The sequence below is a fragment of the Nuphar pumila genome, chromosome 1 (assembly GCF_984573655.1).
Source record: "Nuphar pumila chromosome 1, dmNupPumi1.hap1.1, whole genome shotgun sequence".
Taxonomy (NCBI): domain Eukaryota; kingdom Viridiplantae; phylum Streptophyta; class Magnoliopsida; order Nymphaeales; family Nymphaeaceae; genus Nuphar; species Nuphar pumila.
Window position 1 is genome coordinate 18339948 of NC_143249.1, and position 72089 is coordinate 18412036.

The window sequence follows — 72089 nt, forward strand, 5'->3', positions numbered from 1 at the left end:
CACCATGAAGATGGTCTCACCGTCTTCTTATTCTTCCTTTTGATAAAATATGCACTTACTGTGCACAAGATATCTCTCTGTTTCTTCACTGTGCACACTTTTTTTTTTCTGTTGTAATATCTCTCTCACACGCATAGTCCTACAGTGCCCTCTCCTCTCTCTTCTCACTCACACATCACGTAAATGAGGAACCATAGGAGAAGATGGGGAGGTGGGCGGTTTCCAAACCGCCCCCTCATCAAAAGGTGGGCTGGGTCTGGATCTCGCCCATCATGGGCGGACCCGGTACCCAACCCAACAGTATGAAGCGAAAGCAATGTGAGAAGCAAAAAATAATTGATTTGAGGAACAAGGAGGAAGCGAACCTCCCACTAATGGAAATCAAGTTTTTTATATTTCAGAATCGGGTTTTCTAAAGCTTTTCCTCCTTTCAAAAAAGCAATGATTTTCCTGCTTTAGAAGCAAGCTTCTCAACATAGCAAGAAGCTTTCGGTACCTATATTCAACTATATCAAGTTTCAGACTTTTAGGGTATTTTTTTAGAGGAATTCAAACTAAAATGTTTTCAAGACCCACGAGAAAGGAGAGAGGATTAGGTCCAAGATTACTTGGACAATTTTCTGTCCACTTGGATGTGGTCCATCTTCAAGATGAACACCACCGAAAACCCATCGAGAAGACTGGTTTCTACCTAAGATGGGCACAATGAATCATAAATTTGAATCCCATAGGGTTGGGTTGGGGGGAATTAAGGGCCCACTCCTTTATTGAAAAATAGATTATCAATAGCTATACATCTTATAGCACTTTGGGAAACTATGGCACCAGTGAATTTGCTCCCCATCATTAGAAAACATGAGAAAGTAACATACACGTATACAAACAGGGATAATTGTTTAAAAGAGCCTACCTAACATTATATGCACATGAGGATACCATTCATTCAAAGAACGCCTTCCCTCACAAACAACTCTTAGCCTCCAAATCCAAGATCTCTTATTACCTGAAACTGATATCCCCAAGATAGCAAGATCATATAAACTCAGAACCATTTAAAGCATGGCAGTTTCTGGAAAAAATCTGTCAGATGCACACTGCTGAGCTCCCACAAAAAGAAAATGCCCAAGGCCATTACGCAAGGTGAAAGCCATGCGAACACTAGAGTTAAGATAGGAAGAACCAATCTGCAAATCCAGATCTCGATCGACTACTACAGGAGGCCAAAGTGAAGAGCCAATATTCTTTATTTTTAGGTTTTTTTCATCAATCTAATCTTATAGATTTGATCTACATAGTTAGTTTAGTGAGAATCAACTCTTAAAATAAGATATGCGTGTAGGTTTTTGGGAAGCTCTCTCTCTCTCTCTCTCTCTCTCTCTCTCTCTCTCTCTCTCTATATATATATATATATATATATAAACCTTTTTTTACGTATTTTTTATCATGCAAACCTTCTTCGTCATGTATTGTTGCTTTAATGAATTTTTGTTGTTTCACGTAGTGCTAACCATTTAATCTAATATAAAATGGTCCAACTAGCTTTAAATATAACATTTGCTTCTTAAAAAACTTTAGATGGAACATTTATTAAAAAAGACATTTATAAAAGTAGATACCAACAAAACGAAAAAGCACTTAAATATTGATGTGGCTCCTGCTTAAAGAACCTTTTTTTTTTTCGACATATCCTGCTAGAGAACCTCCATTTAATAGACTCAAATGTCAACCTAACATCTCTATTACTGTCCACTGTTGGCGAAAAATGTCAGTTGGATTGTAGTTGAATATTCGTACGTTGAAAAATTCTCTATATAGTAAAAATAAAATGAAAGTAAACTCTGACCACGTGTGTGACAATTTCGATTTTTAAACTTCATTGTCAGAGAGATTTTTGAAATTGTGGGTCCGTATTTTGGACGGGCCTGTTATGGGCCAACTGTCCCGTTGATGCACGGAGCTCGGTTAAACCCAGCCGATCAATAGAGCAGGTTGGCCAAGTCCCAAAATCCTGGCCCGAAAGGTCCGGAACATGGGCCAGACTGGTTTTCAAAGAAGAAAGGAACGTGACTCCCATGTCCATCCTCAACGTAGTCACAGATACCACCAATTTTTTGAAAATATTGTAATATTTTCAAAGGGTGATTTTATAACAAGAAACACGATATTTTCAAGATATCACCTACTATCGTGTTTTTAACTTGATATAATTGACAAGATAAAAACACTTTGCTTAGGTTTTTATATTATTTGTATTTGTATTTTTAATGATATTTATTGTGTATATAATTTATATATTTATATATACTTGGTTTATCCTTAGATTCCCCCCAAAAACCCGTTATTTTTCAAAATATCACGAGATTTTCTCTCCCCTACGTTTTCCATCAAACGAGATTTGTGACTATGATTGTCAACCGGGCCGGCCAGTTGCATTGCTGGGCTGCCCCGCCGAATGACTGCCCTTATGCATAATCAATCATGGGTCAGACTATAATTACAGATACAAGCAGAAGCTAAATATTTGATGGTTTTACCTATTATCACATTATTTTTCTATTCAGGAAGAAAAATGGACTCTTTCTCAATTAATTGGAAGTGGAACCAACTATGGATGATCTCACCTACCTCGGAAAATCACTTTAGTGCTCAACTCCTTTTGGGGAAAGAGACTTCTCTCATTTTCGTGCATATATAAGAAAGAAAGGTATCTGGGAAAAGCAAAACAAAAACTTTCAATCATCCCTATTTGATGCTAAATATGTCATATCAAAATAGATGGGGTACAATTGTTAATTTCACTTTATTTTTTTTTCCTTATAAGTCGGTTAGATTAGGGGTGGCAATTTCTGACACGACCCGCCAACCCGTTGGGCTTAAGCCAACCGGTTTAATAAACGGGTCGACCCGCGTAACCCATTTATTAAACAAGTCGGGTTCGGGTTGGGGGTATGCCAACCCGCCAACCCGGCTGACCCGTTCAATAAACATGTTAGGCGGGTGGGTCAACCCACCAACCCGTCTGCCCGACCCGTCAACCCCCCAACCTGACTCGTCAACCCGACCCGCCAACCTGCCTACCCGATCCGTCAACCCGCCAACCTGAAAACCCGTTTACCCGACCCAACCCATTTATTAAATGGGTTGGCGGGTCGTGTCGGGTTACCCGTTTATTAAACGGGTCGTGTCGGGTTACCCGTTTATTAAACGGGTCGGGTTCGTGTTTGCCACAGCCGACCCGTTTAATAAACGGGTCGGGTTTGGGTTGAGGTATGCTGACCCACCAACCCAACCCGCCAACCCGACCCGATTGCCACCCCTAGGTTAGATTGGTATTCCTTTGTATCAAAAGATCGTTCATTGTTCTGGCTCTAATACTATTAATGAGCATTGGTTAATAAAATTAGAAAATGACACCTTGAAAACCTATCAAGCAGATCTCAATTATTGTTGCCAAAGGATAAAATTTTACTTTATTGCAATTTTAATTAGTAACCAAGTCAAACGCGTCTACATGTTTTAATCAAAATAATGCTCCTGATAATGCATGCAATGATTTTAATATTTTTTTGTTATATTTTCAGTGGCATCCCATCTTAGCTTGTGTGGGATTCCTGATGTCGGGTGATAAGAAAAAACTCCCTAGCTCACTGAGTGCATTGGCAGGTTGATAAAGCCCTTGTTCGACGGCAAGTGATGATCCCTATAGATTTTGAATTCATGATGCGCCCCGTCAACTTGGTGATGTTCCAAGTCGCCCCTATCAGATGAGCTTAGTCCTTATTTTAAACTATCTAGAACCTGTGTAAGCCGAAGCTTGGCGACTCCCTGGGGTCGAGAGGTAAGCCCTCAAAGTTTTACACAGACATGAATAGAGACCGTAAGTATGTCAGGCTAGCTGAGCCAGCATGGCTAGGTCTCTGCGCCTGGGGTGGTTTCCATACTCGATCTCATAGATACATATAGAATTCTGTGGAAAGCCGTATTCGATGAAAGTCGTATGTACGGCTTGGAGGGAGATCTTTCATATCTTTCGAGATCCACCCTACAATATGGGGTCAAAAAGCCAAAATAAGTGATTCATTTTTAGCCCTTATAAAACCGGTTCTTGAACCTTTTTCACGCTCATGTCACGTCGAGGTACTGCAGAAGAAAAAACTGCAAAATCCGATCCAATTTATCGTAATCGATTAGTTAACATGTTGGTTAACCGTATTCTGAAACTCTTATGCAGGTGCTTTTCAAGGATATGAACAAGGTTTCAATTATTCAGAGACAATGCCACATCAATGATGTAGTTGGATGGCAATGGAGGTGTAAAAGATTATGGATTTTCAAAGTTCAAAATCCATAGCATTTTGGACCTTTGTTGTCATCAAAGGTGCAGCCCTACTCCCTACCAGAGTTCATAACTTAAATATTTTAAGCACTACTGAATTAGTAATTTTGGAAATCAGCAGGCACATCCAGAATTCGTTCTAATATTTTAGAATTTCCAAGATCTTCAGTGTCTTTAGCAGTCGGCAAAGGAGTCCTAGAAATCCCAGGTTTTGGTGTGGCATTCATATGCAGACACATTTCTTTAAACAATTGCAATAAAATATTGGTGGGAAGAAATTGACCATGACAGCCACATTTGTCAGTTTTGGTCACTCCATAGCCCATGATATAGCAATATGTTGCACAATTCCAAAAGAAAAAGAGAAAGTCCGAAAAACTCTGTCCAAAGCATGTCTGATATTGGATGGACCACCATGGTTGACAAGACATAAATCAATAGCACTTGATTCTACAATACACACACATATATATATATACACACACACACACACACATATATATATATATATATATATAGGCTACTAATAAAGTTAACTAATGAGCTAGAAATCATAGGTACAAGTTGTATCAACTCAATCTAACCACACAGATCAGCATATTTTGTTTGCTAAGGATGAAGCCTTGGATTGTATTTTTTTATGTAAAAATGTGACCTTTTGAGTTACAAAATTTTGACACATTGTTGGGTCATTGATTTTTGGATTCCTTTAAAAACCTAATTATTTGTGATAATGACATGACTCAAAACAAGTTTCTCACTAAACAAACAAAAAAATCAGACATTTTAAAAAAAAAAAATAATTTATACTCATTAGTTTAGTATCTTCGTTAGTAACCAATATTTACCTCTATATATATATATATATATATATATATATATATATATATATATATATATCCGAGTCCATTTATCTCCCAGACCTTTTTAAAAAAACATACCTATCATGGGTTTTTTGCTTAATTTATACCCACTTTATGCTTTGTTTAGTAGAAATATGTTTTAGTTTAAACATTTTTCATGTTTAGATGTGTTTTTAATTCACCATAAACATCAACGGTTTATATTACACCAAAAACTTGATTAACTAAAAATCAAGATTTTTTGTTAAATTCATTCAATCTAAAGCATGGTTTTTAGTGAAAAAAAGTGATAAACACATCCACAAGTTTGGATTAACTAAAAAATGCATGCAAGTAGGTTTTCTAAGGGCGTTTGGGATGATCTGGGAGATAAATTGTCTGGAAGCTGCACACGTGCATATATATATATATAAGAGAGAGAGAGAGAGAGGGCTCAAAGGAGCAGCTAACTGCCATGGCTACACTAGCCAATCAAATGACAGGATTGCATGAGGCCCACAGCTACAGAGTGCAGGCCCCACATGAAATGCTGTCATGTGATTGGCTGTGTTAAATAGTCATGACACTTAGCCGTTCTCTGAATCCCTGCTCGGATAAGCTGTATCCACCCAACCTCACAACTTGTGTATTCAATAAAGTCTGTTTCCTAGGTATTGCATGCGTTTCTTTAATGTAAAAAATGATGTTTTGAGTCATAAAATTTGGCATATTTGTAGGTCATTGATTACAGTTCCTGTAAAACCTGCTTGCACGTTATAATTGCTATTAATACCGGCGGTCCAAGGAAGGGCACTAATAAAAAAAGCAAAAAATATAACCAAACCTAAACAGATGTTTAATATTGAAATATAATAATAAGAGGCAATTAAAAAATAAAAATAAATAAACAAACAGTGCATTTCATTAAGTATTGGATTCAAATAATATTTATCTTGAAAAAAAGGTCTCATAAAATAATATCCATTTTGCAATTTCAATATCTCACCAAAAGAGGTCTAATACATCAGCATTTACAACACCGGGATTGCTCTAAAGTAATGAAAATTAAGCCAAAGCTCTCTTAGAACAAGCAAAACTAAATAGTTGGCCGAAACATCTGTAGCATCTGCATGTACCTTATTTGGGTCTCTCCCATGTCGTGGATCCCGCCAAACTTGTATCCAAAATTGGCATCATAAGATTGGTGCCTTTTACAATTTGAAACTGTATCTTTTAAAATCTAATAAAAGGCAAGTGCTGACTCATTCATGATCATTAACAACAAAAAAATCTCAGGAGGGGCAGACTTAACCACAGTTAGTCATGGATCATATGGTGCATGATTTTAGGATATATATATATATAAACTGCAGTTGCTTCGGTGCATTGCATATCTGGATGGCAGGCCCAATTTTAAAATATAGATCACCGTATTTTAATGGAAAGACAAAAAGTGGGATAGGTATTTTAGGTATACTTGCTTCATTCAAAAAGAAAAAAAAAAGACATTTTAGGTATACTTGCCATGAATCGTTTTTGGGATATTTTAACATAGAGAGAGAGAGAGGCGTTTCATCATTCTTTTCAATTTTTTTTATTTATGACAATTACGAAGAGAGGGAGAGGTGATTACACGTTTAACGTATATATATATATATATATATATATATATATATATATATATATATATATATATATATATATATAGAGAGAGAGAGAGAGAGAGAGAGAGAGAGAGAGAGAGAGAGAGAGAGAGAGAGAGAGAGAAAGAGAGAGAGAGAGACTATTTTTTTTAAAAATTTCTTATTTATGACCATTATTGAGAGAGAGAGAGAGGTGGTTACACGTTTTGTGGCTGTTGGTAAAAACTAAAAAGTACAGTATGAGTATTCCATGTTGGTGAAAATTACTAATTTACAACTTTTTTTTGAAAAATCAATGGAAAAGGATAAACAAATTTTTAATGACACTATTACAATGCATGATGAGATTGTCATTTTAAGAAAAGTAATAAAGCATGGAATTTTTGGCACCTAGTGGCCCTGCTTCTACTTTTATAAAAAAAACTGATTTTCTGCTAACTACATGGTGGACATCATATCTATAGAGTCTGATCTACCAAATAATCGAGAAAATAAAAAAATGGTGCTTTCTACTGTGTGTGTGAGTGAGGAAAACACGAGCTATTCTTAACGGAATCATACTGTATATCTAGCAAAGTGGTCATGACGCAACTGGCGTTTATTCATTTATAATTGAATAATCAAAACTTAGGATTTATTATGGGAAACTGGAATATGTTTACCAACCAAATATGTTTGCTGGTATGAATCTAGTTTTTTACAGTTTTTTTGCAAATCTAACTCTGCAGATGAATTAGGCGTGGTCCATTTTTTAGGAATTAACCGTTGGATCATCGTAATTGGATCAAGAAATGCGATTTTTTATGGATAAATATTTATGAAAATTCTAAGCTATTGATTTTCAACCCTTAAACGATCCTTATTATACATAGTAATAAGATGATTCAAGAGTCTGTTTTTATAAAACCAAGCGTCTAGGTCACATCCGTATGGTGAAATTTAAAAAAAAAAAAAAGTAAAAACAACCTAGGAAAATTTTTGGTTGGTAAACATATTTTAATTACCCATATATATATATATATATATATATATATATATATATATATATATATATATATATATATATATAATATATATAAGTAGGGTTGAATCACTAGAATATGAGAACTAATTGTGAACAGCTATTTTTATGGATTTTTTGTCCTTTTCTCTTAAATCTAACAGAACGGATGTGATCTATATGCTTGGATTTATAAGAACCCACTCTTGAATCATCGGATTTTGATGTATAAACATATTTTTTTAAGTTTTTAAAATCAATGGCTCATATTCTTCATAAATATTCAAGCATTCAAAAATCACATTTTTCATAGAAAATACATGATCCAATGGTTGAACCCTAGCAAATTCTCCATGCCAAGCACATCCACATGGTTGGATTTGCAAAAAAAGGTGTTGGAAATGCCCATATTTCAAGTTCTCATATTCTAGTTCTCATATTTTAATTACTCACTAGGGCTCGATTCATAAAACATTTAAAATATCAAATAATGAATACATGATTAAGCAGGCTTTTGCATTATCATAGATGGATATAAAAATGGCGTAAAAAAGAGTTACAAAGAAGTTGGCCAATAGGTGGATTTTATTATGTTTTGATTTTATAAAACTAGGTCAAAAGAACAGACACATGTATGAGAATGCTCCTTGAAAATCCAGTTAGGATATAAGAAATATGAGGTTAAAATTCGATTTAATGAAATCTGAACCCAAGATACAACAAAATTGGATCCATACATGAATTTCTTAAAATATACTTTTTGAGAATAATGGTCTTTTTCTGTTATAAAATATTTCTCTCAAAATTAAGACCAAATCTTTTTTTGGTTTTCGAAGCATTATTAAAAATCAAAGGTGCATTTCAAAGGTAGTTTCGTCATGTTTCTACTAGATGTATAGTATGTAACGAGTGTTATATACATATAAGCAACAACGCCAAGGGTGGATCCACGGGGGCGAGGAGGGGCTCGAGCCCCTCCTAAAGTTTTGAAATTTTTTATTATTTTATTATAAAAAATGATATTGGCCCCCTTTAAGCAAAATCTTGGATATATTTTAGTTTTATATTTTATTTTATTATAAAAATTTTTGCCCCCCTGAAAAGAAAGTTTTGAAAATTTTCATTATTTTATTATAAAAATTTATATGGTCCTCCTTTATATTTTATTTTATTATAAAAAATTTTTGCCCCCTTTAAGCAAAATCCTGGATCCGCCAACACAATACTATGGGTTTGTGAAGGGAATGCAAGAACACGAGAAGTTTTCTTGGGGATAAGGAACTAAATAAAGCTACAATGTACAATCAACAAAAGAATTCTAGTGATGCAAGCAATTGAATAATAGGAGAGCTTATTATATCAGTTAAGTCTCTTGACTTGATCTGGTTTCTGCCAAAAGAAGATCACTCAAACAGTAACCTTTTTAGAAAGTGACATGAAGATAAGATAAGTTTGACAATTATCAGATAAGAGGCAATCCAAACATGGAAAAATAAGGCCCTCCTTTTTGCAATTAGGGTTACCTTTTATTGCACAAGGTGAAAACTGAACACCATTAAAATTTTCAAAACATGGACTCTTTTATGATATTATGTTGCACTGGATGCATGGTTAGAAAAAATAAAGCTAAATATAGAAATCGAGTAATTTATAACAGCTGCCTAACTTTTCTACTATTAGCAGAAAGCCAATTGCATTTATCCACATAAAATGCTCTGATAATCTGATTGTTGACATGTTTAACAAAAGGCCACAAGAAAACAGAAGATGAGTTGTTCTATTCAAACAGGAAAAATTGACATGTTATATCGCAGGCAGGCATTTGAAATTTAATCAGATAAAGTAGGCAGTTGACTGTAATAACCCTCATGTTGGGAAGCTTTATTTTAATAGAATTCTCTGACGATATGAGTGGAAATTTTATGATAGCAGCTTCATTTTCTTATTATTTTGTGCATCAGTTTGCATACTTTCAAATTCCTAGATTTCTATTCCTTGAAGCATACAAACACTTCATTTGACATATGCGGCTCATGCTTTATCACTTTCTATGCAATTGGTCACGTAAGATTTGCATTGTTGAAGCTTTTTTTCTCTTCCAAGAAGACCCACCGATCGATAATTGCCTAAAGAAAAGTTCCTACTTCGAGAGTTGTTAGCTGCATGCAATCATAAGTGATTACATTTTTTATTTTTATAATGAGGAGAAACCGTCATTGTAATTCAGGTTTACAGTAGCCCTGTTTTAGTGTCCCCAAAGTAACTCTATCAAGTACTTCCTCACTGCCCATTAGAGATAGTTTCTGTTGGCTTCAACCATGCAGCAAGTGACACACACCTCGGTGTCGAACTTGTGACATCCTTCAACTTGAGCTCTTTAAGACAACCCACCTAGCCAAGTGTCTGGAGCCCTTGTGGTAATGTCTGCAGTTTGTACACAGAGAGAGAGAGGGAGAGAGAGGTATTAATTAGGAACCATTAATTCCAGATATTGGTTTGTAACAGGCTATGGAATTTGAATCCAAGCCCCAAAAATGAACTCATATTAGAGTGTTTTCTAAAAGTATTTTTTCCAATCATAAGTTTCTTGTTCTAAACTTTTCTGTCAATACAATTAAGTTTTTTTGCCATATTAAGAGAAAAGAAGTTCCACTTACTCTTTTAAGGTTTCAAGCTTTACTGAGAAAAACATAAACGCGAAATACGATGTGCAGGCAATATTATAGCCCCCAGTTGGCCCAATAACTAAATGTTTTGTTTTCAAAGATGTAAAATTTAATACTTCCATGTATGCCGTACAAAGAAACTATTATGGGATTATTAAGATAATTAAAGTAATAATATGATTCAAGTATACAATTCCCATATTAGAAACTTCAACATTCCTCACTTCTGAAAATGGCTTGACAAGAGTAAAGACTCGATGGGGACATGCTCAAAGTTGATCCATTGCCACCTTTGTACGGGTTTCTCCTTGCTGTAGAAACAAGGATGTATGGAGAAACTCATAGGCATTAAAACAGTTACATTGGGTATATTATATTTGTTAGTTTTGAAAGGTTTCATTCAAAATAATGGTTGCCTTGGGGGCGGAATCCCTCCCCAACTTGCAAGGAGAGAAGAAAAAAGAAAAGAAAGAGCACCAATAATTGGACTGACGTAGAAGCATAAACCATCTCAGGATTTCTCCTCCAATCAGTGCTATTTAGAAACAACCAGAGCAATTGAAACCAAAAATAAAAGTCAGTCATCATGTCTATGTAAAACGGTAGTATAACGACCCTTCAATTGATCATTTGTCACTTTAATAATAGACCGCACTTTTTAGACATCTCAAAAAGAGTTGGGGAACATTTTGAAAGGGACGGTAATGCTTGCTTACCTATGTCTAAAGGTGAAGTTCTTGACATTTACGTTTAGAACAAGGACTAGCCCAAAATTTTGTTCTTCTAACAATTGTGAGATAAGGACCTGCTGTGTCGGCCCGCAGCCTAGCCCGTGTTTGGCCCGCTACAAAACTGACCGGCCTGGGGACCGAAAAAAAACCCGGGGGCTTGAGCCCCACCCATGGCCCTTCCCTAGATACAGCTACAGGCTGAAGCATAGCGCTAGGCCTATGAATTTCATCTTTAACAGTATCAATATAAAGCATGGTGAAAAAGGAGCAAGAGTATTCGTGAAACACACTTTTCTAGGACCAAGTTTTCCTCCCTTCTTTTTGATAAATTGGAATTTTCTGATTACTATCATAAAACTCTATGGAAATATTGGCTATGTTCAATTTGCCGAGCTTATTTTACAAGTTGGAATGAGCTGAACCAACGGCCGGCTTGTTTCCCAGCCCTAGTCACGATGTATGCTTTTTAGAGAAATCCCATTTAAAGTGACAAGAATACGCATTTTTTATTTGAATGCTCTCAAAGATATTACCCCTTCCCACCCCCACCAAACCAAAAAGAGAAAAAAAGAAAGAAAAAGGTGAACAGAATTGCATAAAATGTTCACCGTTTCCTGAATCAATCCAGGGCACGTTTGCTAGAGTCTCATGCGATTAACCCAAATGTGAATAGGATTCTAAAAATTGTGAGTCTGATTCACATTTAATCATTCTCGCATTCTTTTGCAAGCGTCTGAAAATTTTGCAATGTGAAAATGAAATCCATTTCAAACTGGTTTGCATATATGCGTGAGAATGGTGTTTGTTTTTCAAGTGATCAATCTGGTGTAATTCCATTTCATGTGGGCAACCCTGTGAATTGAAATCACATTCTCATTTTCCGATGCATAAATGACTCCTTTGAAGAAGTGGTGGTCTTGCACTGAATTGGTGAAATGTCAGAGATCAGCGTCAAATACCTGCAAATGCCAGAGATCTGTCTCAAATACTTGCATGGTTCATAAGAAATCGAGAATAGGAGTTTTTGGATAAGCAGGGAATTTTAACAAATTAGTAGGTATTTGAGAGAAACAGTCCAAATTTCGAGGATTTTCAGGAGTAATAAACACACCATGCCACAGGAACTGTACAAAGAACAACTTTGGTAGCAGCCTCTATAAAAAAACTTCAGTTTACGTTTTTAATGTGTATGCATGGAGAGAGAGAGAGAGAGAGAGAGAGAGAGAGAGAGAGAGAGAGAGAGAGAGAGAGTTAACAGGGTTGTGATATCGTTTTCCAAAAATGTAATCAAATTAAAACAAAGTAGAGTAGGGCTTGGCCTAGCATAAAAGCAAGGTAGAAGGAGCACAAGAAAAATATCTAACAAGCGTTGTCAAGTACGAAGTAATGGGAAACAATACATGCGTGTCATGCTACAACAGAAGCAGAGAACTGAATATATGATTTCAATTCAACAATTTCCGTCTGCAAATTACAAGTATAGTTTGCGATATGAACAAACTCAAAAATAGGAGTAAAACTACTCTAGAAACTGTGGGTGATATGATATAGCATACCACTTGGAATCAGAACTTGGGAAATGACAACGCAACAATTTTCAGAAAATTCGATCAAATACATATATATCTCAGTTCAGTCGCTGATACCATAAACAAACTGAAAATAAATAAAACAAATTAAAAATATCCTAACTTAAAAATGCCACCACCAGTCAGGATGAAGATATCCTGTACCAACTTCTAATGTGACTTATCAAACTGAGATTCATGGCAATGCAGGTTGAGCCAAACACGAGGTGAGGCCTTCGGCATTGTTACACTTACCTTGCTGTAAACTAGCCTTCGCAGGTTTTCAACCTTATTCTCCAGTCCTACACCTGAGAATTTCTGTCTGCTTCCTTCAGCTTATATTTGATTCGTTGTTTATGCCCAACAGAATTCAACTCTTGCTGCTTAACATGAGGACGACCCCCGTGAGGTCCCAAATAGATCTTTTCCTGTTCCTTTACTGTCTGCTGAAAATGGTAGATCCAAATTCGTTTACTGTACTTTAAGAAGTATTAAAAAGAACATCACTAAAATGCTTTGCAAAAGACCATATATGAAACTTCAAGAAAATGCTGGTCCTCCCACCATATTAATGCCAACAGTCCATACCAGTAGGACCCATGAACATTCTGAATACATCTATAGCCCATCCACACCAGCTGCACACTTATACCAGATGTTATCGTTTCAATGAAAACTAACTCACCTTGGATAATGAATGCTGCAGGTTACTTAAGGCTTGTGCATCCGGCTTGGCAAGGTTTGTCTGTCCTATTCCTAAGCTTGGGATCACAAATCCATCAGCATCTGAAGGCAGAAGTGCACTATTTCAGAACACAATCCCAAACTTTTTGTGCTTAGACTTCACAGATAACTTGCAAACAGCCACTCAGTGGAAAATCTGTACCCACACAACCTGATAATTGAACATAGAAAAGAGGAGAATAACAACAATAACATTACAAGAAAATCAGAATGCTCCACATCCTGACACTACCAAAGTGAGATGGACAGCTCATATGCCTGCAGGTCTCATCTATTCATTCAGATATATTCAAAGACAATGTTATTAAAGTCATCAATATGTTAAGGACCCTACGTTTTAAACATATTTCATCAAATAGTTTCCAGCCTAAGTGATCTCTAAAACCAAGGCCATCAATCTGTCCCATCTTTTATCAGAAAAATGTGAACTTTGGACATGAGTAGAAATCTGCTGAGATCAGAAGACCGAACATCGAAGAAGGTACAATGGAATGATTCCAAATTTCCAATTATACAATGGTGCCCACTCTCAGGTACCTTGGATGAACAGTAAACACAAATAATATTTGGTTAATGTTATATGTAGAGGATAATCCAGATGGATAACACAGACCAAGGCAGCAATCTGAGTTAATTTAGAAGACGTCCAATGGGTAGAAAATCAAATCTCAAAGGGTTGATCCTACACTATACCCAGACAATGATATTACCTGCACAATAGTGGATAATTGAAGTGTGGAGGGTCGGTTGGAGATGAAGGGGAGCTGGAAAGCAGCACTAAGAGCTTTTCTAGAAATAGAGGTGGATGAGTTCTGCAATAGTAATGGGCTAGTACAACACAGTTATCCTTAAAGTAGAATTATGTTCTACTAATTATTTGCAATAATTTTGTAATGCGCCACAGAACTGAGAAGTCAAAATTTGAAACTGACTGGTGTTGTTGGCACCTTTTCTAGATGTTTTCAACTCTTACAAGCCCCATCACAACGTGAAAACTGTTCGGATAATTGCTTCATGCTTTTTCATTCCAACAGGGAATAGTCCCAAGAATGTTGGAACTTGGGATAAAGCAACACACTTAGACCAACACCCACCTACTAAAAGCTCAATTAACAAAGATGATGCCTCTCACCCAGTAGCCGCATTTCTAGCAGTGAAAATGGATGAATCCTAAAGGTGTATATGCATATTAGAAAGATACAATTAAGTACATTGAATGATTGAATTACTAATATTCCCTAAACACTTTAACATAACTATAAGCATATCTTATATATGTGACAACATTCAGGGTGATTTTATCATTGTTCTCTCTGGACATGAATGGTTCCCATTCTATGAGACCATTCTTAGACTTATGTAAAATTTACCCATATTTTTTGGCATTATAACCATGTCATCAGAGGCAGTTGGATATACTTAGATTTTGATGCTTTAACTTCTATGTTCACAAATGCAGGTAGATGTCTCAAGTTTGTCAGCTTTTGACTTCAACAAAAAATGATCATCTGCAATGGATAGCCAACTATGTGTGCAATCTATGAACATTAAAATACGTCATTTCTTTTTGTCATATAAAATAAAGAACACATTTTCTTGAAGTAACTTCCCAATATTTTTCTAAAGTTTTTCAACACATTAAAGCATAATTTTTTAGTTCCTCTCTCCCTCATCCCCAATTCCCCCCACCCAAGGGTAGTACTAAGCTTAGTTGTCAAAAGCGCTAGTCGGAGCCTAGGGCCCTAAAAGGACTAGTCAGGGCCTAGGCAGGACAAAAAAAATAAAACATCAAGAAAAGTAATAATATTACAATAAATAGTTAAATTTAGTAACAAACATGATTGTAACTATGGATGAGGTGTGCAATTCAATGTAACATGTCACAAAATTTATGAAATTGCATAATATTGAACATACCAAAACTTGGGGCACACCATCCAATTACTAATATATATATATATATATATATATATAGAGAGAGAGAGAGAGAGAGAGGATTATCTTGCCATTGTTTTGTTAGGTCCTTGTTAGGACCAATGTTGTACATACAATACATATCGTTACTATGCGGAATATCAATATGATATACACGCGTATCATGATACGAGTGAGTATCGTATCTGCATTGTGTGTATCATATGATACAAGCTCGTATCGTACCATTTCTGTATCGTACAATACAAGGTGTATCGTATGATACAGTATCAACACTTAAAAATAGGCCGAATCGTCTTTTTGCCTTCTTGGGTTTTACAGACCTGAGGGTTGACTCCCTCATTTGTGTAAAAGTCATTAGAGAGGTATCGACGAACCCTAGGACTCGTGAGAGCAATTCAGTGGCTGATCTGTGCATAAGGAAGAGGGCTTTTGCAGTTTGTCCAAGAGTGCATTTTCACTATTTTTTTACTCAAGAAAGTTGGTTAAAGTAAAAAAACCTATTATTTGCTTCTATTTGAGTTTTTTTGGAAGAAGATGACATCAAATGATCCGGCATGACAATGGGGAACTCGAGTAATAAGTGAAAACCGATTGAAAATCGAGTGCAACTATTATCATATTATATTTTCAAATGATCCGACATGATGATGATGATTTATGGTATACTTTTAAAAAACTTGGTTATTGCTTCATTTGTTATTTTTAAAAAACTTAGTTATGTGATTTATGTCTTATGCAACTCATAGATACATAAATACTTCATATGTGATTTTATGATTGTATTTTGTGCAATTCATCATTGTTTCATGTGTTATAATTTTCATAGAATTTTTATTAATTTTTCTGGTTTTTCATAATTTTTTTTAAAAAAAATAGATTTTTTTATTAAAAATTTATATTTTTTTATTAAAAATTTATGTTTTTTTTATGATACATATCTTATTTTGGACCCGACCGATATGGGTAACGATACGATACTTACAACCTTGGTTAGGACCCTCCAAAAATCATAGTTTTTAGATGTGTTTATCATTGTTGCTTAATGAGAAACATGTAATTGATTAAGCATCTTTATGCTAAGATGTATATTTTAAAGAGGTAAAAAAAATCATCGGTTAATATCGTACTAAATTTCACGATAAAATGTTCACATTTTTACATCAAATTAATTTGAAACAAAGCTTGTTTACCAATAAATAAGTATTGATAAATACATTTAATCGTTCAAATTGAGCATAAAACACCTAAAACTTTGATATTTGGAGGGTCTTAAAGAAAAAGGGGATAGGACGAAAGATGAAAGTTGTACTTATATATATATATATATAGCTGAAATATGTAAACCAACAAAATATGTAAACTGATATGCATTGAGATTTTTATAGTTTTTTTATTTTTTTTTTTAAATTTCACCGTAGAGATGCCATCTAGATGCTTGGTTTTATAGAAATTGACTCTTAGATCATCTAATTACGATGTATAAGAATAATCTTTTAAGGCTTGAAAATCAACGGCTCAAAAATTTTGTTAATATTCAGGCATACAAAATCACATTTCTTGATCCAATTACTATAATCCAATAGTCGATTCCAAGCAAATGGACCACACCGAATGCATCAATAGGGTTAGATTTGCAAAAAAAACCTATGAAAATCTCAGTTCATACTAGTTTACATATTTTAGTTTACATGAAAATCTCGATTCATACTAGTTTACATATCTTAGATCATCAATAGGGTTAGATTCTTGTATTTTTTTATTTTCTTATTTCTGTAATTTTTTATATTTTTCATTTTATTTATTTTTCACTTTTTGTGTACTCTTTGTACACAGTCACTGTGTACAGTTGCTGCAACGAGGGGATCGGCTTTCACGGGCACTTGAAAGTTGAAACGAAGAGCACGACTCCCACACCGTGCGTTGCACAGAAAATAATTGGAATGACAACCGAAATCGATGGTGTTGAGTTTTCTTTATTTCAATATGAACTTCAATCGGACAATAGAACGATCTTAAGCTAAAGAGAAACAAGCAATAGAAAGGAATAAAGAACAAAGGGAAATCTGATGGAAGAAAACAATTCAGAAACAAAAGGCTGCTGCAATCTCCAATATTCTCTGCCACACGCAACCCTAGAATAGGGTTTTTAAAGATGTCAACTAGATCCGGGTCTCGGGTCCAATCCCGAACCTGAGACATCTTCTCGTTGTTGTTGGGCCTGAGACGCTCGAACCTGTGCTCGTCTGGAATAAGTACGCAGGGGTACACCATCCCTGCGTCTTGTTACCATGTCCTGGGTTGGATCCACTACGTGGGTCTGATCCTCAATCCCATCGTGCATGTTCGGTCCCCTGCCTGGGTCAGGTTGTATGGATCTGGATCGATCCTGCTGTGCATCATTCTCCCCTGGTTGTGAAGAAGTTGGTTCTGACGACTTGTTGTCTCCACAGTAAGCATATAGATCAGACACATTGAAGATAGGTGAATCGTGGCAATCTCCAGGCAACTCAAGGAGGTAGGCATCAATGACCAAATGGATGCAAGTTCCTTTGATTCCTCAAGAGGCTGTAAGATTGACATACCCTGCATATCTGATGCGAACTTGAAGATGAGCTCAAGAACGACACATGGAATGCTGAAGTTCAGGTGAGGAAGTATAGTCCCACCACTATGCCTTACATTGTTGGTCACAAGCCCAATCAGATGTCCTTTAGAATTGAAAACAGCGCCACCACTTCCACCTAGATGCTCTGCAGCCATCGTTTCAAGCATTGCAGTTGTACATTTCTTCTCTATATCAGCACTCATGGTTTCAAAGGCCTTAAGAGGATCGTGGGTCTTAACAACTCTTGAGACCACACCAGAACTAACAGATAGGTAGAGGTTGGATTGAGGTCCAAAAAGACCATGTCCTATTACTAATGCTTTAGATCCAGGTTGTGGACAAGCAACGTCTGGATTGCCGGGGCAAATATTATTTGGAACAGGATCTATTTGCAACAGGGCACTGTCCAACGGGCCTCTCAAAATATATATTGTTCTTGCATCACACCATATCTTTGGGTTGATATGATCCAACCTAACACGTATTCTACCATATCCCTGGCAAATAGGATCTTACACAGATGCCATTACATCATTCCCAGAGTTATGCACCTTGGAAGACACAGGCAACAAATTTTGTTTGTTCGCGATGTCATCACTTGCCTCTTTTGTTCCAGTAAGAATGGGGAATATCCATTCTGTGTTTGAAACTGGTCCACTAGCTTGAGGCACTTCTCTAAACCTCCATGGCTCCAAAAGGTGAGCATTTGTAAGTATCTGACCTTCAGAGTTGAGAACAATACCAGAAGCCCGAGTTCTATCTCTAAGAATCACAAGCACGACATACGCCATAGCCTTCTGAAGTTGAAATAAAGAGGGATTGGTTGCAATGGAAGCATCTGGTGATAACATTAAAGAGCCATTGGTAATAGTTGTTGGGTGTTCACTATGTGAAAAGATATTCCTGGACGACTCCAAATCAAAGCCTGTAGATTGGTTTTGAAGTTGACCGTCTATACCATCTGCTATGGCATCCCATGGAAGCACAAGCTGAATTTTTGTCCCTCCAACACGCGGTCTTAGGGGTCTGGCTAGAATACCAACAAGACAATCATGCTTACCAAAAACTGGACCACCTTCTCTGGCTCGCTGGTGGGCTGCGATCGAGCCCCCACGAGCGGTTTCCAGGAGGGGAAACAGGTCAATCCCGTCTCCTGCCATTGGCACATTGCTCGCAGCTCGACCCACAGTCAGGTTTGGGTCCCGCAAGCCATTTCTGGTCTGTGGAACCTTTATCGCAGGTTGTGGCCAAGGCTGCGCGCTCGAGCCGACATTGCGAAACCTCTCGATGACCCTCTGGGCGATGGGTAGGCACCAAAAATCTGGTTCGTCGCAGCTACCGGGACAGAGTTCAGAAACAGTACTGTCTGTTGGATGGTCACGCAGCCGGCATCCCTGTGTAGGCCCGCCTCAATGCCATCCGGTTGCACGGCAGCTTGTCGGATGCTTGGTTGGACTGGCTCGATCGCCATCGCACCCGCGAGACCAATATCATTGACGCCCAATCCACCACTCGTTTTCAACACGGACTTTGCGTGCATCTCCACCGATGACTCAAGGACCACGAGTCGACCTTCGATCCCATCCATTCGTTTTGACATTCTGGCTACATCCTTGCTTAGGTGTAGCAGATTTTTTTGGACCTCCGTCATCATGTCGAGCATCCGCATCATCGGATCCTCGTTGTCAGTTTCCTCTCGCTCTTTTCTACTGTCAGGATCGTTCCTCGCCTCTTGAGCTATGCCGCTGACGAAGGAGGAAGGCTGGGCTTTGATACCACTTTGATGCAGCGAGGGGATCGGCTTTCACGGGCACTTGAAAGTTGAAACGAAGAGCATGACTCTCGCATCACGCGTTGCATAGAAAATAATTGGAATGACCACCGAAATCGATGGTGTTGGGTTTTTTTATTTCAATATGAACTTCAATCGGACAATAGAACGATCTTAAGCTAAAGAGAAACAAGCAATAGAAAGGAATAACGAACAAAGGGAAATCTGCTGGAAGAAAACAATTCAGAAACAAAAGGCTGCTGCAATCTCCAATATTCTCTGCCACACGCAACCCTATAATAGAGTTTTTAAAGACGTCAACTGGATTTGGGTCTCGGGTCCGGTCCCGGACCTGAGACGTCTTCTCGTTGCTGCTGGGCCTGGGATGCTCGAACCTGTGCTCGTCTGGAATAAGTACGCAGGGGTACACCATCCCTGTGTCTTGGTACCATGTCCTGGGTCGGATCCACTACGTGGGTCCGATCCTCAATCCCATCATGCATGTCCAGTCCCCTGCCTGGGTCAGGCTATATGGATCTGGATCGATCCTGCTCTGCATCAACAGTGTACAAAATAAGAGTCGTTGGGCTGATTTCCAACGGCTCTAATTAGAGTCGTTGGGAATAGCCCAACGACTCTTTAAGGGTTGTAATGCTTTATAAATAAGGGTTGTGAGCCCATTGTAATAGTTGTAACAGTAAGAGGGGTTTTGTCCCCTTATGTTTATCAATACATTGCATTTGACGCACTTCTCTTCTTTTGTGGTGTAAAGCATTTGAATGCTGTCATATATTTTGAGTATTTGAAGTATCAAGTTATTTGAAAACTTGATTGTTTGTGAGGCTTTTTCACATGCTGGTCCTTGCATCAGCTTGTTGGCATCATGACCTCGCCAAACAGCTAGACCACCTTTGGCAGGGAAGCTATATTATAATTGTTTTTAATAAACACTTCTAAAGAAATGGATTTGCCCTATTTTATCAGAAGTTCATTTTGTATCCCCCAAGTGGCATTTTCATAATGTCATTCTGGGATCCTAGTCAGCCAAAACGACGTTTTAAGAAAATATCCTGCTCAAAATGACGTTTTGAGCATCAGCCAAACACCACCATGTCAAAAACCTACAATGGGAAAAAACATTTCTTTGCAGAATGGCACACAAGATCCAAAAACTCCAAAATCTATATCTAACAGTCGTTCACTATAAAAGAACACATCAACCTGTGTCCTAGCAAATAGCTATTCACCGTGGGGTGGTCCAGGTTCATAGGTTCTATATGTAGCTATCCCATGCATTTTCGTTCAACAAAAATATAAATCCCTCGACCATACAAAGTGCATATTTCATTCTAAGAAATCCCAAATCTCTAAACATAACACATCATTCCTAAACAACCATTAAGGTAAAATTGCCAAATCCCACCCACACAATCCACAATATCCTCGACCAAAACAATTGTAAATGCAACCCCAGAAAACAGTATATTAACGATTGTATTCACCCTCATTCTAAAAAAATGTCACAGTGGAAATAACCTAAAATATAGAAGACCCATCAATTTCTAAACTCAAGCAGGAAAAAAAGAAAGAAAAAAAACTGAATCCAGAAACCGATTGTGGTATGCAATCCGAAACATAAAATAAACCTAATATCATACAGCTCTAAAACAAACAGAAAACCGTAAATTTCAGATCATATCAATGTTCTTCCCTTTAGCTTTCTAAATCCCACCAATCCAATCCACATATTACCCAGCAAAAAAGTACATAAGGAAACCTCAAACACCACATCTCATTAATTTCCAAAATCAAACCAAGGAAACTCATAAGAAGCCCGGTAAAACCCAAACTTATGGTATACCCAAAGCCCTAAAATTTGTCCCAAAAATATCTTTTTCCTATTATATCTCTAAACCCCATGGAAAATCCAAAACCACTTAATATTAATACGTAAAAAGATTAAAAACCATAATCCAACAAATCGTATCCATCCTCACTCCCATTAAAGAAAAGCCCAAATATCAAAATCCCACCAATTGGTTTATGCCCATTAATAAGAAACCACAACAAGCAAGAAGAGAGTGAGACTGAGGAGGTTTACCCCATTCATCACCGTCATCGATCGGAGAATATGGATTCTTGATCGGAGTTGGGTCCATATGAGGGTGACGCAGATGCTCATGGATTTCCTCGGAGATAGGGCGCACGCCCGGCACGTTCCTCATACACGTGTGATCCGCCCACTCTATTTCTCCCGTTCTCGTTAACCGCCACTCTGCAAAGCAGAAGCTACGAGAGAGAGAGAGAGAGAGAGAGAGGTGGCCGACGTGCGTTGACTGCTTTATATGATATGCTCTTGGATCCGACTTACGGATACGTACCTGAATCCGGATCCAGATTGATGATACCTGGGATAACTGTTCTGGATCCGAACAGTTTCGAATATGGGTTGCCTAGGCCCTACACTGGACTATGCATGTTTGGATCTGGGCAGAACATACGATCCATGTTCATCCTTCTCACCAGCTTCAATTGAAGAGCTTCTTCGTTGCTATTGATATGCTTGTTGCAGGATGTTAGTAGAGATGCATGTCGGTTGGACTCAACTGGTAGGGGTGCAAACGAATCGGGAACGGTAGGACTCCAATCAAATCCTACACTATATATTTCCAGGTACAGATTCTTGGATCGGATTCAGATTTGTCCATCTGGATTGTTTTTGGCTTTTAGGGAGTCGACCATCCCTTTGCCAACTGCTCTCGGGAATGTTTACCTTCTGCTTCAGTCCTTCACAAAGACTGCACATTTCATATATCGAACTCACGACATCCTTCAAGCTGGTAGGGCCTCTGTCCAACCCGATCCAACACCATTTAATCCATCCTTCTCTCTTGCTCCCTTGAGAATGGGCTATTTAGCCAAGCGCACTGGATTACACTTCCTTGTCCAGTTTAGTTATAATCTAGGTCAAGATTCAATCAAATATATGAGGGCCATACTTTTTATTTTATTTTTTTGAAAAAGGGGCCATGCTTTTTTAGAAATATTGTATATTCAAGATTTTACACCTTTTAATTTTTTTTAAATCCTTCTGCCAGTTGCCACTTTAGAAAGGCAAGAAATTTGGTAATTTTTCACTATAATGATCCAAGAAGTGACAAGGTAACTGCAAATTTACTTGAATAGTGAAGCCATCAGTCCAGTGTTTCCATGTGTATAAATCCAATGACATGAAATGATTAAAAAAGATAATTTGGAATGTTGAGAACAAACCATTTTCCAACTTTTTCTTCTTTGTTCTTGCTTCAAATGTATTTCTTGTTTATTTATTTAATAACCTTTTACAGCAATTTTTTTTTTGTATTTCTTAGTTTTTTTCTGTTGCTAAATACTTGTTCCATGCTTCCAATATATTTTTTATTTTCTTATTTTTAAACTTTTTATGACGATTTATTCCTTATGTTTGTGCATAACGAAAAGAAAGAGAGAAGCCATGTCACAAGGACACAGGTAAAAGGACATGAGACACGCCATTTTTTACTAAAAATGGTATACAGAGAGACACGACACGAGGGCAAGTTTAGGAATCCATGTGACATTGGATAGGAGTAGACTAGGCCAAGGTCACAAATCCCGTTGTGGGAAAAACCGGGCAACGGAAAATGGGAGACAGCAACCCCATTATAGGCATTGCTGACCCAACTAGTGCGTCTGCATCTCACATTAACGAGTATGACTCTCTTTGGGTTTGCTTGATTTTATCCCAAAGAGAGAGAGAGAGAGAGAGAGGGGTGGCTGAAGGCATGTTCTTAAGATTTTCGATCAGAAAATACATTGGGGAGTCCAATCCGGTCGGATCCAGAACAGCAAAAATTTGCAAAAGCCCCTGAATCCGAACCGTTTGCAACCCTAAGTGGCTGAAAGACTTTCTTTCTTAAGCTTTCGGGCACAATAAAGATAGTGCTGGACTGATTGAACTTTAATAATGATTGTTTTCATTTATGCTTTCTTGTTTATTTTTTGGCATTTCTAAGTTTAATTGTCAGTTTGACAGTTCATTCTTTATTGTAATGAAAATCTGGTAATATATCTGCAATCTTACAGGAAAGAAGTTCCTGCATCAGGGTAAATCTCCTAGAGCCATCATCCTTTTCACGTGGTCTCGTCACTGGCTATAAAATCTTGATATATTAACGGCACGTTTGAAAGTTGGCAACACGCAGGAGAAGTGAAGTGAGGTCAAAAAACCCTACAGTTTTTTCGACCTTTTCAAACTGGTGAAAATGTTTTTATAAAAAAAAAGTACATATTTTTTATAGGAAACACTCCTATCCCCCCTCTCTTGCCTGGTCTTCGTGTTCATCACCGGCACTTCCTCCCCTTAAAACACCACCATCAACACTCACTTTTCGACCACCATCATCGTCTTCCTCTCCTTAGCCTTCACCATCAACACCCACTTCCAAACCACCTATACTTTTCCAGAAATAAATGACCCATCATCCGTAATAAATTGCTTTTAGCATTGTGCCTGTCTCTCTGTCTAGGACTAATCGATTAAATATTCCAATCAGCTTTGTCGCTTTCCTGGTGTAAAACCTCCTCGTTTCTTTTACTATTCTTGTAATTTGGCGGGTTCCTCTCTGCCTCTGGTGCACTGATCTTCGGTTTCTTGCTTTAGGATTATTGGGTGTCATGCAGTTCTCTAAAGATGGTATTTTGTTTTGCTTTTTTTTGTTTTATTTTTCTTTTTTACTTTTTTTTTGGCAAAGGTTTTGCTTGTTTTCTGTTGATTTTTGTAGTGGGTTATCGTTAATTTTGACTTATTGGGGGTTTTCGGTAGATTTCGAGACAGTGGTTATCCTGAAATTTGGGTTTTGGGGATTTGGGATTGTTTGATCTTTAGATGGGTGGTGTTGGTTGTGATGAAAGTGTGACTGATTTGCATTAAGTGTTTATTGTTACAAAAATCGTGTGAGGTTACATATGTTTAATCACACATTATAGTGTTTAAGGTTAAGGCTCATATAAAGTGAACACATACCGTTAGGCCATATGATATTTCATATGGTATGGTCTTATTATGTGTAGAGATCTCATGTACTCTTATCTGTCAATTTCTAATTTTATGATAGGCTAAATTGGAAATAGACCTTAATGTGGTTACAATTAGGTTATGATCCTCAAACCATATATAGTGGTTATTCTCTCAGGCTCTTCATCAGATAAAACTGTCATTCTCTCATTAGGTTTAGAGAAAACAAAGCAATGTATAGAGGTTCTGAAAGATCATACCCATGAAGATCTATCGGAGCATCAATGGATTCAAGTACGCTTCGGCATCAAGTTTTGTTTCGGTTCTTTTCAATGATTTAGCACAAACAAGTTAACAATCTATAAAGTTTTTCGGTAAATTTAAAATTCAACAATTGGTATCAAAGCACCTTGTTCTTGTTGAATCGTTGAAATATGATTTTGCCATTATATGTTCTTTGTTGGGTCGCTCAAATTTCATCAGATTCTGTCTTTTCCTTTTTTGATTGTCGACATTAGAGGATAATAAAAAAATAAAAAATTATTTCTCATGGTCGGCGGTGTTGTTGGAAGACTGACGGGACTGATGTCTCGCCGTGAAGTGTGGCTCGCCCTCTTCAGGGGTGCCAGTAGGCCCAACACCGACTGATCACCCACGCTGGAAGCCGAATGGCGCCTGACAACGGTGGCTGGGGATTTTGGTTTGCCCCAGCCACCAGTGGGTGACCATATAAAGGTTGTTGGCAGGGCATCCAGTTCGCCCCACCCGCCACTCGATGTCGAGGGTCGGCGACTGTTGGCATTTGGTTCGACCCTCCGTTGGTGGGTAGTGGTGTCCGGTCTAGGCTTTATTAGATGATTCGGTCTGGTGAGCCGACCGGTTCGACCTTCAGGCATTTCAGCGACCTGGGCAAACCAGACTTCAGTCAACTTGGTGACCCAAGGCTGACTTAAGAACCAGTCGATATGGCATCCCAGGCCAATTCGGTAGCCCATAGCCGACTCAGTAATTGTCTGGTCTAGGTTTAATTTGAACCTGAACCTTTCTTATTCAGTTCTGGATTCTTCGACTTGGAATAAAGATTCAGTCTTTGCTAGGTCCAAATCCAATATAACAGATCTGGACCTTGGTTTTTCGCTTTGGTGCAAAAAATTGAAACCAAACTGATATAGTATAGGTTTAGATTTGATTTGGATCCAACTTGCTCTATTCTGGTTTGGTTATACTAGATCCAAATTCGCTAACTGGATCCAATTCTGACCCAGTTTGGTCTAACTTGGGTCTTATTGGATCTGCGTTATGGTAGAAAATCGAGATATCGCTTATCTCAGTTTTTTCCATATATATATATATGTGTGTGTGTGTGTGTGTGTGTGTGTGTGTGTGTAAATACATACAAATATACATGTATAAAATAAAACCTCATTTTTTTTCTTAAACATGCAATGGGTTTGAAAACTCACCCAGACCGCGTTGGTCCAAGTGCGGATCTTACTGACTCGACCTGGGTTGCATTCAGGCCAGTCTCCTACTAACTCAGTCTGATCAAGCTCGGATCGAGTTAGTCTTATACCCATATATTTTATTATTATTATTATTTCTTTTAGGATTGAGATAGAGAGGAAAATCCTCTCTGTCCATATGCACCAGACCTTGGCTCGGTCTGGTATTGCCCAGATCGAGTTGATCTGTACAAATTTCATGAAACTGAGACAGAGCCGAGCTCTGTCTTGTTCCTAAATTCGACCAGACTCAGTTTGGATAACCCAAATTGAGTCGGTCTGTGAGTCTTTGCCAGACCAAGATAGAGTTCTCTCTGCCCTGGCGAACCAAACCTGGCTCGGTCTGTGCGTGTATAGAGAGGACAATTGCTCTCTGACCCAGTTTCAACAAAGTAGAATCGACGCAGTTTGAGCGCAAGCTCAGACCGAGTCGGTCTGAGAAAGCGCAAATAGAGAGCGAATCTTTTCTTTTTCTTTTTCTTTTTCTTTTTCTTTTTCTTGGATGATAGGGACAGAGATCACCCTCTGTTCCCCCCTCCCTCTCACTGAGGCTACTGGCACTCATGGTGGTTGATGGTAGCCAATGGAGGTTGAGACTGAGGCGCCACCCTCTGTCTTGCCCCCCTCTCTTCTTACCTCTTGTCGAATGGTTATAGACTGAACACCACCTCCCTCTCTCTCTCTTTCATTTTCTCTCTCTCACTCTTTCTTTCTCTTGATATCCCTCACAATCCACCTCTGAAAATTGAGGATGAGAGAAATTTGTGGGCTTCTTATAGGCCCATGAGGAAAAACGATGCAACCATGTGTCACTAGAATTGATCGGTTTGGAATGAAATTATGAAGTTTTTGTTGAACTAAAAATAAATTTCTAAATGAAAAGTGTCACCCTAACACCCACCCTAAATGGCGCGTCACTGTGACATAAGCTACAAGAATTGTGTAATTCATGCACTCATGAAGGGGGGCAAGTTGTATGTTCCCCGCCCCCCGAACACGTGACTCACGTGTTCGGGGGTCCGAATGAGCGCCACATTGGCATTCATTCGGCTTTCGTGTACGGAGGAATATCTTGGGACCCGCGATATTCCTCCATACACACCCGAACAGCCAAAATGAGCACCAACGTGGTGCTCATTCGGACCCCCGAACACTCACTCGTGTGTTCCAGGGGGGAACATACAACCTGCTCTCATTCATTTATGCTATGGTTCTCATGATATAGATCTCAAAGACTCGCATGCTGTTGGATTGTTCCGAAGAACTCATAGGAACTAAAAAGAGAGAGTTTGGGATGATCATGGGGCCACGGATTTGGACACAACCTCACCTAACCCAGTAGGTGTGGTCATAGGGTTAAAAAAAGGTTCATTAGTGGATATAATGAATCATGTCCCCTTAATCTAAAATAATAAAATCACGCAAGTCATAAAACAATTTTACTACGCAATTTTAGGAGCTTTGTTTGAAGGTGGGGTGACACTATATTACTGAGGTTTCATTACATATGATTGTCTACTGCAACCATCCCAAGTCCTGGTTCTGCATAAGAGCGAACAATTTCAATGGAACGGACGAAAATTGCAAAAATATCCAACTTATTTGTTATTTACAAATTACAGTCTAAAAACTGAGTTAATTGCATATTAATGATTGTCAACCAAAATGCTAAAGATGACCTAATATACAGTTATTTCTTTCGCACTGTATAAGTAAGCTATTTTATCACAATACTAAGCTACCTTAGTATTTCTTTCTCTTTTTTAAAGTTTGTATTTTACTGTGGAACCTGAGTATTTGGGCAAAAGGCTTAAAGGTAAATTCAGTAAAAACACAAGCTTTACTTGATTTTCTTTTGAATATAACCTCCCACTCGCTTTAATTATTGCTTCAAGTCACATCCGCTTACGTTACCTAAGCACTTCAAAGTTTATGCATTTAAGCGTTTTTGAAAACACCCGCTTCCCGCTTCTCATGCTTCATGAATCGCTTCCCACACCAACTTCTAACGCTGGTAATTATGGGGCATACTGCCACATCAAAACTTGTCTTTCTTGCATGTATGTGTCTATACCAAAAAGGATTTAAGATTTAAAATTAAGCAGTGGCTTACCACATGGATCAGAAAATAACAAGCATCCAATTCCATAGGGGTGTCAACGGTTCAGATCTGATTTGGACCCAGGTAGGTCCAAACCCGGATCTGATCTTGAGGTGCTAGTACTGGATCTGGAATCGGGTCTAAATAGGGTTTGCCATAAGAAACATTACTCAGGTTTTATAGGGATTGCATGAACTAGACCTGGTCCAGGGCCAGTAAAATAATTATATATTTTTTAACTTTTTTACATTGGAAAATCATGGGCTTTGATTAGAACTCGGGTCGGAGCCGTTTTTGTATGAAATTTCACAAACCATACATGACTTTATATACGAATCGGTCCCTTCAGGTCCGAGGTGGATTTTAATTGGGGCCTCGTTCTTTATTACCAAACCCTGACCCTATAGGGTTTGGTACGGGTTAGGTCCAAGTCAAACCCAACTCATTGACAACCCTACCAATTCATTCTTAGCACAAGGTGAGTTACTGTGGAGGAGCCTCTAAATTTAGGATGGCCAATGAAAAAAAGAAATCACAACATTGACTATGACAAAAGGAAGCAGGCAAACATGAATTATATATATCAAGTGACTAACCTTTACGAGAACCTAACATGTTATCATTATCTACATTGCCTTTGATGCTGGGTATCCGATGAACAGGATGGTTATTTGATCGAGGAGCGGGTCGAACTGATGAGATCTTCCCTTTTGATATAACATATATACACAGAGCAGAAGTCTGGTGCCAACTTTGAAACTGTTGTTGGGACATCAGGAGCCCTAAAAGTTCTTAATAATTTTGAAAACTAGTTCATGAGTATGATTATAAACCAATATTAATTAATTGTATGATTATGGGCTTAACTGGTGTTAGGAAATATTAAGTTTGCTCAAGCAATCATGAGCTTATGTGTAAACTCCACCTAGCATAGCAGATTTAAAATCAAATTTTGTTCAAGATGTTGATTAATTATAACCTGATGATCTATCCAACCTCTTGCAGCCTATGCCATGTCTTTCATTATTTCAACAGGCTAGGCCTTTAGTGCTTTGCACTTGCATTGGGACATGAAACCAATTGAGACAAGAAACTGCAAGACTAAACAAAAAGTGAAAAAAAAAGAGGTACTGAAAATATCTCGAGATCACTACCTGAAGAAGGCACTTGATGAAACTCCAAGAACAAGTTTATCTACGTAAGTTTGGTTAACATAATCGACGATGGCCTTTGAGACGTCAGTATCTTCAAGGATTACTTCCTTGCTCAGTAGCTGCAATGCCACCAATTTCCCAGAAAAAAAGAGTTAAAAGGAATATCAAAAGAAATTGAAAAAAAAAAATGCAACCATCCTAGACATCGTTAACGAAAATGGGTAATGCTTGTTCATATTTAAGTTAATCAAATCTAGCTCAAACATCCATAATGTTAATACCTTATTTCAGAGTAAAGCTCCAACTCTTCTAATGGATCAGACATAACAGGGCAACTTCCTTGCTCCCTTTAAAATTAATGGATCAGACTTGGCTTGGATCTGATCTATATCAGTATCCATATTCCAAGTGGGCCAAGCTTCTTCTTTGTTTTTTTTTTACATAAAATTCCTTTAAAATATGAGTATATAGGGCTTTCAATGGGTCAGGTTTAAGTCGGGTACGCAAGCCCTAGGGTTTGAGAATAAAATTGCTGACTCAAATACTATTCAGGTCTAACCAAACCCAACGGGAATAGGAATAAGATTTGGTTGGGTTTGACCTATGTTTCTTTACTGGATATCCAATCCAACCCAGCTGACCTGTGAGAGGTGCCAACAGGTATGGTATGACCTGACCCTGACCTGTTCTGGATTCGGCAGGGTTAAGGTTTGATGACAAAGGAATGGGTCTCATTAACTATCTAGGTTGGACTCATGAGATTCGGTTAACTTATGAAGCCCGGCATAGTCAGACCCAAGTCCAACTCAAGCTTTGTTCAATATCTGCAGGACATGAAACAGGGATAGAGGTTGAAATGGAGATTTAAATCAAAACCCAGAACGGGGTTACATGCTTTTAGCCTAGAAATCTTTTGTTTTATCAGCTGAACATTTTGTGGAGATTATTAAAAATTTATTGTTATCTTAGAAAAAAGGCAAAAAGTAGAAAAAAGAAAAAGAATCGTCCCCCTCTTTCCATGACCACTGTCAAATCACTCTTCCAGCACTGCATGTTCCTGAGTTCTCACTGAGTGCTTGTCGGTGTTTTCTCTATCTTCTGCTAGCAAAAGCTACATGAAAAGCTAGCTATGAGTCCAAGAATTAGATATATTAGTATTGTTACTGATCTTTGATCACCATCCACAAAAACAAGGAGTGTGGACCTTCATAATTGCTCAAGAAAAGGACAAAAAGGTTAAAGCTACATGTGTTTTAATCTGAATGGAATTATTCATTTCGTACTCTTTGGTTCTTGGACGCCACAAACTTGAAAAAGGGGAGTGTGGACCTTCATAATTGCTCAAGAAAAGGACATAAAGGTTAAAGCTCCATGTGTTTCAAGGAAAATCATTCATTTATTACTCTTTGGTAGGAGTGGCAATCGGGTCAGGTGGGCCTCAACACTAACACGACCCATTTATTAAACGGGTCGGATGTGAAAAACACAAACACGACCCATTTATTAAATGGATAACTCGACACAACATGGTTAACCCGTTTAATAAATGGGTCGGGTCGACACAACCCGATTACACGACACGACGATCCGATTACACGGGTTGTGCCCTGCTTCGATAAAAAAAAGAGACAAAACAACGAGTTTGATTCTCATGGGTATTGCTCTTACACGCAAGCCAATGGAGTGTACGACAAGCTGAGTTTGCGCCATAGGTCTCCGTGCAGTGCAGTTTCTTTCGGGTCATAAACGCGAAAAAAGTCGATCACTGATTCTACTTACCACCCAGTATGGTGGAAGCATAACTCACTATTCTACCCTTATCTGGAACATAGATAGACCATTAGATTATTCAATATATGGGGGCAGGATTAGGGTGTGAGTTCCTCGACAATAGAGTTGATCGTGCAAACCCTTCTTCTTCCTTCACTTTTCTTCCGCTTCATCTTCTTCCTCCAATGAGAGGCCGATGTCCATCATCTTTACCACCTACGCTAGGGCCAACTACACCTTCGACATCTTCACCATCCCCATTTTGCTCCCCGACTTCTCCCCAAATCCCAACCAAGAGTTTCAGGCCACCGACGGCAGATCTGTCAACTACAACAACTTCTTCTGCGATGACTCCCTCCTCTACGTCTCTGAGCGCAATGGGTCTTCTGAAATCTTCCTCTCCAGGGAGTCCACTAATGCCTCCCTGAACGGCTGAAGGTCCACCATGGAGGCGGTTCCTGGCGGGTTTCCGGTCATACCCACGCCGGAAAATGGCCAGGTTTCGATGAAGGACCGACCTTGCGTCATCGAAGACTGCATGATCTATGTTTCGAGGGAAACTCCGACGACGGTTCTCAGGCAGAGCTGGGCGGCGGTGTACTCGACGCACTTGGAAACTCTTGAAACGAGACGGTTGACCCGAGATTAGGTTGATGGGTTTTATATATATATATATATATATATATATATATATATATATATATATATATATATATATATATATATATATATATATAAACGGGTTTCGGGTTGACGGGGTTAGTGTAAACAGGTTGACCCGCCCGCCTAACCTGTTTATTAAATGGGTCAAATGGGTTGGCAAGTTGGCCCCTAACACGAACACAACCTGTTTAATAAACGGGTTAGGCAGGTAGACCCGTTTACGACACGAACCCGTTTAAGCCAAACCCTAACCCGGCTAAGAAGCGGGTTGGCAGGTCGGGTCAGATTTTGCCACCCTTACTCTTTGGTTCTTGGACGCTTGGCTTATGACAAACTTGAAAAGGGTCATGTTGGTCCAGACCGATGGCTGTGGAATAGGTAAATAGTGGCAGCATATCGCTTTGGAAGCTAACTTTCAACTACAAGCTTGCTATCATGAAATATTATTTATTTGAGAGACTAAAGAAATGTACAAACGGGTCAGATTTTCTTTTCCACCTTGTTCATCATGAGAAATCAAAAGCCATTAGGCCCTTGGGAAGCAAGCAGTATTGTAGAAGCTAGACTAGGTAGCAGCAATGAAATATCTATAAATGTAAATTCATGATTATGGATGGAATATTCATTTTCACTATTTAGACGTTTTGCAAATTGCAATGATTCAATTATTTGCTTTCATATATCTATAATTTGTGATGGATGAGTGGTGGATTTTCACTATTTTGGATATTGCAAGTTCTAGATGGGATTCAATTATTCTTGTGTAGTATGAGAAAATATTTTCAGGCACAAACAAACAAGCAAAAATGTTTCTCTTTCATTTTCAGCCCCATTTTCTCATGCTACCTAAACATGCAAAAACTTTTCTTTTGAAAAACTTATCAAATCAAAACTTCTCAAAAAAAATTTCTTTTCGTATGAGAGTTTTTTTTTGCTTCCAGATGTGCCCTAAGAGAGAGACCACTCAGGTGGTATCCCATGTGGTAAGCGGAGTCTTGTACCAAGATGAAAGCCCAAGTACAAATCCCTGCCACACGGGGCTTAAGAGATATCTGGTAGGGGTCTGCCTAAACCCAGCTTGCTTTTAAAAACATAAAAATAAAAAGAGAGAGTGAGAGACACAAGGTGCTAAAATTTCTGGCCACTTGGATAAGTCTCCACTTATTTAAGCTCAATTCATTAGAAAACCTAATCAAAGTCTTCGGGCGTTCCAATTTTTTGTAAAGTTCTCGAACCTCACAAAAAATTGAGCATTTTAAGGTTACTATTGTGATACATTTCCTCTTATAAACTCATTTTTGTTATCGTAGGATAAAATGATTCATCCCCCATAGAAAACTTCTGTGTTTGCCATGTGTTGATGCACCATGCCTTTTTATTTGCTCAAATTGTATGGTTTGATAAAAAATTATACTTTTAGCATTTGGCAGTATGGAGAATTGGTTCTGAAACTAGGGGCTCATTTGAATGCCCTGTTAGCTTTAGTTGATGGTAGATGTGCACAGAAGGGGGTGAAAAAACACAGAGAGAAAGAGAGAAGAATGGGGTATGAACACGTCAAGGGGGGATTCTTTGCTTCGATATTCCTGCAGTGCGCAGGTGCTGGGATTTAATAACGCTCTCCTTGGCTGGTTGTTTCTCCAGCTTTATTGTATAATTTAATTTCATGCATTAAGAAACGTAGAGAAATAAAAAACAATTTAAATTTGATTCTGAAAATTGTTGTGTAATGAATTTTGATAAATCAGTTTGGATTTGCCCATGAAATTGGCAATCCATGCATTAATGAGATTGAGGGCACTTCTCTCTCCTTAATGCATGGATTCTATGCATGAGAGGCGACGTGACCAGTTCTATTGCCTTTTTAAGTCGACATCTCTCACTTTGCCATGAGAGCTGGATCCTGATGCAGGATTTTTCCTCTCACTATTTGGGTCTAGCACTTGCATGATGTATTTTCTCTTTTATCTATTCAACTAAATATCTCGATTAGATATATCTTAATCTCATGCAAGATACATGTTTTGAAAATATTTATTTAGAAATACTTTTGGTTAAAGAATATGTAATCATATGAGTGGTATGTAAGTAATTGAATATAATCTCATTCTTATCAATCACGTAATGAACATAATGATATTTCACCATCATATGTTTACTTTTAAAACTGTATGCTTCACTCTTCATAAGAATAATAGTTGTTTAATTGTCACAGTAAATTTGCATTGACCTATTGCTTATATTCAGCTTCAAATCATTGATAAAGCAACTTATTCAAATGACAAAGGTGACAATAACATTGCAAACAATATACTCAGCTTCTTTGGTAGGTTGAGCTACACAATTTTGTTCTTTGCATGACCAAAAAACACAATTATAAATATTTTGGTCTCTTTCAAATACCTAAATATTCTCTTAACTGTTTGTCAATGAGGCTGACCATAATTACTCTATTAGCTACTAATAAGACCAACAACAAAGTTAATATCGGGCTTCCTACATAACATAGCATACATCAAACTTCCAACAACTTATTTTTTTTCACTTGGACAATCATTTTTACTTAATTTAAACCCTTTTACTAAGGGTGTACTAACTGACTTGTAGTCACTCATTTTAAACTTCTTGAGTATATATATATATATATATATATATATATATATATATATATATATATATATACTCAAACTTAAAAATCTAGATTTTTTATCTCAAGTAATTTTAATTTTAAAAACATAGAATGCCTCTTCCATGTCTTTCATTTCGAATTATAAATTTAACCATAACTTGGTTTTAACAATCATTTTATTATCGCTTGCGGTCAAAAGATTTTCATCCATATTTAAAGATATAACAAAAAAATTCTGCCCACTTTTTCAAACATAAACACAATTGTTAAATCTATTTGCCATATATTTGAGTGTAGTATTTTCCTTATGAAACTTCAAAAACCATTGACATGGTGATTGTTTAAGTCCATATATGGATTTTTTCAACTTATACAGTTTATCCTCTTAGCCTTTAACAATGTATCGTTCAGGTTGTTCCATAAAGATTTATTTTAGATCACTATTTAGGAATGCAATTTTGACATCAATCTTATGTAGATTTAAATAATAAGGTGTTACAATAATCAATATTTTTTTATTAAGACATATTTTGCAACTAGTGAACACGTATCAATATAGTCTAACCCTTATCTTTGAAAAAGTCCTTTAGCTACTAATCTAGCTTTAAATTTGTTTATACTATCATCGTATTTGTATTTCTTTCTTAATATCCATTTACATCCAATAGTTTTTCTTTCTTTAGATTTTTAATAGACTCAATTTTTCCATCCATGACTTTTATCCAGGCTATTGGTTTATATGAGTGAATTGTTTCACTATAAAACAAGTTATTTTCTATTCCATCAAGATAAGTAAACATAGTAGTCATTCGGGTATGAAAGAGGAGTTCTTGACTTTTTGTGACCAACAGGTGTCAGATGTGAAGGAGAATATTCACTAACAATTGGTTTATCATTGCCTAACTGCTTATAAAAATCATCAGTCATAGATAAAATCAAATAGATCATCTTCATTGATTTTAGGAATGGTTGGGTCCATGTTTGCCTTTTTTATGAATACATCTCTACTTTCAATTAAACACTTATCACAATGATAAAATCTATAACGTTTGAATCTTTTTCAATATCTAATAATGGTACATCTTATAGATCTATTGTATAATTTATCTCTCGATTGATCTATAATTTTTATGTGAGTGGTAAAACCCCATTTACAAAGATATCTAAGATCTAGTTTTCTTCCATTTTATAATTTATAGGATATAGAGATAATGGCTATGGAACTTTATTTAAAATATAAGTAGCTATATAGATAGTTTCTCCCCGAAATACCTTGGTTAACAAAGCATGAAACAATATATACCTTACCATGTCTAGGAGAGTTCTATTATATCTTCTTGTCACACCATTTTGTTGGGGTATTTCATGCATTGTTGTTTGAGGTTCAATTATATTTTTCTTATAATATTCAAAAATTTTATTTTAGGTATATTCACATCCTCAATCAAACTTTAAAACCTTAATTCTTCTTTCAAGTTAAGTTTAAACTTCTTAACAATATTCTTTAAATTTCTTTAATGCCTCAGACTTATGTGATATGAAATATAAATAATTATATATTAAGAAATCATTAATAAAAGTTATGAAGTATTGGATTCATCTATGGGTTTGGCTCTTAAAAGGTCCACAAATGTCTGAATGAATGATCTCTAATAGTTTAAATACTATAATTACTTTAGTTGAAAATGGTTTTCTTATCATTTTTTCATGAATGCATGATTCACATATGTGAAAAGATGTTTCTTTGAAATTAAGTAATAAATTTAGTTTAACAAGTTTATTTATTTTATTTAAATTAATGTGTTCTAGTCTTTGGTGCCAAACATTCACATCAACATTAAGAACATTATTAGTATAAGCAGAAAGTGAAGCACCTTAATTCAAATTTGAAACATGAAGTTTAAACAATCAATGGTCTTATTCAAAGCGACTTTTAAATTTGACCCAACCATACTTGCCCATAGTCACCTTTCCTGGGATGAACCTCACTTCAAATCCCTTATTAATCAGAAATGGACATATACCAAATTTTGTTGCATGAACAACACAAACAGTATTTCAGTATGAAAAACATTATTGTCTAAGACTTTAATACGATATGTACCAACACCCATAACATCAGAGTAGTTGTTTTTGATATACACATGATGTTTCCCAAGTTTGTATTATGTCATTTCTACTACCCCTTCCTTACTTTTGGCAATGTAATGTATTGTTTCTGAGTTTGCCCATAATCCAGAAAGTTCTTGATCTGCATATAAGCACTCGAATATCATGCAAATTATATCATGTCTCTTTTTTCCCATCATTCTTGTTGTTCTAAAGACTTCAACAATCACTTTTGAAGTACTCAAGTTTACCACACTTGAAGCATTTGAGTAGGGAGACGACTTTTTGTGACTTACAAAATGTTGAACCCTTCTTCTTATCAAAATTGGCAAAGTTTTTAAATGGTTTTTTATTGAATTGAGGGTGCCTAGATCCATAGCTACCACTGAGAGCATCTCTAGCAAAGTGCAATTCACCCTTCTTCTCTTAGTTTATGTGTTGTTGCTTTATTTTCAGTTGAATGGGTAGCTCTTCCAAAGTTAGATTCTTTGAATTTAAACTAAGCAATAGTGACTATCTTCCAGGAAGATTATAGATTATTTAAGATGACTGAGATTTGCATATGATTTGATATTAGATTCATAAAAATTATCAATTCTTTGGCCAATACTAGCATTTTATTCACATGGTCAATAATTATGTTGCCAATGTCTTGCATTTTGCATGAATTATATTGCTTCAAGAGCAACTGATTGTGCTTTTCAGAGATAGTGTCATACTTTATAGATATGGCATCAAACATGGACTTAGCAATAGTCCTCAAATACTCTAATGAGATCGTCTTCTATGTATGTGAGCATTATGGTTCTAGCAAGTACATTATCCTATTTAAATTTTTTATATGTAATTTTGTTTTCTTCAATTGTGACTTCCCTAGGGTCCTGCATCTCTACATTTAAGACATCTTCAATGCCTTCTAGAGTCGGAGCAAGAGGAATTCTCCTTTTATATGTGAAAGATGGAAAGTATGTCAGAGTTAGATATGGGTAAAGTGATGACTCCACTAATGGTTGTTATATATGTATGTATTTTTAAGTGAAAATATATGTCCTAGACTAGCTACCACCACAGGGTAGTCATCTGCATGGCCAACATGGTGAATGTGAGGGTGTTGAAATGAAGGCAATGGATCAAACCTCTGTAGCTTTCAGTGGTAGGCCATGTAAGGCAAGGTGGGTGATTGTGGAGTCCCAACCAAGGTTTTTCTTGCTTCTGCTAGGGTTCTTGTAAAGGATGACAGTGGATCAGGAAAAAATGGGGCTTCGTCTCGTTTGAACCGGGGATGGAGAACATAAAACGAAAATGAATGTTAAAATCAAAACCCGTGCGAGGATAGACTTACGCTTTCCCCCTGATTTCCGTTAGTAAAATAACTAAAATACCTTAAGAGATGATAGTGGACCGGGGAAAAACTGGTCTCCACCCCACCTCTGCCCCGCCATCCCTATTTCTTGTCATAATATATATATATATATATATATATATATATATATATATATGGGTCTAGCATTTCATTTTCTTGACCTGACATAACCGAAGCCCAATCTCAAACCTAAGTGCTTGTTATTTGGGTTGGTTTAGGTGCACCTTGATGGGTCAGATGCTCGATCTATTGACAACCTTAGATGAGCACAATGGGGTTACACACTTTTAGCTTAGAAATCTTTTGTTTCATCAGCTGAACATTTTGTGGAGATTATTAAAAATTCATTATTATCTTAGAAAAAAGGCAAAAAAAATAAGAAAAAGAATTGTCCCTCTCTTTCTCTCCCGCACTCAGTATTGAATATCCTTAAACCAATAATTGGAAACTAAAATATAAAAATAAGATCTATGAATGGAAAAATCAACGTGGTGAACCATATACTATTAGAAAATACTAATAAAAAGAAAACTATAATTACAACTAAGGAGCTCACAAGAAGCATATACCTAACCCTAGCATGTGCATTTGACAAAGGGTGTGAATACAAAATAATTAACTTGCCAAGGCCCTCTCATACCACATTGTGATAGCATAGGAAAAAAGTAAACTCATCATGTGTTCTAATTTGGACCATGGTACTAGTGACAATAGCACCCACTTTAAGTGAGTAGGTGAACAATACCTTTCACTAGCATAAAGATTAGAGTGTTACCATAAAATGGATCGCGAAAGAGCCACTTACCGGATGCGGCCTTGGATGATTCAAATGATGTTTCAGTGGATGCGGGTGTTTGGCGTTCTCAGCCTATTGACGCCCACGATGAGCTCGGGTCATCAAGTCAATAGTGACCAGGACCCTGAACCCAAATGAGAAAAAGTGAGCACCTTGATTGAACTTATCAAACAACCATGCCTCAATTTATACTGGGAGGAGAGTGAGGGGTTACATACATGGCATTCATGTATGTAAACCCTTTATATGTCATATTGAATGTGAACCCGATTCAAAATATCAAACATTCTCTCACTTGACCCATTGATACAAAAAAGACACAAAATTGAGGTTATTTACCGTTATCTCGATCCAATTTTCATGTGGATTTTATCACAAGAATGAATTATATGGAGATGAACACCTCTGTATGAAATGTCATATTTTCATGCACTACAATATAATTTATTTTCAATGTTTTAGAATGTTAAGATTACCTTTATGAATAGGTTGGTCTCTAACCTATATACGAATCGGACCCTTCAGGTCTGACCTGGATTTTAATCGGGGCCTCGTTCTTTATTACCAAAACCTGTCCCTATAGGGTTTGGTACGGGTTGGGTCCAAGTCAAACCCAACTCATTAACAACCCTACCAATTCATTCTTAGCACAAGGTGAGTTACTTTTACCAGTGAGTTGCTTGGATCCATGGTATTTTCAGTAATGCGTTAAAGATCATGGAGAAACATTGTTTGGTTTCTTTTCTTGTGCTTTGAACATTGAAGGTTTTGTGTCATTTTGATTGAACCCTATGAGTGTGGAAATGGATAAATATAAAACCTGAGTTAGCTAAAAACTCCCTAATAACCTTTTAGAGAAAAGCATATTGTCATATGTTTATACACCTAAAGGAGTAAATGATTTAATGGGAGCTGTCAATTAACATCACAGTGAGTTGCTGCCAGCTAGCTTTGTGCCTACTGGACTTTAGCAAGACTAGGGCTCTCAAAGGGTTGGACCCACGGCTGTGGACCCGAAAAGAACCATTCACTGTTGGTATGTGGCCTTAAGAAACTAGCATGATGCTGAACCAGTTATCTACATAAATTGGTCTGCCTTGATTGTAAATTGTTATGAAATTTCTTGGCTTACCATTTCCGTATTAGTTTTTGCCTGTGAGAATTGTGGGGCTAACATGATCCGAGTCTACCCTAGTCTTGTGGGATGGTGCAGCCCACTTGATCCATGAATCAACCAGTGACCTCATCGTCTAGCTCCCACAAGATCCTTGTTCTTCGTTGCTAACCATGAGCTATGAACCCATTACAAGTCGTAGGTGAGCCTCAATCCCACCGGTTGGCTTCGAATCTTTGACCTAATCAAACGCAGCCCTGGACACCTAGTATGTGTTTTGGCCTATAGTCCATTGAGGTAGGATTGAGTCATTCATGCTGATCCCACTATAGTTTTGGGTCTCCAAACTGCCCTGACTAAGATTTGGATCAAAATCCAAAAATGAATAGCTGCTATTGGAAACCCTGATCTAGATTCTAGATTAAGCACACACAGTACACACATAAATAATCATGCAGATGACGTCATCTTCTGACATTACTAAATTATACGTTGTGTTGGGACACGTGTCAAATAATGAAAGGTGAATGGAATGTGTTCTCCCCTATTTATTGATTGCACCTGCACACTCCATATCTATCCCAAACCGCTAAGCTCTCAAGCTCCCCTGCTCGCATCCCACAATGTCCAAGGTTGGTTGGGGAAAAACAAAGAAACTTTTACTTCCAGGATGAAGCTTTTGGAGTTGGCTATGATTAACGGAAGCTTCCCTCATCAAAAGTTTATTTCTGAAGAGTCCGTCCTAGGGAGCTCGAGAAGCCAATTACCGTTGTATCCCCGTTGCTCAAGGGGCCATATGCTTGTATTTTGACTGATCGAGTCACAACTCGGCTTGCTGAGCCTATTGGACTTGCAACTGAACCTAGACCAAGCTAGACCGAGAGCCTGGCAGTTATCAGACATGGACTTGCATACACTTAGAATACATGGACATGGCTTCTGAGCGCCTGAGTCCCAGTCTTTAAAAGTAGTAGTAGTTACTTGGGGTGCATTTTATTGCTGAGGGCTTGATTTGGATGGGTCCCATGACGGATCCCTGTTTCTTCATAGGGTCTCACATCCTTAGTTTGAAGAAACGAAAGGAAAAGGGCAGGGGAGAGGAATGGGAGTGGGGGATATGGTTGGTTTTGCACCATGGTGATTCAAAGGTGTTTGTAATATAGTTATCGGAAGCTTCTTAGATATGTGGGAAGCTTGTTTTTAGAAAACTCGTTTTAAAAGCACGATACTTCTCGCTTTTGAAATTTGATGTGAATCTCGATTCTCTTGTGCTTCTCATATGCTTTCCACATGGTTCATTTTATTCTTTTTTATATGTTTTCTCACTCTACTTTTCATGTTTTTTATGTGTTTTTCTTCATATTTCTCACTCACTTTCATGTGCTTTCTCTAGATTGGCAGTCATCATTTTTAGATTTTGTTAAAAAAATTAATTCTTATACTAAAAAAAATTAGAAAATTTAAGAACAGTCATTTTTTATTTTAGTTCTTATTTGTGTTAGGTTTCTATTCTCATTCAATTCTCATATTGTCTTTTTTTTCTATTACTCACCTCTTGCTTCCTATATACATTTCCAGTATATATTGTTTTTAGCTTTCGCTTTCTAGTTTGGCAATCTTGGTTTGTACATACAAACATTTGCAGCTAACGTATGTGTGTATATATATATATATATCCTAACTAGGTCTTTTACCCGTATAAAAGAAGAAAAGTGAGATCTGAGGAAGGTACCGTTTGATAACAGTGTTACAAACAGTTTTCTGATTATAACATAACCATTTCTCTGCTATTTTCTGTAAATTTCAGGTTTACTCATTAGTGATCAAGGCAAAATTAGATTGCTCGCGTTGTTACGAGAAGATCAAGAAAGCAATATGCACTATTTGTATTTGTGGTTGGTTTTTCTCTCTCTCTTTTTTTTTTTAATTATCAAGAGTAAGTTTTGTTAACCTTATTTTGTTTGCTTTATTCTAGGCTAACACAATCTTTATTTTTGGTTATTTCCTTTTTATTTCGCAAATTTGTCTCCTATAGCTAATTTGTCTATTGTCTTATATGAATATGAATTTGTTGATTTTGCTTAATTAACCATTTAGTTAACCAATGTTTTTTCCTTTAACAGAAATCCATAGCAAGAGTTTTGATGAGAAGGCAAATATGATAACGATTACCGGAATGTTTGATCCACAAAAGATCATTAAAAAAATATGCCAGAAAGCCGGCAAGTGCATCCTTAGTTTCGAAGTATTGGAGGTAGTAAAGAAGCCGGATTCCGATGGCGACAATCCCAAACCCAGCAGTGATAGCACTACTAAGAAAGGTAATGATGAGGAGGAGGTCCCCACTTCACCAGAGTTGGTGGGGCCAATAGTGATGGTGGTGGTCACACCCCCAGACCCAGCACTGCCTCCACTGGATCCAAAACCGCCGGCATCAAAACCACAATCAGAAGTCATTGCATATAAACCACCAGTGCTAGGTGCACCAGTGAGTTTTTGCCATTATGGGTCATGTCATTGTGGGTGCTACTACCGGCCTTGCCGACCCAAGCACGAGACCCGACCTTGCACATGCGGTTGCAGAGACCGGGGCGATCCGTGTTTCGGTCATGGCCAAGGGTATTCTAGTCATTGTGTTGTTTTCCGTGAAGAAAACTCGTCATGCAAAACCATGTAATGATTGGCATATGTTGTGTGGAGTGTATGGTTTGATGATTATGTTGTTGCAGCAATGGACTCCATGGGTGTTTCTAGCTAGCCGGTGTGCAAGATGAAATAATGGAATAAAGGGATCAATGGACTGAAATGAAATTGTTAATAGGGACTTGTACTTTCGGTACCACTATAGTAGAATAAATGTGTTTGTTATGGTTTATTTAGTATAAATATGCTTTGGCTCTAATTGTTTTGATTTTTTTTGTTTTTGTGAAGTTTTGGTATGAAACCTGCCAATTTATTGAAGTCTCCTATCTATTTTCATTTAATGCATGGTTTTTAGGGCTCTATAAAAGGACTAATGATGGTACTCTAGCACCGGTAAATCTAATTCAAAAGCAAAATCTTACCTTTGGACATGGATGGTGATGTTTAGATATTTTATTTACTATTTTCATATGTTAAAGTTGACTCAAACATACCAATGAGGCTCGGCATGGCTGGTAGGAGCTATCAGTGCTATCAATGCATGTTTCCTTATGATGGGATGGTGCAGGTTTAAACTACTAACTTCCATTTTAACTTTATCTCTTGATAGTATTTGTATAAAACTACATCGTATTCGCCCTGAAACATAACCTAGCATCGGGTCTTCGTTATCAAAGCTAACCCGGAACATGCCATTAAAAAGTGATTCAATAATTAAACCTTCATGGATCAATTTTTGTTCTTTCATTTCAGGTAACCTCCTTGAAGTATCTTTTGGAACAATCGGTGATCAAAATAGGATTTAAGAAAATTGAGATCCCAAGCCTAGAGGCACGTTCTTAAAATCGCTATCTTTAAAACTTCAATCGCACCACTTCAAAAATTTCAAAATGCGAAAAGAATTTGTTACAACTGAGTTCCCATAATACAATTAGGCTTGAACCTCAAAAAAGTCACTATTTCACAAAATCAAGTGACCTTTCCCAACCTTGAAAGCCAAATCGAGAACAAAAGAATAAAAAAAGAAAGTTTGAGAGTCAAAAATTTTGATGATCCAAAAGACGAAAAAATGAAGAAATTTATAGACTTTAGAAAGACCAAAACGTTTTGTGATAAATGTGATTAAAGGCCATAAATTCAATGGTCTCGAACAGTCACTCGTCTTTGATTAACGATCAAGGACCTCTAAAACCATCCAACAGTCATAATGGCCCATAAATGCGATATAAATACATTTTTAAGTCTTTCAAATGGTCAAACCTTTCGAAAAATGAGAAGTCAATAAGTAGTTTGATTAAAACAGACCTCAGCACCTCACATGCAAAGTAGGCCATCAAAATGCCTCAAGCGAGCATAAGTGCGCGCAATCATAGAAGAAGAATGAAAAGAGTTTCTTATCGTGGCAATCATATTTGTTTCAGTAGATATGCGCTTCAGGCACTTAAACCCAAGAATGAAAAGAGTTTCTTATCGTGGCAATCATATTTGTTTCAGTAGATATGCGCTTCAGGCACTTAAACCCGCTTGGATCACATCTAAACAAATAAAAAAATATAGGTGAATAATAAGCCTAACCCCAACTTGCCTTTCAAAAGAAAAAAAAAAGTTGGCTGATGTTTTATGTTATTTTTAAAATATACTTATTTTCATGAATTGTGAGATGACTTTTTATCATCTCAAAAATGAACCTTGTGGCATAATAAAACCTTCTACCTTACTAAATAAACACATCATTATGGCTATATCTATCATTGGGTGGCTAGATCCATACAAGTACTACCATAAGGTATTCATGATACAAAACAATCACATATATACACGAAAACCCATATCATCAAACGGGCCACAAGTATAAATAATTGTTCTTTGAACTTTGAACTACAAATAAAATTTTGTTAGTTGTGATGGAGATCTGCAATGATTAATAGAATCGTTACATTGTGTTGGTTTTAATAATTTTGAATTGTAAACATCGTTTGGTTACACTGGTTGATGAGATGGTAAGTTGGACCATAGAGAAAAGTAGGATGAAAGAAAGTGGTCATTTGGAATTATCACTATATATAAAGGGTGGGCTCTGTCTGGGTTCCAACTTCCGTAGCTTTAATGCTGTCCGATCTGTATCTCACAATACATATGTTGGTTAGTCCAAGATATATTTGGATCGGGGTGTTCAAATCAGACTGTGGTGGATCAGGACCAGATACAACTAGAATAATGGTTCAGTTGAGCCCAGGTGAGAAGTCAACATGACCTAAGCATTTGAAACAGACCAGGTACTAAACCTCACTGCGTTGAACCCTACGCTACAAAGACATGGACACGAACAGTGACTCGGTATGACTTCATGATGTGAGTTTGCAAATCCTTTTGAAAATAGGACACGAGGACACAGGTTTTCCTATAATTATATGTATTAAAATTGTTCGTTTGATGTTTTACTATAAAAAAAAGTATTTATTATTGAAGTATTCAAAAATTAAATGATAGAATATGATCCATGCTTGTTAGGAATAGGGCTGGGAAACGAGATGAGCAACTCTGCGTTCGGCACAGCTCAGCTCTGCTAGGAATTGAGATCTGTTAGCTAGCCAAACTATGAGCCAGCTTGTTTAGGTAAATGAGCTGAGCACTAACATGAAGCTTGGCTTGGTTCAGCCCCGAGAGGCTCGTTTTACATATTATCTATTTATATATTGTATATTTTATACATAATATAAACTATATATGTTTTATACATGTATTATATATATATATATAACTCCCCAACAAGCTTTAAAAATCACTTTAAAAATAATTTCTTTAGAAAACCAGTCCACTCATGATCCGCTTGTAATGAGCTCGGGCTTGGCTTGGCTCATGATGAGCTAACAAGCCGAGGCCGAGCAGGACATGCCCTTAATGAGCCGAGCCTGAACAGTCCAAACTTGGCTCGTTTACCAGCCCTAGTTAGGCGCATGTGATGTGTCGTGTCTTTAGTCGCAGAGCCAAAAAATGGTGTCCCCAAGATATGGACTGAACCAGGCCCAAAATAGATATGGAATAGGGCTCATTCAGCTTATTTTTCAAAAATGCTTAAAAATCGTTAAAAATAGTTTTAATATGTTAAAATATTCTTTTAATAATTCACTATCACGTGTCATCCCATGGTTGAAAACCGGGCGATTCAGAATCAGATTAGGCCAATTCCCTGACAACATTGATTTAGAGAATCCGCCGAAATGAATCAAGCTAAACCGGTCACTTTTACTCTCTAATTTCAAAACATCATTAAAAAAATAAAAATAATAAAATAATAAATAAGAGCCGATTCAGCTTGAGTTGGACCGTTTATAAGGGGCCGAATTGGGCCCCTTCTAAAATCTGGCCGATTCAATGCCAACAAAATTGATTGGTACAGACATCAGAATACCCATATGACAAATAGAAACAACATGCTCAGATTTGGTCAGTATACAGAAAATTCTAGCAGAACTTACTTAAAAACCATGTAGAAAACTTGGATAGCAGACATCATTAAGTGACAAAGGCAAAGGAGAGCAATGAAGTATACTTTTGCTAGTTGCAAGAAAAATTAAGCAAAGATCATTCTAAGTTGAATGATCCAATCATAGTTCCTGTTTACCAACTAGTAATTGAACGATCCAGTCATAGTTCCTGTGATGCTTGGCAAATTCAGTGGGTGTATCCTTAGTTAAAAGTTGAGTAGATGCCAATGAATCAAAACTTCAAAAACAGCTTATCATCCTATCAGATAGATCAGACATCCTACAGCAACCTTCAGTGATACAATAAAACCCTTTAGGTTATGTTTGGTAGCCAGAGATGGGAGGGAAGATGGAATTTAATGAGGGTTTAATTAATACCACGCATCCTTGCAGGTGTTTGGGAACCCTGATTTGGGAGATGAAGATGGTGTTGAGAGTGGAGATCGAATGTAGTTGACAACTCCAGCCTCATCACCCATTTTCTTCTGCACTCCCATCTCCTTTCCAACACCGGCTCCCTTTCCCAAACAGAGCCTTGTATAACTCAAACTTTTTGACGGTTACTGAACAGTCCAAGCGTGACTCCAGTTGACCTTAGTGGCATGACGGACAAATTTTCATTGGCGCCTCCCATTGAGTGACTTCAGTATCAAAGTGAAAATAAATGCCAGTTTCTCATTTAGTTGAACGAGAACCAATTTTACACTTCTTGAACACACTGATGCAAGAAAAGCCTCTCAAAAATATAGACCTGGAAAAATAAGAAATTCTTCAGTTCACAATTCAAACTTCAAGGGACTCGCATCCAATTCACAACACAGAATGATATGAACAAAAAGAAACACACAATTTTGCACAAAAAATGAATTGGCATCCATGCAAGGCCTTTTCGCTTTTTAACATAGTGTTTCCTCGGGGATAAATCCTGTGGAACGTGGACATTACTGAGAAGATAATTCAAGACTTGGAGAAAAACCATCTTTACATGTAGTAGCATATCGCTTGGAAAGCTTAACTTCCAACCACAAGCTTTCCATCATGAAATATTATTCATTTGAGAGAATAAAGAAATGTACAAACAAGTCAGATTTTCTTTTCCTCCTTGTTCATCATGTGAAATCAAAAGCAATTAGGCCCTTGGGAAGCAAGCATTATTGTAGAAGCTAGACTAGGTAGCAGCTCTGAAAGTCTACAAAAGAGGATAAGTTATAAAAGACAGCATCTTCCTAATAGCAACAGTCAGGGTCCATTCAGTGTCTTTCATATCAAATATGGATATAACTCCAATTGAGTTCGTTGGACTGGCTAAATAGTAAACCTTGAGCTGCATGCGCTCTCTGTTTCAATGATAGTGGGCAGAATTGGGCTCCCAGAAAATTGTTATATAGGATCCTGTATAGTATCTTTTTTCCATAAATGAAAGTAAAGTTAATCAGTAAACTGAACTATCTTAACATCAGTCATCCAGCGCAACATATGCTGGTCATCAATTGATTATGACAATTGACAACTAAATCAATATGATTGGCATATGTTATTTCCTCATAAATTTATGTTCATTCTACCTACCAGTGTAATTATTGCTTCCAACATCTCTCAGCTATCAGCTTACATGAAGAATGCTCTTATCATAAGTAGTAGACTGATAATTAATTATCTCTGGGCATTTCCCATATCATAGAAGAGAACAACGAGGGCATATGGTAGGGCAATGTCCATGTCCATTTCAGAGATCATATAGGAAGAATGCTTATTTACATTGACACCAAACTCTTGAATATTGTATCAACAAACCGCTTCTTTTTAACAGAAATCCAGTATAATGAACTGCCATTATAGCTCAGTAAGGATGAAGCATGTTGTAACAGTCCACCATTGTAATCGTAGTTAGACTTTAGAGCGAACTATTTCATTTCCATTTACTCCATCCAACAATATCACTGTACTCCAATCCAAGGTTTTAAAACCCGTGACTCGGAACTCGACTCGTTCTTTATTGACTCATGACTCGGCGGGTCAACTCGGTGACTCGGACCGGGTTTTGTTAACTTTTGATTTTAAAAGAAAAACAATATATAATTTGTCTGAAACCATGTTTTTGAGTAAACATAGTCTCCAAATGTCTGTAAGAATATAAAAACAACTGCAAAGAGCTATAGAGGTTTGCTTGAATAATTGAATTTGATATCTATACAAGCACTTTGACTAATTCATGACTTGAATTAGAGGATTTGGTCACCATGAGTTCAGTCTGCTACTACCTAAGGTTCCTAAAATGGCCAATCATATATGCTAGCTTGTTTTAAAAGTTTTAATTCCCTCTCTAACAAATCCATAAATGTAAAATAGGGATATATGTGCATATTGAAAGTTTACAGAATGCCCAATATCAACATAAATAAGCAATTTTCTCATGTATAAAACTATGCAGGAAATATATTAATGGCACAACTATAGAAAGACTACTAATATTTGAATATGTACAATGCTTGTTCACATAACAAATGGATGATAAAACCTAAATGTGACTTCCCATAGGCACAGTTGACCCTCCATATATAGTGAGAATCATTTCTTTAAAATATTTTGCTAGAATAAGTTGATAACACAGGGTGAACAGTAGTTCGAACAACATGGCGATTTTATTCTATGGATTTAAATGCTTTTTTATCTTTAAATGATTTTTATTTTCTTTTTTATACAAAATCTGGGGGTAACCCTTGTTAAAATATATGTACTTATATATTTCGAAACTGTAATTTGAAACTCAAAAAACAAATTTCAAACATCCCAAAACTCGCCCGAGTCAAGCCCGAGTTTTGGCAAACCGAGTTTGCCTTGCCGGGTTGACTCGCTGGAGGGCCGAGCCAGCAGAGTCAACGAGTTGACTGGGCGAGTTTTAAAACACTGCTCCAATCTGATTCATAGGCGTCAAACTAAAGCATTCAAATTCTGTTCATTAAGATATATAGACCATGAAAAGATACTAGGCACATTTCTGAACACTAAGACAAGATTCAAAGTATGCCAAACTAGGAGTAGAGTGACAAGATGTTCCATTGATCTATATTCTGTATAATCAGAGGACAAATGTAGTAGCACCAGTTGTAAAATTCCAAATGTCAACCAAATTCTGCAGTGCTATGCATTCTAATTCATTAATAGACCATTCAAATAAAGATCACATGGCCTTTTATCTGGTGTGGATGTGAATAGCATAAACTCATGCCACCCCCTTGCAAAAATATTTCTTATTTCACATCCCCCACCCCCTCCCTTTCCCTGTGTGAAACCATCTTGACACTTGTCACAGTATATCTTTTACCATTTTCCCTATACTTCTTTTTTCTACTAGTAGTTGCTCCATATGCCATCAGCTTAGTTTAATGTGCATTTCTAGTTTGCACCAAACTGCCGAATTGTAGAAGTAGAACCTTGGAGAATGGAGATACCTAAGAAACATGATCCATGTGTCCCATTCTGTAGTACTAGCAAACTGTCATCTATCCTGGAGGTTGTCCTGCATAAGCAGTGAATCTAATAGCTGGATGTATAAATATAATCAGATATGGCTGAATATTTTACCTCCTTTTATATCACACATTTTATACAAAGGGTCATACTAACATACTTAATTGGCAATGAAAATTGGTGTCCTCTAGAAAAGAAAGTTACTTAGAAAATTAACTGATTCAGTCTAGGAGATGCTAGTACAAAAGAGGTAATCTTGTTAGCTGCAAGTTTGTTTTATTTAGAAAGATACTCGTATAATTTATAAAAGAATAGTTTTGTTCTGCAAGATACATGTATAATTTATAAAAGAATAGTATACTTGAATTATTGGAAACAACCGAGATGGAAGAGGCTCAAAATAATATACCAACCACCAGATATTGCAACTTAATTCAGGATCTATATCACATGGATATGGCTGTAAATATGTGGATGCCATGATTTTTATGGAGCCATCCATTGTGACTAGTATACAAGGCAATATGGTATGGAAGTAAGAATGGAGAATCCATGTGATATAGCTCCGGATCAAGAATTACATACTCCAATATCAAGTGGGTTGGTTCAGATAAAAAGATTACAATTAGAAAACGTATCAAAGGGTGCCAGTTGAAATGCCCAATTAGGAATAAAGAATGTGATGTGTTAATTTGAGCAACACGTGTAGGAAGAAGGCCCTTATTTTGAAAAAAAAACTAGCCAACAAGAAATCCAGAAGGTAGTTAAAGGAGATAACCACGCTAAGAAAAGAATCTCCCCACTTGTAATTTTCCTTGATGCATTATGGCAATTCTTATCTTTTACCCATCATCTGCAACATGCACTACTCAGAAGAATGGTTAGGGTTACAATCATCTTATAATTTCCACAATTATCATTGCATAAATTCCATCACTGAGTAGAGAAAATGTGATTGTGAGATGAAAATCATATGGAGGCTGTAATTTTCCTCGATGCATTATGACAATTTTTATCTTTCACCCATCATCTGCAACACGTATTACCTAGAAAAATGCCTAGGATTACAATCATCTTACAATTTCCACAATTATCATTGCATAAATTCCATCATTGAGTAAGAAAATGCCATTGTGAGTTTACAATCATATGGAGAGAAAATTTCTCAACAAGATGAGATAAGATAATGCAGACAATAATACCTGCTACTAATGAACATCACGTCCTTCAGATGGAAATGGTTTTAAGGCATCCTTTGAAGCGTCCAAGGTCCACCCTGTAAGTTAAGCCATCTTACTTGCATGAAGGCATTATGCACACCTGTTGGTGGAGAAGAGAGATTTATGGAGAATTTGTTTCTATTTGTGGGTTGATTTGATTGACCACAATTTTAGTAATTGCTACTTCGGGACTTTCGTAATTGGAAGTTGCTAAAATAGGTTGCTTCATTATTGGCATCCTATCTTCATTGTAACTATATGTATTGCTGCTGTGATCTCCATTGAGACACAATGAATAACATCTCCCTACCTCTTCTCCCGTGGAGTAGGCTATAGCCGAACCACGTAAATCTTTTGTCTTGTCATGAGTTTTTTTCTTTCTTGCTACATGGTATGAGAGCCAGGTTAGTTTGATCTAATTCGTCATTGAAAAAGAAGACAAGGTGCTGTCTTCGTTTTTCTCTGTTTTCTGCAAAATTCTGCAGAATTTGTTTCTGCGCACTCTCACGACAAATTCATTATCTCCCTAACCGTAACTCGGAATTAAGCAAGGTTGGTGGCATTGGATGTGTATTGTCGCACCTAGATCACTGTATTTTTTGGCTATTTTTCGACCTTATTTGAGGGGTTAAAAGCGACTTCAAAGTCAGCAGTTCCGGGTTTTTTTTTGCCCTTGTCTCATCATTTTGTGTTTGATTGTATTTGCTCTCTTTACCGATGGGTGAATCGGACGGTAATCCTGGTTGGAAGCTTTCATCTGTTCTCTTCAATGGTATTAACTACGTACCTTGGTCGAGAGCAGTGACATTGTCTCTTGGTGGTAAGAAAAAGTTGGGTTTCATCAATGGAACAAAAGCTTGTCCTGCATCTGCTGATATTGGTTATGAAGATTGGATTTCTATTGATCAACCTGTTCGATCTTGGATTCTCAATTCCATGGAACCTCAAATTTCTGGAATTTTTACCTTCTCTGAATCTGCAAAGGAGTTGTGGGATTGTATAGCAGATTTATACGGTAATCAGAATAATGCCGCTCGCATATTTAAACTTAAGCTAGAGATTGCAGCAACACAAAGTGAAAAGACATTAAGTGAACATCATGAAAATCTGAAAAGGATGTGGGATGAATTAAACACGTATCGTCCACATACTATTGACGCCAATACTCTTTTGCAAAGAGCACAAGAAGATAAAAAAATTTCATTGCTCAGTAGCCTGAAGCCTGAATATCAAAACATCAGGAGTAATATTCTTATGGATGCTACCCTTCCTTCTTTTTCCAGTGTTTATGCCATTATTCAACGTGAAGAAACTCAGAAGAAGACTATGAATGTTGAACTAAAATCTTCATCTGTGAAAGTTGAATCGAATGCTCTTTTGGTAGAGAAATATGATAGAAGAAAACCTTTTGATACTGAAAAAGGGAAGAATACTTATCGAAATAAGAAAAAAAAAGCCTTACCATTGTGATCATTGTGGTAAAAATGGGCACACCAAGGATCGATACTGGGAATTATATCCTCACCTCAAACTGAATTTTGACAAGAATAAGAGAGATCATGTTGCAGTAGCCGATACATCTATCTCAATGAATCAGTTAAGTCATCTTCTTCAACAAATCAGTAAGTCCATGTCTTCTGAACAAAGTTCTTCTGCCTCTACCCATGCTTCAGGTAATTTACAAGCTTGTCTTACTTTGTCTTCTAAAGTTAATTCTTGGATTATTGATTCTAGGGCAACTGATCATATGGCCAATAGTCCTTCATCTGTGCATGAATTTCTTCCTAGGTCTAATAAGCATAATGTTTTTGTTGCTAATGGAGTTACAATTCCTGTGTTAGGGAGTGAAAAAATTGATTTTTTTCCAAATAGTTTCACTTCCTATGCACTTGTTGTTCCATCTTTTCCAACCCAACTTCTTTCTGTTGGAAAAATTACTAATTCCTTGAAGTGTGATGTTATTTTCTCTCCTAATTCAGTGATCTTTCAGGATCAAAAGTCGAAGAAGACGATTGGTGAAGGAATTTATTCACATGAACTGTACTTGCTCAAACCCACTAATAAAGCGTGTCATACCAGCAGCTTTGTGGAAAGTCACATCTTGCATAAACGGCTTGGACATCATTCCAACCGTGTTTTGTTGAGTCTTTTCCCTTCTGTTTCGATTGAGTCTAATGTTTGTGATGTTTGTCAATTTGTTAAACAAACTCGCTTACCATTTGTTAGTTCTATGTCTACGTCTGTTGAGCCTTTTGAACTAATCCATTCTGATTTATGGGGTCCTACTCCAATTGATTCATATGATGGATATAAATATTTTGTTATTTATTGATGATCGATCGCGTGCTACATGGTTATACTTGCTAAAATAAAAAAACGGAGGTGTTATTTGCTTTCAAAGATTTTCATAATATGGTACTTACTCAAGTCTGACAATGGTACATAATACACCAAGGAACCATTTTTTGAATATCTTCGGAGCCAAGAAATTATTCACCAAACTAGTTGTGTTGGAACACCACAACAGAATGGGGGTGGCAGAAAGAAAAAATCAACACATCCTTGAAATCACTTGAGAGCTCTTATGCTTCAAATGAATGTCCCAAAAAGGTATTGGTCTCATGGAGTTTTAACTGCAATATATTTGATTAATCGACTTCTTAGTCAAGTAATCAATTTTAAGTCACCACTGGAAGTTTTGAAGAATCAGACGCCTGACATATCTCATTTGTGGGGTTTTGGTTGTGTTTGTTATGTGCATCAACAAGCAATCCATCGTGGTAAGTTGGATGCTCGATCGAATCGGTGTCTATATTTTGGGTATTCTTCCACAAACAAAGGATATATTTGTTATAATGTGGCATCTCGAAAGCTTGTCATTTCTCGTGATGTACATTTTGCTTAAGTTGAACCATATTTCCAAGCACAGAGTGATTATGAGAATCGTTCCAAGAGGGAGTACTTGTCGGATTTGGTACTGCTTCTAACAATAACTTCTGATGTCATTGCCTTAAATATAGATGTTATACCTCCAAAAAATGAAGCAACTCCTGCAGTTGAAACAACAATTCAAACATAAGCACCTCCAACTCAACGGAGATCAAGCAAAGAGACTCGTCCTCCAGAAAGAATGATATATTTTTTCACTTATCATATTGTCTCTTATCCTATGCAATCTTATTTGACATATGATAATGTTGTTCAATCTCACTTTGCTTTCTTGAGTGCAGTATCTAGTGCTCAAGAACCAAAGACTTTTCGAAAAGCTAATTCCAATACTATTTGAAAAAATGCTATGAATAAAGAATTGCAGGGCCTTGATGAGAATAAAACGTGGGACATTGTTAATGTCACGGGCCTATTTCCTTCGATAGGCCAGCGCGGCGCAACGGTCACTCCTCACCGTCGCAAGCCTACTTGTCAGCTCACTTGCCGATCGCGGAAGCTTGTAATCAGAGTGCAAGAGAGCAAGAGAGAATTGAGGGAGAGAAATTGCAATCACAAGAAGCAATCACAACGAGGGTGAACAAAAGAAAGCTCAACGCATTTACTTCATTCACAATTTTGCCCGCAGGCAATTACAGTTCAAGTATACGGGCTGCTCCTTCGGGGTATTGATTCACCTGAACCGGGCAACTTACATCAGACTCAACAAAAGCAAAACAGACTCTAAGTGCAACTGTACAATGTAAGTCGCAAGGGAACATGCTCCCCCTTCAAATCATGCACCGTCCTCGGTGCCATATGTTTCGTGGTAAGCTCTGACTTCAGCCGGATAACGGCTGTTCATTCGGAATGCAGGCTCCTACGTTGGTTCCGTTGTTTCCTCCCACTGCACCAAGTATTTCTTCGCTTGCCCCAGGTAGTTGACCTTGTGACGAAGGATCTGACTGAGGTGCTTCTCGGCCCGTTGTGCTGCCGGGGCCCTCTACATGATGGGAGCACGTTGTGGCACACTGCGTTCCGGGTCTCCATCATTTGGATGGAACTGCTTGAGGTTGCACACGTGGAACACCGGGTGCACCTTGAAGTCTGGGGGCAACTTCAGCTTGTATGCCAACTTGCCCACCTTCTTTGTGATGGTGAAGGGTCCCTCATACTTTCTGAGTAGTCCGCGGTGCCGCCCGTGGAAGATGCCTGTGCGACTAGGATATAGTTTCACCAACACTTGGTCCCCAACTTGGAACCCCGCGGGCCGATGATGCTTGTCCGCCCACTTCTTCATTCTCTTTGCCACCTTATGTAAGAATGCCTTCGTCAACTCATTTTGCTTGTGTCAGTCGCAAACAAACTGATAGGCGAATGATGGCCTTCCCTTTTCTTGTGCGGCAAGAGTGTGCGGGGTCAGTGGCTGCTGCCTCATGGCTATCTCAAACAAGTTGCGGCCTGAAGACTCGCCCTTCTGCAGATTGTAACAAAATTGTGCCACATCAAGGAGCTTCACCCAATTTTTTTAATTGGCACTAACAAAATGCCTAAGGTACTGCTCGAGTATCCCGTTGATGTGCTCTGTCTCCCTATCTGTCTGTGGATGAAAACTTGTTGAAAACAGCAAATCAGAGCCAAGTAACCGAAATACTTTACGTCAGAACTTGCACGTGAAACAAGCATTGCGATCACTTACAATGCTCTTTGGTATGCCCCAGTGTTTCACCACATGCTTTACGAATAACTCTGTAGTTTTTTCTGCAGGGCACTCCTTGGAAGCTGGGATGAAGGTGTCATACTTTGAGAAACGATCCACCATAACCAACATAGAATTGAGGCCCTCTACCTTTGGCAGATTAACACTAAAGTCCATGGAGATGCTATCCTAAAGACGTTCTGGAATTGGTAGAGGCTCAAGGAGACCGGCAGCCTTCTGATTTGTCCCCTTATCTTGCCGGCAGATGAGGCATGTCCGCACATACCCCTCAACATTGTCTCTCATCTGCGGTCAATAGTAACCTCGCTCAAGGAGTGTTAAGGTCCGCTCCTGACCAGGATGACCGGCCCATAATGTATCATGGTACTCCTTAAGTAGTTCTCGACGAATGCTTCCCCATCGCGACACAAAGATGCGTCCCTCTTTTGTTACGAGGAGGCCATCCTGTAGCCAAAATCGTCGAGTCTTCCCTATCTACGCTAGAGAAACAAGGTGTTGTGCAGTCGAATCCTTCTACGTACCTTCGCGGATGCGGCTCAGCAATGCACCCTCCAAGTACACTTCAGAAGGCTCCGCACGCGCAGCTGCCAGTTCAGCCCTACGACTCAGGGCATCCACCACAACATTGGTCTTTCCAACCTTGTACTCCAAGGCAAAGTCGAACTCAGCCAAAAACATCTGCCATCGAGCTTGTTTAGGCGTCAACTTATTCTGCGTCTGAAAATAGCTCGTGGCTACATTGTTCGTCTTGACGACGAACTCAGCACCCAAGAGGTAGTGCCGCCAAGTCCTAAGGCAATACACAATGGCGGTCATCTCACGTTCATGCACTGTGTAACGCCTTTCTGCATCTTTCAGCTTTCGACTCTCATATGCGATCGGATGGCCATCTTGCATAATAACTCCGTCAATGACAAAGTTTGAGGCATCCATGTGGACTTCAAAGGGTCTTGAATGATCAGGCAGTCGCAGCACTGACTCCCTTACTAGGGCTTTCTTCAAGCCATCGAAGGCATCTTGGCACGCTCCTGTCCAAAGCCATACCCGATTCTTCTTTAACAAATCTGTGAGGGGCGCAGCAATGAGGGAATAGCCTTCGATGAAACGTCGATAATAGTTTGCCAAACCGAGAAATGACCGCAATTCTGCACTTTGCTTGGCGGAACCCATTCCTGGATGGCCCTTATCTTCTGCCCATCCATATGCAGCACACCACACCCCACAACGTGGCCAAGGAAGCTAATCTCCTCCTGCCCGAAGAGACACTTCTCTCGTTTGACACAGAGGTCATTCTCCTTCAACACCTGAAACACTGTTCGCAAGTGCCCGACATGTTCCTCCATGTTGTTGTTGTAAACCACGATATCATCCAGGTAGACTACCACGAACTTGTCTAAGGGTAGAAGATCTGATTCATTAAAGTCATAAACGTGGTTGGAGCATTTGTCAGCCCGAATGGCATTACTAAGAATTCGTAAGCACCATAGCGGGTGATGCAAGTTATCTTCGGCTCATCACCTTCAGCAATCCGATCGCAGATCTAGCTTGAAAAAGATACAGGCACTGCCTAGCTGATCAAACAAGTCCGCTATCAATGACAATAGGTACTTGTTCTTCACCGTGACCTTGTTCAAAGCACGGTAATCCACACATAACCGTTTAGAGCCATCACGTTTCATCTGGAAAAGGACGGGGGCACCAAATAGGGCTTTTGATGGATGAACAATGCCTGCGTCCAACATCTCGTCTAGCTGCCTGCGCAGCTCCTTCAATTCAGCTGGACCCATACGGTATGGAACAATTGCGGGAGGCTTCGCTCTAAGGGTCAACTCAATCTTGTGGTCGACCTCACGTCTTGGCAGAAGACGCTTTGACAATTTTGGAGGCATCACCTCCCGAAATTCCTCCAATAGTGGGGCTAGGTCGGCGGCACTGTTGTTTCTACCTTTCCTTCTTCTGCACGCACTAAAAATGTATGTTCCCCATGCTTGACACCCTTCTTCAGCTGCATTGTCGATAACACCGAAGACTTGCTTTTCTGCGTAAGGCACTGCAATGTATGGGACAGGTCTGACCCCATGATCGTCAACGTGTTAAATTTTGGCAGCATCATAACATTCTGACTTCGCAGAAACTCCATACCCAAAATCATCTTGAAATCGTCCAGGGGCACCACAGAGAAGTTGGCTTTGCCGACCCAACTCCCCACTTGAATAGCCACGTCTCTTGCTTCGCCAAGAATGGGCTTGGCCTCAGAGTTTACCGTCTTGATGGTCCTCTGCTTTGGCCCAAGCTTCAAGCCCAACCGTTCTGCCTCTTCCCGCGAGACAAAGTTGTGTGTGACCCCGGAGTCTATCATTGATGAAGTAGACTTTCTATTCATAATGACTTTCAAATACATAAGTTTCTTACTGACCTGCATATTCTTAGCCGTGCAATTTCTAGCCGCGTTAATCGATCGCATGGCCCCCATCTTTGGTTGCATCGCTTCAGTATCACTGCATTCAGTATCGCTGCATTCTTCCTATGCAGCATTGGCTTGCCCGTTGTCCTTTACGAGGCGCTTTGGGCACTACCTGGCGATATGTCTATCGTCACAGAACCAGCATGTCACAACCGCACCCTTGTTGCTGTTGTTATGCTTTGTGAAGTTTTGTTTCTTTTCGGATTGATGACGTGTCGACGCCTCACCTTTATCATTGCGCTGCTCATCCTTCTTGCCTCTGTGGTGAGGCTTCTTCTCGACTTTGGTTGATGGGGTGAAAGGCTTACGTTGAGTGTCAACTAAGCGCTCGGCCGCCACATATGCATCGTCCAAAATACGGGGGTTGCTCCTTTCTACTTCAGACTGTGCCCATGGTTGAAGTCCCACAATGAACCAGTTAAGCATGTCGTCTTCTGGCATGTTAGGTATCTCCAGCATAAGCTTCTGAAACGTTCTGACATAGTCTTGCAACGAACCAGAGTGTTTGAGCTCAAGAACCATCCGGTATGTCTGTCTCTGCACAATTTTTTGGCATGAAGTAGTTATGCAACTTCATTTTGAAGTCATCAAAGGTGTCTATCACACATTGACCCCTCTTCATGTCATTGCGCTTCCGCCTCCACCAAGCGATAGCATCTCCATCCAGTAAAGCCGCTGCAGCCTTAATCCTCAGATCTTCAAGGGTCATATTCTGGATATCCAAATAGTCTTCTACTTAGAACAAGAAGTTCTCAATGGCTTTGCTGTCACGAGAACCATTGAATTTTGCGGATCTTGGCACATCAATCCTTGATGGCCTCTCACCATTTCCGCCATTTAGGGTCACCGTCCGCTGCAACGTACGATTGTTCAACTGAAGCTCCCCTACTTGAGTCTGCAAATCGGCCACTGTAGTCGTCAATGAAGTGACCTGCCCCATTAATAAGGTCACCTGCTCTTGTAGGCTCGTCACCACATCATTCAATCCATTGAATGATTCACATGAACGTGAAATCGCTTCCTCATGCGAAGTCACCTCTTCCACCAGCTTGTTAACAGTTGCAGCCAACTCTTCTTGGCCCCGAGGTGAACTCATCTCCTCAGCTTCAGCAACTGCCTTGCCTTTGGTGTTGCGCAAGTTTTGATAAGGCGCCACGATGTCTTGCTCACAAATAGCAGTCTGTCGACGTGTTTGTCGACACCGACTCCGGAGTCCCTTTCCCAGCACGAGAACGGGCTCTGGTACCACTTGTCACGGTCCTATTTCCTTCTATAGGCCAGCGCGGCGTGACGGTCCCTCCTCACCGCCGCAAGCCTACTTGTCAGCTCGCTTGCTGATCGCAGAAGCTTGTAATCAGAGTGCAAGAGAGCAAGAGAGAATTGAGGGAGAGAAATTGCAATCACAAGAAGCAATCACAACGAGGGTGAGCAAAAGAAAACTCAACGCATTTACTTCATTCACAATTTTGCCCGCAGGCAATTACAGTTCAAGTATACGGGCTGCCCCTTCGGGGTATTGATTCACCTGAACCGGGCAACTTACATCAGACTCAACAAAAGCAAAACAGACTCTAAGCGCAACTATATAATGTAAGTCGCAAGGGAACAGTTAGATTGCCTGGAATAAAACAGTTGGGTGTCGTTGGGTATACAAAATAAAATATAAGAGTGATGGAACTGTGGAACGACATAAGGTGAGACTTGTTGCTAGAGGTTTTACTCAAACTTATGAAGAAGATTACAAAGAGACATTTGCGCCTGTTGCAAAGATAAACACATTCCGAGTCTATATCTTTAGCAGTAAATCAGGACTGAAAATTATTTCAGATGGATACTAAAAATGTGTTTCTGCATGGTGATCTACAAGAAGAGGTTTATATGAGTGTACCACCTAGTCACCCACAAGAATCCAAACCCAGCTTAGTGTGCAAACTGAAAAAGGCGATTTATGGACTTAAACAATCACCACGAGCCTGGTATGCGAAACTCAGTTCTGTTCTCATGATTAATGGGCTCAAAAGGAGTGCTTCAGACCCTTCTCTATTTGTTAAGAAACGTATTTATGGTACTATTGTTGTTCTGGTTTATGTTGATGATATTGTGATCACTGTCAATGATCAAGGTGAAATATCAAAGCTCAAGACTCTTTTACATAAGCAATTTGCTATCAAAGACTTGGGGGTTTTAAAATATTTTCTTGGATTAGAAATTGCCTAATAAAAAAATAGCATATTTCTTAATCAAAGAAAATATGTGTTAGATCTATTAGATGAATCTGGAAAATTGGGAGTAAAACCTTCTGACACTCCTACTGACAGTGGTACTAAGCTTGGTGATGATGGTGAATTATTGTCTGATATTGGTCAATTTCAAAGATTAGTTGGTAGACTAATTTATTTAACCATTACTCGACCAGATATCTCATATACTGTTAGTTTGGTCAGTAGATTTATGCATGAGCCAAGAGTTAATCACATGAATGTTGTCAACAGAATTCTGCAATATTTGAAGGGTTCACCAGGAAGAGGTATATGGATGCATAAGAATGAACACAGTTTCATTATTGTCTATACTGATGCTGATTGGGCTGGATGTCCAGTTGATCAAAGATCTACAACAGGATATTGTACATTTGTTGGAGGTAACTTGGTAACATAAAAGAGTAAAAAATAGAATGTTGTTAAACGATCAAGTGCAGAAGCTGAATATCGAGCAATGACATCAACCACTAGTGAAGTTATTTGGCTTCGAGCTTTATTGCAGGATTTGGGTTTTGGTTCATCTCAACTAGCAAGAATGTTTTGTGATAATCAAGCTGCAATGCACATTGCTTCAAATTCGGTCTATCATGAGCGAACTAAACATATTGAGGTGGATTGTCACTTCGTTCGAAAAAAGGTTCAAGTCGCAGTGACCAACAATTAGCAGATATCTTCACTAAAGGATTACCCTCTGCCAAGTTTCAAGAGATATTGTCCAAGTTAGGCTCTATCGATATTTTTGCACCAACTTGAGGGGGAGTGTTGGTGGACAAGAGAGATTTATGGAGAATTTGTTTCTATTTGTGGGTTGATTTGATTGACCACAGTTTTAGTAATTGCTACTTCGGGACTTTCGTAATTGGAAGTTGCTAAAATAGGTTGCTTCATTACTGGCATCCTATCTTCATTGTAACTATATGTATTGCTATTGTGATCTCCATTGAGATACAATGAATAACATCTCCCTACCTCTTCTCCCGTGGAGTAGGCTATAGCCGGACAACGTAAATCTTTTGTCTTGTCATGAGTTTTTTCTTTCTTGCTACAACACCAATACACTTGAACAAAAAGATGCACATGCAATGTTGGTATTTGATACAGGCATGTCCTTGCATTGCAAGAGAAGAAAATGACCTCTAAAGAGCAGTTCATTTTAATTCCAACAAGAATATTTCCTTAATGAAAAGAAATAACAAATCCTGCAGGTTATGATCAAACCACAGTTTTCCAATAAAAATATAAAGCTTTATGAGATATATTAATAATGATATGAAAGTTTCTTTAGTGTTCAAGAGAAAACAGGAATGAATAGCATTCACCCATTTCACTAATTTTAAGTAGATCTTTGCATGTTTGAACTGGTTGGCAGGGAAAATTATATGATGAACAGATCCTGCCCTAGTTAGCTTTCTGGATGCATCTAGAATGAATATCTAAAAGCCAACAACTGCAAGCAATTTTGTCAGTATCCAAATTCACAAAATCTTAATTAACAACAGAGAAATTCCAATAAGCAAGTTAACATGAATTACTTAGACGCAAAATAGTTACTCTCAGCCAATAAAACAAAATTAAGATTACAAGGATCTGGACGATTTAGATATAAAAGCTAATATCATGTTTCATATATAGGATGCCTTGAAACTTTATGTTTCAAATATTTAGTTTCATGGGATGGATCTAACGCACGGTACATGGAAGCAAAATTCATGCATAGCTCTCGATCCCTCTTGTCACCCCATCCTCCCCAGCCTTTGAATCCAGCCTGGTAACCACCCTGCCGCTCAAATACATGCACATCCCATTCTGTGTTAATATTTGGATGCTTATCTGCTTCTTCAACATCAATATCCAGCCTGCCATTGTCGATGCAAGCTCTATTCTCATCCTGTCCCTGATGCAACCCACATTTTCCAAAATGAGCAGCACTCCTTCTGGGCCCTCTTAGTGTGTAAACAGGTGACCCCCAAGATGGGTATACAGTAGACCACATTGTAATGTCCCAGTTATAATCATCAAAAGAGCAGAATTCCAAAGCCTTTGCCTGAATCTTCCTCCAAACAGTCCTATTGAATGCATAACCAACATTTCCAATCTTCTCTGCGACCAACCTATTCCATCCTTCTCCTTTTGATTTAACATCAGAAGGTGCCAAGTTAGCAGCATAGCAGTACAAACACTTGTTCTTCTTCAGTGCAGTCAAGAGCTGAATATTCCGGTAAGCGTTCGGGAACATATAATGGTCTTCCTCAATGAACAAAATATGTCCCTGATGCCTCCTCGTTTCTGCCAAACCATCCCACACCGTATTCATCATCCACCACCAGTGATGCTTCAATGACACTATTCTAGGCGACCTATGGTTCCCATACTGATCAGGGTTCCCCGTACAATTACCAAACATCGGGTTTTGTTTACCCCTGCAGTCCCCGGAGGATGTACCCGGAAACGAATCAGGAAACAGGTGGGGAGAATAAGGCGCAAAGAGCTGCTTCACTTGACAGAACTTGATTCCCCCGACGATCGAATTCATCTCTTCGAAGTACCCATCGTGACTAACCACCAGCAAGGTTTCACTGATCCCCTCCACACGAGACAAGCTATCCACAACCACTCTCAGATACTGTGGCCTATTGTGAACATAAAGAACAATCTTAACATGGTCCTCTTTCAAAGTGGGAAAGAGGTCCAAGTTTCTTGGTGGTAACCGGTTTCTCTTCTCCAACGACAAAGACAACTCAGTTTGAAACGGGATTTTTGGTTTGTTTGCAACATCCAACAGCTCATCCTCCGCAACCAAAGGAACCCCACCATCAATCTCATTATCATGAGCCCGAAGAGAGACTTTTGAGAGTGTACTTGTTCTTATTAATGTAACCACTCCCACAACCACAAAAAGGGAAAAAAACAGCAATGGAAAGAAGCGCCTGAACCCTATCTCTCTACTGCGGAGAGATCTTCTATAGAAACCCATATATATGGAAAAAATGCATCACCGTTCCATTCACAATAAAGGAATCAATAGATACGGCTCAATGGGATCAGTACCCACATGCAGAAATCGCACAAAAATCACGGTTGCCTTACTAAAATCACCAAAGCTAACGGGAAAAAGAGAGATCTGCTCCTAAAAACAAGGGGAAACGGCCGAATCGAGAAGTGTGTATAGCATAATTTCCATCTTAAGATCAGATACCTTTTCGATTCCAGGTGGAGTGGCAGAACCGAAGCTCAGAGATTGGGTTCTGTTGGGTATTCTGTCTCCTTTTTCTTGGCCTGAGAGGCTTTAGGGGGTATTGCTTCGATTGGGGCAAATCTTACAAGACTTCAATGGTTGAGTCGCACGGAAACTTCCCCTATTGATTCTTCTTCCAGCAGCTAACTCGCACAAAATCAGGGGGAACGGTTCCCATTAACCGTTCTCATTTTGTGCCTATAAAAGAGGGTTAAAGAGGGTTTCATTAAAACAGAATAAGAAAAGAAAAAATAGAGTAAAAAACAGAAAAAAATAAAACATTACAGTTATACCTTCATTCTATATTTTTTTTATATGAATAAAAGAAAAGAGGTCGGAACAGGCCTAAGAACACTTTGAATAGAGATGATAGAAAAATGATACGAATGCTTTGAACCTCACCCAGGACATAACATTGGGTATAAATGATTGGAGGTGAAGGATTCACGTGGAAGACCCAGAATTATTTTCTTTTTTTGTTCATATCATGTGGAAGACCCAGAATTATTTTCTTTTTTTGTTCATATCGCCGACCTCAATTGTTTTGGGATGAAGGCGTATTTATTGTTGTTGTTGATGAGAAAAAAAGGTTGACTCATCGGTTGCGTTTCGGAAGCCTGCGCTTGTGGTGGCTGCAGCCCGACTGATAAGAGAGAACCCCCTCCGTCCTCAACTGTAATCACCTTCTTCTGCTCCAGCTGACCTTCGTTTTTTGGCAAGTGCAACAACTCGTCAATAGCTGCCTCAGGTATGCAGTTCTCTTGTATTTTTGTTCTGTTTAAGAGAGTGGTGCTATGTGTTTTCTGTCTTTAGGCAGGGCCACCGCCCATCAAGAAGAGGCGATGCGTTTGCCGGACCAGCGACCAACTACAGATTTAAAAAAAAAACTAGATAACCGGTCTGCCCATATGGCCAGTCCTTATAAGATAAGGGTAGAAAAAAGTTCAAATCATATGCATTTAATAATAGAAATAATAAACATATTATAAATTATGATCAAACATAAATAAATTGGGATTTTATTAATTATTGTATGATGAATAAGATGAATATGAAATAAAAATAAGTATGTGTTAAAAACATATTAAAACATACAATGAAAAAGAATTAAAGCAATTATATAGTCTTTTTTAGAATTAAAACATATTAAAAATAAGTATGTGCTAGCTTACTATATGTTTAATTTAAAACGTGCAAGGAAAAACTAAATCAAATAAATACCATTATAATATATTGTCATATATTATCTATCCAACTATCTAACAAATGAAAGAAAGGTTAAGAAAAAAAAGAAATTTTAGTTACCGCATTAAAAACAAGAAACAAAAGAGTTATATATACCATAGTAATAGAACTTAAAAGGTAAAAAGAAAAATGAACATACCATTTGTAAAAAGAGGCAAATTCACATACTCAAATTTTTAGACAAGCAACTGTCTCATATTGGGATGGATCTCAACATTGGCCCGAATGCTTTTTATAGACCAGCCTTACTAAATCATAAAAGCGTGAACAATCACTACAACAAATGGTCCTAAAGAAAGAAAACTGAAAATGGATGGGTTTTCAAAACTGCTGTATATCATAATTGCATACTATAGTTCTTAAATGGGTAGGTTTATTAAAAACACTAAGTTTCAAAACCATTCATATTCTTGCAATTGATGAATGCATTGCATGTGTAAATAGAACATAAGCCTCCTCTTGGCCAGAAATAAAGAGAGCGATGGCCAGTTTTTACATTAAATGGAGATAACTGTTTTTACATTAATTAATGGCAACTCTTCAGTTTCTGAAAATTTACAAAATGCCATGTAACACTTTGTTTATTGAAAAAAAATCATACACAAATCCCCAAACAAATTCAAAATGAAATTCTTAAACACGTGATAACCATGTCAATTAAGAAAAAGTAATAAAAGATTTAATTTTTGACACCCACTACCCTTGCTTATACTTTTACAATACATAGGAAAAAAACAGACGAGTAAATACCAGTCAAACATTTCGAGAAAACATTGGTGAGGAAAAATATTGTGATGCTTGAAAATTATAGTTTTTTTGCAGAAAATGTATATAAGAATAATATATATATATATATATATATGATATAACAACTTTTGCAAAAAAAAAAAGTGTTTTAATCCTATCCAAATAAAAACATATGTTCTAAATAGTTGATATTTTGTAAAGATCAATTTTTTTCAGCATAATATCAGTTTTGAAAAATAACATGCTAAGAACACAATATTATGAAGATATCGACGATATAGAATACAAAATAATCAATCAAAATCAGATGAGCTTGAGGACACGGCGATAACTGCGACGTATACAAAGTTCAACTCTGCAGGTGAAGTGTTACGATGTGCTTAATTAGTGTCTAGTGTCGTGTTAGCTTACAGAGGATACGTGGAGTGTCCATGTAACAGAGACCTAACTTGTCTACATGAGCTAAGGGTGATTGTAGCGGGCTAGCAGCAGGTTGGTGTTGCGTCATCTAGTAGGTCCACTGGGACTTTGAATTCACTCCTACTACTCTTGATTTGCACAATATCATAGACTTCTTTTAGGATTAAGATTATATATATATATATATATATATATATATATATATATATATATAGCCTTATGATACCGGAAAAAAGCATTTGGTATCCTTGGGTTGTTTTCACCAAATCTGACTCCACTCAGCGTGGTCAAAATAGCAGGAATTTGCACTTGGTTTGTATTTTTCAGTCACTACAAGGCGGTGACAGATATTGATTGAGCAATAACAGTGACTTTAGATATCTCCGTGAATATTTTGGCCCTGAACAAATGTTATTATGAACATGTCTATAACGGCGCATTAAGATATTACCGTTATACGTATGTTTATAACTATCGCTCTTATAAACATACTTATACCATAGAGGCATGTTTATAACGATGACATTATATGGCTACGAAGAAGATGAGGGTCAATAGCGATTATGCTTTAATGGTAATAATAAAATTCACCATGATTAATTGATCAACGACACGCATGTTGTCGTTGTTGTTATAAACATACTTATAACATCAACTATATATATCCCGTTAAAGATACGTCTTTAACAACGACATTATTTGGCCATTAAATATTGTTGTCGTTAAACACTTTAACAGTAATATTTAATGGCTGATAATTCACCATTAAAGATGAATAACAACAGCATATAAAGGTCATTGTTATAAGGTTTTATTCAATAACAGTGACCTTGTATATCGTCGTTATATAGTTTACTTATAAGTTGTCATTGTTGTAGATTACTCGATAATGGTGACATAAATTGAGTCTATAATTATTAGGGTTCGACGAGCCCTTTTGAATTTTTTTTCACTCTCTCTCTCTCTTTCTCTCTCCTCCGTACTCAAGTGACACTGCTAGACCCTGGCCTCCCTCCTTCCTGCTCTAGTGATGCCATTGGACCTCGGCCTCCTTGTCGAAGGTATCTCTCTTTCTTCCTCCTCCTCCTCTTCTTTTCTCTTTTTTCTTCTTGTTCCCTCATTGTCGTAGGTGTCGAACCCAGCTCCAGCTGGGTTAGAGTCTGTCGAACTCAGCCCGGACTGAGTTAGGCTCTGTCATTATAAGTTTTACTCATTATAACATTTGGTAGTGTCCCATAATAGGCAGTGAGAAGAATCAAGGTTATAATGTATCAATTACGCAACAAATTTGTGTGTAGTTGTATGATAGTTGCTAATGTTGTTTTGTGATTTTCAAATATAAGATGGTGTTTGGAATATATCACAATGGTATATTCTGTTGATTTTTCTCTATCCAATTTTATGCAAAGTTCTCTTAATAGTTGTTCTCAATATTACTTCAAAATTATTCATGAAAGATCCATTCTTGGAACCTTTAGTTTTATCTAGACAAACCTATGCTTCAATTTGTGGCAGGATAACTAGATCTCCTGAAAGATACGTGAGGTTTACTAGCTATAGTGAGAAATTTATTCCAAAACTGACTATATTTCATAAAGGATTTTTTGGTTTGCTTGAAACCAAACATTTGTAGTTCAAAGCCATGTATTTGATTTTGTATGATCTTAGTGGAATATGGATTTGTTATTCAGCCAGTTGAGCAATGTGTTTATGATTATTTAGGCCATTGCATTAAATAAAATTTTGCTAATCAACATGAAAATGCTTTTTACTTTTCAAAAGAAAAAAGAAATCAAAATGGTCCTTATGAAGTTATGTTGAAATTTTCATGAAAGTTTCTTTTAAAACTTCTGAAATTGTCATTGCAAAAAGGATGTTATAAAATCTCACTAAATTTTATATACAGTGGTCACTCTTTTTTTGAATTCTTGGCCTGTGTGAATAAGTCCCTTATTATCATACTCAATGTCATCTATCACACACATGTTTATATTGAAATTTAAAAGATTCTTGAGTTTGGTCTCTTAAATTGGATTTGTATGGTATCACATCTGTACCTAGCTGCCAAGTTTTGTCATAAGTATGGTTGCTCCTTTGATTGCATTCAAATGGCACCATTATCTTGGAAATACAACGTTAACCAAAGATTGCAAATGCCTCTGACAAGCATATCTTCTTTTGTACTTTGGATTTATAATTGTAGCTTTGTACTATTGCTTGCTAATATGAGCTGATTCTAGATCTTTAGTTTGTTTCAGTGTTCTTTCATTGCTTTTAGTACCGCAGGTCATGCTTTTGGAGAAAGTATGATTGTATTTTTATATTTATATAAGAAAAAGTTACAACATAACAATAAAGATATAATTTTGGTAAATAAGGGACAAAAGGAAAAAGATAAGATGTCCATGAATACTATGAAATATGTGCAAGATAGGTACATGAAACTTATATTATATGCATCTTCTACCATGTTTAACATCTCTTTGATTTCTTGCTTTGGCTATTTAGTCATTGGTATGTTTTTTTATGCCTTAATAGTGATTTTGGATATATATATATATATATATATATATATATATATATATATTAAAAATTGCACTTGTTTTGTTCTAGAAAGTCTTTCAAAATAGAAAACATGAAAGAAAAAAGTTTTTTAAAGCAATATCCAACAACCAACTTTATTGTGAGATGAAACTATAGAATTAAAATTGTCATACTGTGCAAACAACTATAGATACGAAAAGCTATCATTTTTAAGAATCCTATTTGAAAATCTAATACACACTAAATTTCCTTGACAAATACTAGAGTTTGTTATCCAATAATTTATTTTTCCTTTTATAAATGGTTGTTAAGAACCATATGGAGAATTAGAATTTAGAATGAATTTAAGTAAAAATAAAATATATATAATAATAGAACCTTGACCACCTAAATGTATATCGATTATTGCAGTATATCTGCATCACATGCAGAGAAGGAAGACAATGTGTTGCCAGAAAAGTCCTAATTGGTTGGTGGACTCATGGTTATACCCAAAATTTGATATAAATAAAGTTAAATATCTATTTATTGCAGTGTTTATAAAGCATCTAGAGTCACAAAAGAAGTGTATTGTAAGTGCATGCATTATTACTCTTTATTTTGCCTTTGTATTCTCCTTTTTATTAAAAAATGAGTTCAAAAATGTATATCGGTTCTTCATAATATATATGTATGATAGTGAATATTCTTGTATGATTCGATTTTGTGCTGTGTAATCTGATCTAATATTGTTTGCATGAAATTAACATATGTCAATATATAGTCGTTTATGACAAGGATGTACATGCTCTTCCTTTCTATGAAATGTTTCACCACCCACCAGCTAAGGTGAACACTTAAACCAGATCCACTTCATATCACATGTGGGTGATACTTTAAGAGAGAAAATAATGCCCTCCCAAACACCATAGGATATTGTAGCTTTAGAGTCATCTACGATGGCCGCAGGTAAACATTAATCCAATATTTTTTTTATAAAATTAAAAAATTATTAATGTCATTTCTATTAATATATATTTATTTTTTATAATAAATTAACAATTATAGAATCTTCTCAACGCAAATATGGGAAAAACAAATGTGTAACCTATAATAAGCAAATCAAACAACAAAAGACTTCAGTAAGTATTAAGCCTTGAATGCAAGGAGTCGTGGGCAAGGGCGTCTATGTATTCTTTAGATGGAATTCATGCATCGTCAGAAAGCGAGCCAACATAACTCAACTGAATAAAAGTCTTAGAGGACAAGAAGATGGTATTATATGAGAGTTTATATAAGTATAATACCTAAATATGTTTTAACAAACAAATTAATCCATAAAAAAAAGTGTTACTAATTATACTATGATATGCGAAGTTTGATTTAAACAAGGATATAGTTGAACATCATGCTACCATGAATAAGCACCTTCAGTTATCATACTCAAGGGTGAGAGAAGGTTTTTACAAGCATTATAAAATATTTGAAAACTATAATGAAGCAGCAAAACATCCTCCCAAAGGAGTCGACTTTGAAGTGTGGAAAGAGATTTACGACTTTTTTATTGGAGACTATTTGATGGTAAATACTGAATATAAATTCACAAGTAAATAAATGTTCAAATTTTTAGATTTTCATAAACTAATTGATCTTTCTTTAGTTAGCAACTGATATTAGAGAAAAATTTTGTAAATAGAGCAAAATAGATGGTCCAAAATACCAATGGATCATCTTCGTACATCCATAGGTTTCATACAAGGGTAAGTTTTTTATTCTCTAAATTTATTTGTTTTTTACATAGCAGTATATTGTTAAATATATTTGATTTAATAGATTCTAAATTTACTATTTGCAAACTAAAATAGATGGGTAGGAACCAATGGCGAGTGCGTTCTATAGAAATACGCATATTCATTCGGATCACATGACATTCATGTGCAATGAAGCATAAGACACATTTGCAAGTAACTCACACTTTATAGCAACAAAGTATAATCCACATTCATTCATTATATTTTGTATATTATCATTAGTTGCTGATAACCAAATATTAATGTCGTGTAGAACAAGTTGCACTCTGTGAAGATTGAAAGTAATAAAACATGTTCTTCACAAGGAGGCACATCAATGTCGTGGTGAGACATCTTTGCCAAAGTTCTCGGATAGCTGTCTTGATATGTAAGAGAGAGGGGTGCATTTGCCATTTTATCCAAACGCGAAACTCGTATTTTAGAGCTATCTTCTCAACTGGAGGTGACACAGTGAGAGCTCTAATAATTAAAAGAATAACTAGAGCGAGAAAAAGAAAACCAGAAGCGAGAAAGAAAAGAAAATAGAAAGTTCAAAGAGCAGATGTAGAATTTCATAGATTCTCTCATTTAGAACTCTCCATCATAGATCTCTCTTATTTTTTTGTCGATAAGACCACCAGATGTATATTTATTGGATCAACATATCGTAGTTTTTTATGTCATGTTATGTTTTAAGGACATGTATATATTTATAGTTTCTTTTTCTGATTGGTCTGTATTAAATCTTTTTCTATTATAGTAAATATGAAACATAATTGAAGTTGATATCCTCTTGAATATGAAAGGATGCTTTATTAATGTTATCTTTATGTTTTTTCAGATTCACATGGACGTGTAGGAAAAGGCGAAATCATTATTCTTCAAACGTAATGTAATTGAAATATTTATAAGATATCATACTGATTTTTTATACTTCTATCGTCATCATTAACATTGTTATAATTGAATTGTCAAATTGTAGTCATTCTTGAAGTATGTTTGTTGTAGGTTTGGAGAGGATGTAAGGGAGGAGTTTGAAGTTGATATACGTTTATTTTTTGAAGCGTGTGTTTATGTTTGAAGTTGAATGTTTGAGGGGGTAGGAGAGGATGAATGTTTGAGGAGGTTGGACAAATGTATTTGTATTTTGAAGCGTATGTTGATATTTGAATATATTTTTAAAGTTGAATGTTTGAGGGGTTGAAGATGATGAATGTTTGTGGAGGTTGGAGAAATGTGTTTGTTTTTTGAAGTGAATGTTTAGATTTGAATATATGTTTAAAGTTGAATTTTTGAGGGGGCTGAAGATGATGAATGTTTGAGGAGATTGAAGAAATGTGTTTATTTTTTGAAATATATATTTATATTTGAATGTATGTTTGAAGTTGTGAATGTTTGAGGGGGGTGGAGAGGATGAATATTTGAGGAGGTTAAAAAAGTGTGTTTGTTTTTTGAAGTGAATGTTTATATTTAAACATGTGCTTGAAGTTGAATGTTTGAGGAGGTTAGAGAAGTGTATGTTTATATTTGAGTGAATGTATGTTTAAGGATGTTTGAAGTGTATATTTAAATTAGATTTCTCATTTTATTTAATGTAATATAAAAATAAAAATAAAAATAAAAATTAATATATAAAAAAATATTTTTTCAGGTTTAAGGCCTACAACAACGACATTTTTGTGTCACCATTATAGGCCTTAATACTATATCGTCATTACAACTTATAAAGACAACGTAATTGTCGCCATTATAGCCTAAAATAATGACTTACTTCTTGTTGTTATAGACTATAACGCCGAGTTAATTCTCTTTGTTATAGTCTAAAATGGTGATACAAAAATGTCACCATTATAGATA

General features: G+C 37.3%; 3 protein-coding genes across 5 annotated transcripts; 1 reads left to right on the top strand and 2 right to left on the bottom strand.

Annotated features, from left to right (window-relative positions):
* Positions 1-11810: 11810 nt before the first annotated feature.
* LOC149848204 (uncharacterized) lies at positions 11811-22147 on the bottom strand. Of its 3 annotated transcripts, XM_089983135.1 has the most exons (4): positions 21946-22132; positions 13472-13572; positions 13042-13232; positions 11811-12177 (listed from the first exon to the last, which is right to left on the bottom strand). In XM_089983135.1, exons 1-3 carry the CDS (start codon positions 22067-22069, stop codon positions 13089-13091), a joined length of 369 nt encoding a protein of 122 aa, XP_089839261.1. In that variant the 5' UTR covers positions 22070-22132; the 3' UTR covers positions 11811-12177; positions 13042-13088. The 3 variants fall into 3 exon arrangements, with proteins under 3 accessions (XP_089839261.1, XP_089839330.1, XP_089839198.1); XM_089983204.1 differs by lacking the exon at positions 11811-12177 and having other exon boundaries at positions 12780-13229; positions 21946-22147; XM_089983072.1 differs by lacking the exon at positions 11811-12177 and having other exon boundaries at positions 12963-13232.
* Positions 22148-51619: 29472 nt separating this feature from the next.
* Positions 51620-52372, top strand: LOC149848205 (uncharacterized). Its single transcript, XM_090003643.1, has one exon. The coding sequence runs from the start codon at positions 51620-51622 to the stop codon at positions 52370-52372; it is 753 nt and encodes a 250-aa protein (XP_089859769.1).
* Positions 52373-61776: 9404 nt separating this feature from the next.
* LOC149848206 (alpha-1,6-mannosyl-glycoprotein 2-beta-N-acetylglucosaminyltransferase-like) lies at positions 61777-64082 on the bottom strand. Its single transcript, XM_090010664.1, has 2 exons — positions 63910-64082; positions 61777-63705 (listed from the first exon to the last, which is right to left on the bottom strand). Exon 2 carries the CDS (start codon positions 63244-63246, stop codon positions 61888-61890), a length of 1359 nt encoding a protein of 452 aa, XP_089866790.1. The 5' UTR covers positions 63247-63705; positions 63910-64082; the 3' UTR covers positions 61777-61887.
* Positions 64083-72089: the final 8007 nt, after the last annotated feature.

What these genes read in the sequence shown, in the direction of transcription:
- LOC149848204 (XM_089983135.1), bottom strand. Translation starts at nt 22,069, where the DNA reads ATGAGGAACGTGCCGGGCGTGCGCCCTATCTCCGAGGAAATCCATGAG. An exon ending in CGATGACGGTGATGAATGGG is followed by an intron (nt 13,573 to 21,945) that starts GTAAACCTCCTC and finishes TTCTGCCTTCAG; the next exon opens with ATGCTGATGGATTTGTGATC. An exon ending in TGCAGCATTCATTATCCAAG is followed by an intron (nt 13,233 to 13,471) that starts GTGAGTTAGTTT and finishes TACCATTTTCAG; the next exon opens with CAGACAGTAAAGGAACAGGA.
- LOC149848205 (XM_090003643.1), top strand. Translation starts at nt 51,620, where the DNA reads ATGGGTGAATCGGACGGTAATCCTGGTTGGAAGCTTTCATCTGTTCTC.
- LOC149848206 (XM_090010664.1), bottom strand. Translation starts at nt 63,246, where the DNA reads ATGGGTTTCTATAGAAGATCTCTCCGCAGTAGAGAGATAGGGTTCAGG.